At 32.4% G+C, this 61,472-nt stretch overlaps 7 protein-coding genes and 1 pseudogene across 7 annotated transcripts; 5 read left to right on the top strand and 3 right to left on the bottom strand.

Moving 5' to 3' along the window:
* Positions 1-4,048: 4,048 nt before the first annotated feature.
* Positions 4,049-7,625, top strand: LOC129896245 (uncharacterized). The gene is made up of 4 exons (XM_055972105.1): positions 4,049-4,969; positions 6,271-6,720; positions 6,830-7,133; positions 7,245-7,625. Exons 1-4 carry the CDS (start codon positions 4,556-4,558, stop codon positions 7,379-7,381), a joined length of 1,305 nt encoding a protein of 434 aa, XP_055828080.1. The 5' UTR covers positions 4,049-4,555; the 3' UTR covers positions 7,382-7,625.
* A 1,525-nt stretch (positions 7,626-9,150) lies between these two features.
* LOC129885848 (non-specific lipid-transfer protein 1-like) lies at positions 9,151-10,832 on the bottom strand. Its single transcript, XM_055960301.1, has 3 exons — positions 10,480-10,832; positions 9,539-9,683; positions 9,151-9,439 (listed from the first exon to the last, which is right to left on the bottom strand). Exons 1-2 carry the CDS (start codon positions 10,821-10,823, stop codon positions 9,545-9,547), a joined length of 483 nt encoding a protein of 160 aa, XP_055816276.1. The 5' UTR covers positions 10,824-10,832; the 3' UTR covers positions 9,151-9,439; positions 9,539-9,544.
* Positions 10,833-19,631: 8,799 nt separating this feature from the next.
* LOC129885840 (RPM1-interacting protein 4-like) lies at positions 19,632-22,966 on the top strand. The gene is made up of 4 exons (XM_055960288.1): positions 19,632-19,727; positions 20,791-21,246; positions 21,777-21,971; positions 22,766-22,966. The coding sequence occupies exons 1-4, from the start codon at positions 19,722-19,724 to the stop codon at positions 22,784-22,786; spliced, it is 678 nt and encodes a 225-aa protein (XP_055816263.1). The 5' UTR covers positions 19,632-19,721; the 3' UTR covers positions 22,787-22,966.
* Positions 22,967-24,071: 1,105 nt separating this feature from the next.
* Positions 24,072-29,218, top strand: LOC129885832 (EH domain-containing protein 1-like). Its single transcript, XM_055960276.1, has 16 exons — positions 24,072-24,218; positions 24,346-24,425; positions 25,690-25,758; positions 25,850-25,907; positions 26,373-26,428; positions 26,513-26,555; positions 26,658-26,719; positions 26,916-27,035; positions 27,142-27,244; positions 27,336-27,385; positions 27,624-27,752; positions 27,837-28,088; positions 28,200-28,279; positions 28,431-28,557; positions 28,656-28,799; positions 28,887-29,218. The coding sequence occupies exons 1-16, from the start codon at positions 24,134-24,136 to the stop codon at positions 29,070-29,072; spliced, it is 1,644 nt and encodes a 547-aa protein (XP_055816251.1). The 5' UTR covers positions 24,072-24,133; the 3' UTR covers positions 29,073-29,218.
* A 3,364-nt stretch (positions 29,219-32,582) lies between these two features.
* Positions 32,583-36,768, top strand: LOC129896236 (tropinone reductase-like 3; annotated as a pseudogene).
* Positions 36,769-36,909: 141 nt separating this feature from the next.
* On the bottom strand, positions 36,910-39,610 carry LOC129896225 (glucan endo-1,3-beta-glucosidase 8-like). Its single transcript, XM_055972085.1, has 2 exons — positions 39,204-39,610; positions 36,910-38,411 (listed from the first exon to the last, which is right to left on the bottom strand). The coding sequence occupies exons 1-2, from the start codon at positions 39,554-39,556 to the stop codon at positions 37,283-37,285; spliced, it is 1,482 nt and encodes a 493-aa protein (XP_055828060.1). The 5' UTR covers positions 39,557-39,610; the 3' UTR covers positions 36,910-37,282.
* Positions 39,611-40,686: 1,076 nt separating this feature from the next.
* Positions 40,687-46,750, bottom strand: LOC129896216 (uncharacterized membrane protein At1g16860-like). Its single transcript, XM_055972073.1, has 4 exons — positions 45,897-46,750; positions 42,473-42,628; positions 41,343-41,554; positions 40,687-41,246 (listed from the first exon to the last, which is right to left on the bottom strand). Exons 1-4 carry the CDS (start codon positions 46,641-46,643, stop codon positions 41,054-41,056), a joined length of 1,308 nt encoding a protein of 435 aa, XP_055828048.1. The 5' UTR covers positions 46,644-46,750; the 3' UTR covers positions 40,687-41,053.
* A 4,483-nt stretch (positions 46,751-51,233) lies between these two features.
* Positions 51,234-57,336, top strand: LOC129896205 (serine/threonine/tyrosine-protein kinase HT1-like). Its single transcript, XM_055972063.1, has 3 exons — positions 51,234-52,557; positions 54,497-54,952; positions 56,812-57,336. The coding sequence occupies exons 1-3, from the start codon at positions 52,138-52,140 to the stop codon at positions 57,058-57,060; spliced, it is 1,125 nt and encodes a 374-aa protein (XP_055828038.1). The 5' UTR covers positions 51,234-52,137; the 3' UTR covers positions 57,061-57,336.
* Positions 57,337-61,472: the final 4,136 nt, after the last annotated feature.

The following is a 61,472-nucleotide window of genomic DNA, read 5'->3' as shown; positions in this document are numbered from 1 at the left end:
ATATTCTTTGTTGAAATTTCATGTTAAGAATATTGCATTGTGTTGAATCCAACCTGAGGATTAATTTACTAGTTTAGAAACTAATTATTTAAATGCATTCTAGTTTATAATATTATGAATTGAATCTTATCAGATTTTGATGCGTTCAAATGCATGTATCTCGAGATATATAAGGTCAAAATTAGGTGTAATTTATCCTAGATATACTGTATTCCGGTAAGGACTCGCATGTATTTAGGATACATAGACACATCTCGCTCGCCTCCCTCCCATTTCACTAACCACTCTCCTATGTATCTGGTATCTCAGTGTATCTGATATCTCAAAAACTTGCGAATCACACCAGATACATACATATATTTGTATCTATTGTAACTAGATTCGCATGTATCTGAAATATAATACCATCTCGCTCACCTTCCTCCCTACCTCGTTCGTTTTCTCCCTATTTTTAGTGTATTTGGTAGTAAAAATAAATGTATCTATGTGTATCTTCCTCAACATGTAAAACAACTCTTAATTCATGATAAAATATGTAATTATTTGAAAGTATAGATAAAATTAATAAATATAATATGAATATACGTCTAATAAAATAGTTTCTCCTTAAATTGTATATATTATGTATTAGTTTACTATAAAATTCACGAATAAGCTTAAGTTGTATATTATTTAGTGATTATTTTTACTTTTACAAGGATATATGATGTTGAAAATTACATAACTATTGTCAACTTATATTAAATTATTACGTGAAAAGACAAATCACAAATGTGCTGAATAAGATGAAACGAAGGTATACGTGTATATATTGACAAAAAAATAAGTTTGATAAGTTATAATTAATCAAAAACCTCCTCCAAGTAGTGCTTATCTTCTTCTTTTATGGGTCAAAATTAGGTAGTGTTTATCACCACTAGTTTTTATTTGATGAGTTAAAAAGGGAGAAATTTGATCGAACTCAATAATTTTAATTTTATTTGATATAGAAATTTGATCGAACTCAATAATTTTAATTTTATTTTAATATTTATATCAAAAAAGTTATTAAATATATGTACGAAATAAAATTCTGAACCTAGCTAATTTCTATACATGATGGTCGATCCGCCCCTTTTTAGATCAATATTTTGATTTTTCTTTATTTTTAAAATTTGTGGAAAATATAGTTGTTAATTAAAATATTAGACTATCATCTAACATTTATAAAATTTCAGAACGTGCAGATCTAACATTAATTTTCTTGTAATTTTTTTAATTTATTCAACAAAAAAGGTCTAAAAATTGCAAGAGAAAAAAAAAGTCGTTTGCTAAATAGTCATACAAAAGAGACAATAGGCATAATCTTTTTATTGCTATTTCTATCTTAAAATTTATAATTAAACTTGAATTCTGATTCCGCATTTTTATATAAAAATAACACAATTTTATGTGGATATGATGGAACATTATATGTCATGACTAATTTTTGTGTCCACAACTCCAATTCAAGGCTTTAAGCCCTCCTCCACTTTGCTTGCTTTATGTGATTCCATATGGCCTATGTTGGTATCTTTAAAGTTCTATAACTATATCATATCATTAAAAGTTCTCAATAATTGAAATTTGGACATATCACATGAGTTCTTGTTGTATGTAAATAAAAGTTTCACATTAATACATAAATAGAAAAAATAAGTTAATATACAAAGTTTAGGAATATGCTTAATATAATGGTGTGAGATATATATTTTTCAAAAAATCCTACAAAATTAGTTCAAAGCGGATAATATTACATTATGTTAAGAGTATTTTTGAATTGATTTATCCTAACAATTGATATCATAGCATATGATTCGATAGAACGAATACATATTCATATATTGTTACTACGAAAATAGTTGATGTAGTAATAATATTCTGTACAATAACAATATATCCATCCAATATGATTCTACAAATAATATTTGTACTTTGTGAGAAAAAAATAAAATTATATATTCGCCTCAATTTACCTTTCACATGAAACAAACTCGAAAAGATAAATTCATCACCTCTTAATTTATGATATATTAATACATCAGCATGTAGGGCCACTTGGAAGATTTAGAGAAATAAATAAATTATAATCAATTAATTATTGCTAAACAAAGAAATAATGCAATTAAATAAATAAGACAGAAGATGATAGTATTGTTGTATCTATTCACATTCATCATCTCTTGTTTTCTACATAAAAATAAAATACACTAAGAGTACGATCAATTAAAAAAATTAAACTCAAGCTTGAAAGCTTATATTAATTAATTATTAAGAATTGAAGCTCAAGTGGAAGTGTGCAAATAATTTAAAGAGGAAATAATTTTACCATAAAAAATATATCGAATGATTGAAATCCTTCGTTCATAATTAAAAAATAATTTTAATTTTTGAACCAAACAACGTTTCAATGCATAGAGTATGTTATCTTGCTTAATGAGTTTTAAATTGCTTGATCAGTAAATTCTAAATATTGAATACCTAAAAAAGATGAAAAAATAAAAAAAAATTAGATCTGATATTCGCTAACATGAAACAAAAATGTTTGAGGTATCCAAAGGATATGATGCAGTGGATGAGATTGTTCTCTATTAATCAGAATTCTCGAATTCGAGTTCTGAATATGAAAAAATTTCTTGATAAAGAGCATTTCCCCCCAAATGGACCCTATACGACGTAAATTCAAATTAGTCAGATTTCAATATGGATATCAAATGCCGAATGAAAAATCAAAAAAAAAATATAAAAAATATTGGGAGGTCAAATTGCACATGAACAGCCACGAGACCAACCACGTAGTGTTTTAACTATTTAATATCCCTCTCCAATTAATTATTTCTCCTATTTCAATTTATTTGTTATATATATTTTTAGTCCATTTTTTTTACAATTCTTAATTCTAACTTTTCACTAACATTATAATATTAAAGAGATTTTTTGGTACATGACTCATTTTATCTATTTTTAATTTAAGATCACAAGATTCAACCGTATTTTTTATTTTTTAAAATTTTCCATCAAAAATTAAAACGATAAAAATATTAAGAGAAATTCAAATCAGATAAATAAATTAAAGCCAGTTTTTTTTTCTTCACTTTTTGGTGTGCCAAAATAGCTTCACGCAGCAGCAACTCAAATCTCACCTTTCACTTCACCATGCTACTTGTGATCTCCCACCTTCTTTTCACAATAATTTTCCATTTGGCATTCTTCATCTCCACACAATCCCTTATACCAATAATGGTACACCCCACTAAAAAGTCACCATTAATTATAGGTTTCGAGTTCGAATATTAAATTGAATCACTTTTGATGAGTGAAAAATATTTTATTTAGAGGAGGATCTAGATTATGAATTCATGCAAATTTAGTAATTTTTATTTAGATTTTGTATTTTTTCTATTTTAATTTATGTGACGCTTATTTTTTTTAGTTCGTTTCACAAAATAGTATTATAAAATTAGGTCTTACGTCTAACTCAAACTTTTCAAACTAGCTCAAAGAAATAAGGATTGTCAAGAGACCATCCATTTTATTAACTACTGACGTGAGATTTTTCATTTCTTCGTCATATACTAATATTTAATTAAGGGAAAAGACTCAAATATGTCATCGAACTTTGAGAAAAGACTCTATTTATGTCATTCGCTAAAAGTTTGGCTCATCTATGTCATTACTCTTTGAGAAAAAGCTCATCTATGTCATTATTTTTTGACTTCGATTTACTCAAAACCAGCCAAATAACTTTTGACACTTTTCTATTGGAATTTTGAATGAAATATACATTTTTTGCTTCTTCTTCTCCAAAAACACATGAATAACTTTAAATCTCATTTTATCATTAATGAGTTTCATATCTTATATTAAATCACAAGTTTCAAAAATATTAATTTCATTTTTAAGCTTTATGTCGTCAAACGAAATGAATCTTACCAGACTTGTGTCTAGTTTCGCCTAAAATTATGGGTTCATACTCTTAAAGTTATAAACTCAATAATTTTTATTTAAATCTTACATTTTTGTTAAAAAATTTATTAAATATTTGATATAAAACAAATCATTACTTTATATAACTTTAAAATCACTTAAAAGTTCATAAAAATCAAATCTTGAATTTGGACGAATCCGAACACTTGTCCTGGTGTGGGAAAAAAGGGAACAGTGATCTACTAATTGTCATGATCCAAAGATTGCTAAAATGGATCATGATTTACAAAGTAAAAACAAACTTTTGTTTTTCTTAATCTTTCTTTCTTAAGAATTGATTATTTTTTTTGTCAACATCAAACAGCACCAACTACCAAGCTTATTTTTCCATCTGTATCAACTTTTTGGTTAATTAATTGTATATATATAGTTTTTGGTTCAAGTCACATCTTGAAGGCTTGATTATATTACTAAATTCCCAATTGGGATTGTTAAAAAAATTGAATCTTGAAATTTTCTATATTCATTTGATTGATTTTGTGTTATTTGGGTTTTTCATATAATGCCCAACAAGTGTTTGTTGTAAGTTCTAGCTGAAGAAATTGTAAAAATGGAAGAAGGTGAAACAGGAATGTTGTTACAGAGTAACAAAGAATTACTTTCTTCAGGTTATTCAATACATGAAAATTCTGAAGAAATCAAGAAGATCAAATCAGCTCTTACATGGGTTTTTCTTGATCAATCAAATATATGGAGGGCTGGTCTTTCTTGGTCATTTTTTTTCATTCTTACAATTGGGATTCCATTAGTATCTCACTTTATGTTTGCTTGTTTAACCTGTGATACTATGCATCAGAGACCTTTTGATGCTCTTGTTCAAGTTTCTTTATCACTTTTTGCAACTTTATCATTTGTTAGTCTGTCTAGCTTTGCTCGAAAATACGGGATTCGGAAGTTTCTGTTTCTTGATAAATTGTATGAAGATAGTGAAAAGGTTCAACAAGGATACACTCAACAGCTACATGTAAGTTGATTTCCCCCTTCTTGTTTTACTCTTCTTTGGCAGATTGTTTTATGTGTTTGGAACAAGCGCTTATCATCATGCCAAAAACTATTGTATTATGTGTTAGGATCAAACGCTTACCGTCATGCCAAAAGCTATTGTGTTATGTGTTGGATCAAGTGGTTAGTATCATGTTAAAAAGCTATAGTTGATAGCAAAGACGCAACTGTATTTCTTAACTAAGCTTAGCAAACAAACGCCATGTTCGATGACATTATGGTTGTTAATGGTGGTGGATGCAGGATTTTTGACAAGGGGCTCAACATCTACTATGTATCAAAAAATAATGGATCTTTTATAAACAGTGTGGTTTTACAACGAAGGGGATTTGGATGAACCCCTTTTGCCCCTCTAGCTCTGCCCCTGCTTGTTAAGTTAGATTTATGGATTGCTTCAACTTCTGATTTTGGGATTGATTCAAAATGTCTTTGCTGATCTTTTCAAGTTTTCACAAGTTAACGGTTTGTATATTGAGTCCCTAGGTTATTGTTGAAGATATGATTAAGTATATAAATGTGTGCACTCTCTCTAATCACTTAAACTTTTAGATGAAATAGGTGCAACGGTGTTGGGTTGAAATCTTACTCAACCATTAAGCACACATATTTGGCCTATTAAAAGGACCATGCTTGCATGTGAGGGGGCGTGTTGAATATATGATTTAGTAAATAGAAGTGTTCCCTCTAGTCTAAGATTTTAGATAATGTGGTCATACAATTCAACAGTTCTCTCATAAGTAGAAAGAACTGATCAATGCGTACTATTTTATAGCTTTTTCTTATGATTTAAGCTAACGGTGTCCTGTCAAATAGTTCCTAGTAAAATTTTCAGCCTGTTTGATAATCGTTGGAGAATCCTCAGTTTTAAGTGGATTACGAAATGTTAGTATTGAGTTGACAAATACTGCTGATGCTAGTGGCCTTGGAAAACGCTTCAAATTCGTATCTTGACGTTTTCTATTATTAGTAAAGAACCAAATGTTTACATAGGCCCTTTTTAACCCAAATCCTGAATTTGTATAGGTACTAAGTTGGCCTTGATACACGTCTGGTTTGTCGATTGAAGTGCTTGGCTTGCTTTTAGTGGGGGAAACTAGTGATTTTTTCTTTTATCCTTGAAGAGTGGGCAAAGATGGTGGTTTATCTGATTTTAGTTGCACCTATGCATAAAAAATCAAAGAGATAGTTTGAGTATACTCAGCTGATTTCCCTAGACATGTACTTATACTCAGCAGCATAACAGTTTCTCCTTTTGTCATGCAGAGGTCGGTGAAGATCCTGTCATGTTTTGTTCTCCCTTCTTTTATTGCTGAGAGTATTTACAAGATATGGTGGTTTTCCTCGGGGGGAACCCAAATTCCTTACCTGTACAATGCTGCTTTGAGCAATATCTTCGTATGCATGCTGTTAATATGCTCCTGGCTCTACCGGATATCAATTTCCTTCCTTGTATGTGTCCTATTCCGGTTAATATGCTCCCTGCAGATCCTTAGACTGGAAGAGTTTGCTCAAGTTTTTGAGAAAGAATCTGATGTCTCGTCAATCATGATAGAGCATCTCCGAATCAGAAGAAATCTTCGGGTCATTAGCCATCGGTTCAGAGTTTTCATTTTGTCAACTCTCATACTAGTTACCATAAGTCAGTTTCTTGCCCTGCTTCTTACAACTGAGCCTAGCTCCACTGTGAACATCTTTACAGCCGGTGAACTTGCGGTAATACTCATTCCTATCTTTTTGTATGAATTCATTTCTCTTTTATTGAGTATGTAGCTGCAAACGTTATTACGTCCTGTTTTGACATTATATACATGTTATGCTGCAGTTGAGCTCACTTACTCTGGTAACTGGACTTTTCATGTGCTTACGTAGTGCAGCAAAGATCACACACAAAGCACAAGCCGTGACATCTCTTGCTGCCAAATGGCATGCTTGTGCGACAATCAGCACCTTCGATGACATGAATGAGGAAACTCCCACGGCTCAGACTGTGACACCTCAGGTGGTATACCCTATCAATCCCAATTGGGACACTGACGAGGAAGGAGACGGAGATGATGTGTTGGACAACACAAATATGGTACCAATTCATGCCAGTACCATCTCTTACCAAAAGAGACAAGCACTAGGTAACTCTAGTCTCTAGCGCGTTTTTTTTTATTTGTTTGAATTCTTTTACGTCTTTTGGTATTGACGACATTGCACCTTATTAATCTCGGTTATGGAAAAATTTGTTGCAGTGACCTACTTCGAGCATAACAAAGCTGGAATCACGGTGTATGGTTTCATGTTAGATCGGACATGGCTTCATACAATTTTCGCCATTCAGCTTTCTCTTACACTCTGGATACTCAATAAAACAATTGGTATTTCGTAAATCCCAGTCAACGACATGGTCTGCAGTATGTGTTTTTAGATGTACAAAAATCTGTGCTATCGATACGTAGAGAAACTACTATATAGTATATATTTATATCCTTCATGCCCAAATTTTGCTGATTTTCTTCCTAACTATTGTATTCACTGTTGATAATGGTGTCATAATGATGCCCTTCCTGGATTGTCGAGTGTACTATTTGTTTATATCAATTTTATAAAAGGAAGTGAAATTTTGTTAAGAGTAAAATGATTTTTTTTATTTTGTGTACGTACAAAAGTTGTTTAATCCCCTTTGACATTTTTTTTTTAATCCTTGTTTGGATTCTTCGTTCCGCCGCTACAAGCAAGGAAAATGCACTCGGAGAATTGTTTTGTCGTATTAGATCATTGACATATCCTTTTTAGTTATATCGTGGTTCGACCCGATTTTCCACGTCCGCTTTTCTCCTCTTCAAGTTGAATTGAACAAAAATAATCCGAATTTTGATATTATCTTATAATGTATGGTTAATTAACCAATCAAAGCCTATAATCATTACCAATCACAAGTCGAGTTTATATCAATTGCTTGTTAAACATTTTTCTTGATAATTAATACCTAGTAAAAACAAAACAAAAACACTTAAAACATGAAAAAATTATATTGTATCTTTCAATTTATTTTTGTTACATTTTTTTTAGTTCATTTCAAAACATTAAAGAATGTTTCTTTCTTTTTTGTCAATTTTTAAATTTAACTTTCCACATGACATGTTTAAGATCATAAGATTAATTTTTTTTTTGGTACATATATCTTTAGTTTAAGATCATAAGATTTGAAAATCTTCTGTACTTTTTTAAATTTCGTGTAAGTCAAAATATACAAAAGATTAAAACGAATGGAGTAATATTTAAAATAATTTCAAAAAAAAACTGCATCTCAAAAATAATTTTAAATATACTAATAATTCTGCATCTTAAAAAATTAGAAAAATATACTTTAAATAAAAAAATAAAAAATTTATGGCATCCAATTTATTTTTGATTTTAGGCCACTGATTAGTTTTAACTGTCACTGCTCCAAACTTGCTAACCCCGAATTAGGCATGAAGCTGCCATCAGTGTTAATCTTGATAAATTTCCCAAGAGGAAAAACCCAACTGATGAAAATAGGTTGTCTATCAATAACTCTTAATCAATTTTGAGAATAATCAACTCTAGTGATTGGTAAAAAATATGTATTTTGACAATACATTGGATGCACTATAAGGTTGCCATTTTTGGTTTTGTAGTAAGTACCTAAAATTGCACTCAATCAAGTAACCATAGTATAGTTACAAATATATAGCGTTGGAATTTACTAAGCTAGGAAATAAGCCAATGCTAAGTTGTTTAGGATTTGATATTAATTATTTATTTGTCCTAGTTTATATTGAAATAAGTTTTCTATTCTTAATTTAATTTGGTTTCGTAGTAGAATTAATGACAAAATGCCTAAAGACCCCGTGAAGTTGAAGTTTTTTATGTAGTGCACACCTAAATTACAACCCTTTTAAATACCCTTGAACTCATTTATTCACCTATTGCGTACCCCTCAAGTTTAGGGGGTCTTTAGGCACTACATAAACTATGAGAAGTCTTAATTATTCTCTCAAAAATGAATTTTTAAAACTATTTACCCCCAAACTATGAAAGTCTTAATTACCCCCTCAAACGTGGATTTTGAAACTATTTACCCCTAATATGCCACATGATACAAGAAAATTATTCCGTCCAATTTCTATGACTCACTTTCATTTTTAGTCAATTCCAAAAAGAAGGTGACCTAAGCAATCTTAGCTGAAGTAACCTTATGAGTAGATTAATAACCCGTCTATTTATTAGCTCATTCTGTTTTTATCCGTTCAAATTCAACTCAACCTATAACATGACACCTTTAAATAATCTGGATAATTTATTAGATAAAACATTTGATCATATCATGCAATAAACACAATACAATATATTCATCAAGTCTAATGAAATGATCATAGTCTTCTTAGATATTTCTGTATTCCACTTCATGAGATAGATAACACTGCATTTTCCAAAAAACAAACCAATTAGTAAAATAATAAACTGATCTTATTAAGTTAAAATTAGAATAAATGGTAATTTAGCCATGAACTTAATTTACCTTCACTTAATTGACAATTAGAGGTTTCTTATGGGAAATTGAATGGTACTTGTGACTATTATAATTTGGTCTTCTGAAAACCATCATCTCAGTATTCTTGTAATACTTCAATTTGAACTCTCTAGTTGATGATGAACCTTTTAATCTGCTCAAGCAATTAGGAATCAAATTAAATCAGGATTAGTATGATTAACCTTACCGGCATGAAGATATTGTCATGAAACTATTTCACTTGTGGAATTTGAAACTTCATGATAGTAACAGCTATATTTTCAATTTCAAGATCGAAAAGTCGTTAGTAAATGTTATTTCTGTATATAATTAAGTTCACCATCAACACATTTGTGGCTAAGGGTGACAAATATAAACAAATATAACCACGAAACTATATTCCACTCAAAATATAACCCAATTCATCCATTTGACTGACTGATTTACCCAAGTTCCTTTTTAGGTCACCATGCAGATTTTGTTCCTATTTTTAAAGGTTGTACAAAATAGCCTATGAGACTAGGACTGACAAAATATTAGAGTGTCGTTTAACGTCTACAAAATCTATAAGATTTTTAGTATAGCCAAGAGATCTTTAGATCATAATCTAAAAGGTTCATAAATTGTAAAAGAAATAAAAAGATATAACTGGCAAAAAATATTACATTTGACTGTCAATAATTTATCAACATGAGTTGTAGTCTGATGGTTTGAGATTCATTCATTCTTTACTAGAGGTTTTAGGTTTGAGCCCCTTAGCTCGGGAACAGAAAAAGTTCTCATTGGAAGCATTGCCTCCAGAAATAGGCCTTGAAACACATTAATCCAGATTTAATTTAGACAAATCTCAATACGAATATCGAACACCGAGCGGAGAAAAAAAGGTCCCATGACAAAAAGTTGTAAAATAACAAAGTGAACAACAATTAAAAGAGGGAGGAAAATATTACTTTTTGCAATCCACATTAGGATCAATAGGAATAGAAAGGTTAATGTTGCAAAGTTGAGGAATTTGCTTAGCTCTTTCTTCAATTACTCCAATAGCTAAAGCTTCTTTCTTGAGACATTCACAAATACTTTGAAGCTTCAAATCATTATCAAAAGTAACCATTTTCATTAATCCCTTAACACCATTGCAACAATGACCACCAATATCACTCTTTCCCATTAAAAAACCTTTGCATGGCAAAAGCTTAACAATGGTATTAGGGCATTGATCATTGCCATTAACACAACTAATTGCAATAATTAGAGCTAAAAACACGAACTCCAAAACAAAAATCGAACGACCCATTTTGGTAAAAATAAATTATTTGTGATGGAAATTTCAAGATTTTAGCATTTATTTATAGTAGAAATATTAGGTTGAAGTCCTTGCAAAAAAGTGTAACGTAAAAATGATTAAAGTGAAAAAACCCTTGGATTTTACATGTGAGCATCTAACTTTTAAAAAATGTGAATTATGACCATATGTGTAATAGTAGCATAAAACATGTGTAATACACTTCATTATGATTTTTGAAGAAAGAATTAAAGAAAAGAAAAAACTATCACTGTGAAGCTTTTACAAAAAGGATTTATCATATGTTGCTAATTTATTTAATGGTAAAAAATACAATTAATTTTTTTTTTTTTTTATGAGTTTCATTCTTTAACAATCTATTGTTCTGTTTACCTACCTAAAGTATCAATTTTTTGCGAGTTTTATACATCAACTATCACTTCTTTTATATTAGAACACACCTTGATGTTGAGTTGGCCTATACACTCTTATTGTCGATTGAAAATAAATATTTGGCCAACAACATCGAGGTATGTTTAGATGCAAAAAGTGCTCTCAATTTTTTTATTTTTTATATCAGTTTTTCATAAAAATCAAGGTAGTCTGTCTATTTTCAAACCAACCCACCATTTTTTTAATGTAGTTGAATCTGTCAATTTTGGATCGATTTTAACGGAGGCAATTTGTTGATTTCTTTGAACTAATCCACCATTTCTCGACGCAGTCTAATCCGTCTATTTTGGGTCAATTTTTGTCAAAAAATTGAGGATATCTATCTATCATTTTTCGATGTATTTTTAGAAGTACAACATTGTCATTATAGAGGAGTTTGACTATATTATAGTAGATGTAAAATTATCTTGAATTCTTTGTAGTTCTTGATTCTTTATTTTGAATTCTCATGAAAATCTTGATTTCACTACTACGTACTTCAAAAATGCAACAAACTTTTTTAGAAAGACATGTTTAAATAACTGCTGTTAAAAATGTGGAGATTAAAAATCATTTGTTTATAAAATTATAAATATTGTGAGATTAAAAGGATCAAATCCGAAGTTGGTTTTCAAGGACCATAATTAACAAATTTGGGATTAAATTTTAGTCATGTTAATATGTTTTAAGCAAATTAAATCTCAATTGATTTGTAACTTAAGTTAAAAATACAATTAAGCTATGTGTTATAGCGTGTTAAATTATATTAATAACATATAAATTAAATTTACTTACATCGTTGCCATTAGTGTACAAATTAAATCTAACTTGAATCAACTTATTAACCATTCAACTAAAATTTAATTGTTAGGATCAAGATGAAGGATGCTTTTGCAATAATTAAAAAGAGAGAAAGGGAGAGAGAAAAATGTTATTATTGAAATTGAAATTCACTAACTATGCAACACAACCATCATTTTCCAGATGGAAATGCATAAATTTTTATAGAACATGTATTTAATTTATTCTTGTTTTGGTGATGGTGCGGGATGCCAAGTTGGAGAAGGCCAAATTGGAGGATCATTCTCGAATTTTACAGCTCGATAATTTTTTATGGTGTCTTAAATCTTTGCCCTCCTTTATGTGGTGGACAAACCCAATATTGACCATCACTAAGACAATGACTTGCTCTTGGGGGATCATAATCTTCAATGGGGACTAAAGATCTAGAGTGGCCACTTTTGAAAGAAACAATTATCAATATCAAAGTAAGAAATGTTGTGAAAGAGATTGAGTAAAGAGCCATTTCTTCTTTAGCCTAATTTGTCTATGTTTTCAATAGTGAGTGTAAAATCATCATGTTTTTTCTACATTATATAGGTGAAGAAGTGATGAAGCTCATTATTATTTATGAAATCTATAGGAAATCTTTTCTTATTATATTTGTGTTTTTTGGATGATTCATTATTATTCTTTACTTGAAAAATTTATAGGAAAATTTCATTAATTATATAATCCAAAAACCATTTTGACTGAATTTTGGTGTAGGGAGAATTATAGTTTTGGTCCCTCAATTAATATAAAATTTTAATTTTGATTCTTATGATATTTTGCTAAAACACTTTGAACCTTCAATTAATTAAGGTGATGCACTTTTAATCTTCTGTCAAGTGACTCTTCACAAATTTATTGCAATATCATCAAGCTATTTTTACATTATATAATTGCAGTAGTGATGAATTTGATTATTATGAAATATATAGGAGAACCTTCATTATTGTTCCTTACTTGAGAAATATATAGGAAACCTTCATTAATTATTGCTTTAATGGTCAAAAATACGGATCACGTATTATGTTTTTTGTGATTTTTCTAATTTGAACTATTAAATATTAGCTTTATCTACCTGAATTATTACTAACTATTTATCAAAATACAATTCGATGATGTGTGCATTATACTCTTTTTTTTGTTTAAAAATGGTGCCAAGCAGCACTCCACATGGATAATTAAAGGAATTAATTATAATTTTTCTAAAAAAATAATTACACCTGATGTATTATTTTATTTTTTTGTAATTTTTTATTTGAATTATCGGGTGTTTATGTTTCCTACTATATCTACACTAATAATTTATCAAAATACACCTCGTAATTAATGAGTCAGTTGCCGTGTGGATAAAATTTTACGGGCAAATTAATTTGCCACGCACCTTTTGATGATTGTATTCAAATATTTGATCTAGTCAGCTTCGAGGTGTATTTTAATAAACAATGGGTGATTCTTCAAATAGAAAATGCATATACCTAATTGTTCAGATAGTAAACTCTCAAGAACATGATACTGCAGATATGTTTTTGAGCATTAATTTTTAATTATTTAGTCCAAGATCTATTTTAATTACATTTTGATATAAAGATAATTATAGTATGGTCCCTCAAGTATTATTAAATTTTAATTTTGATTCTTATGATATATAATTAAACTCTTTAGACCTTCAAAATAATTGAAGTGATGCACTTTCAAAATATGCCTGTGACACTTCACAAACAATTGCATTATCAATCATGACAAATTTGGTTTAGCCTAATTTGTATGTTTTTAGTAATAATCAAATCCATCAAGCTCTTTCTACCTACATTATATAACATGTTAAGTTGTTTTAAAACGAATTATAATGTGTTTGTAACGTCTCTAATTATATAAATACTCCTTAGTAAATATATTATGTTTTACTCATTTTTTATGAACTTGAAATTTTGCGAAATTTTAAAATTTGCTTACAATAGATTGAGATTGTAGTTTAGGGGATCGTATTGGGGTATTTATGTAAACTACTAATTATAATTTTTTTTTACATATATATATATATATATATGTATGTATGTATTTGGGTTGCCCATTTTTACTTTTTGGGGCTAACACCTTTCTAGTAGATGCTAGGTGATAAGTATCGCTTTGGAAGACTTTCTATTACACTTTCTCTCTCAATTTTGAATTCTTAAAGCCAAGGAGACACTTTGAACCCTCTCTCCAGCATAATCCCTCACAAATTTATCAAGAAAACTTGTCCTTTCAACTAGAACTCAAAGCAACCCCTCTCTTGTGGTAAGTGTTCAAATCCATTTTTGGGACTGTACAGCTAGTAGTAACTCTTGAATATCTTGTTGTGTAGACCTTTTATTTTAGTAAATAAATATGTTTTGGAAAGCCAAAACGTGTACCTACAACTCTTATGTTTATGTTGGAACCTAGATTTGTTGTTATTAAGTCGGAAAAAAAAGGATGAAACATAGGACAAGTTCTGTCCAGATTCTTGATTTTAAAATCCCTCATGTATAACTGTTAGTTTTTTCATGATATCCTTTTGTACAAAATGTGTTTTGTGGTGATTTCTTTTGGGTTGCAAAATTAAGACAAAGATCTAAAATTTTTATGAAGGGCATAAAGTCCATTTTTGCCTTTTTATTTTTAAAATTTAGATACAACCTGAGGTACTTGGCTTGCCGAATTTACTATTTTGGTAACATAATTCGATTGAAAATATTCTAGGCTTATATTTTTATGATAAATCTTATTTTCTGTCAATATTATGGATATTCTGAAAATTAAAGAGGGCATTTAATGATAATTTCAAGGTTGTTTATATCGGGTTCAAGTTGAGGAACTTGAGACATTGATTGGTCTATGGTTTGAACTCTTGAAGTCGTATTGGATTGTTGTATGCTAAAAGACTGAGGTTTGTGTATAAACTTGTACTCTACTCTTGTTACATATTGGTATATTTGGAAGCCTATCTTGTGATGTTTGTTATTTCTTGTTACTTTGTATTATCATGTTGGTATCTTGGAGACTTGCAAGACACTTGTTTAACTCGCCCACTTATACGGATTGCTCGATCACTTGAAATTCGTGTGGACTTTGTCCTTCTTGTGGCTGTGACTCTATCACTATTGTCATGCCTCTTGATTCAGACCCTTTGTCATCTTGATTATGAATTTTTAGTTCATCTTAAGTATGGAAGTTGTCCATTTTGAGTACGAATTAGGAAATCATTTTTAACATGGTTCTTGGTTCTCTTGATTATTGGGTCTTTACCCTTCTCGATACAAGGCTCCGGTCCTTCTTGATACTTGATCATGTTTAGTGTGACGGCATGATGTACATAATGGGCGAAACTTGGTGCTAAATCTTGTAAATGGTTCTATGAATTATTGGCACTAAAACTTTTAAATATAGAACTTGATACTCGTGATATATTTGTTGGCTTGATTTATTTATTATGTGTACATTTGTGCTACTCATGCCTTGAGAAAATAAATTGGAGAACCTAAAGGCTTCAAACTTGTAGCTTTGCACCACTAAGCTTTATGCTTAGCGATAATTGTTTCTATCGTAGGAAATGTCTGAGCAGATGCTTGAAGTTGGTCATTGGAGATAAAGTTTTTGGGAGTTTTAAGGAAGATCACATTTGCATATAGGCATCTATATGTTGTAGTTTTTGGGACATGTATATGATCCATGGGGTGCTTGTGTATATGTATTTATGTATTTATTTGTGAGAGTTGATCCATTCATGACACCATGGATTGTAACTTGCAGTTGGTTGCTTGTTTTGTTATTTTGCGGCATGTAAATTCCAACTTTTATGATGTACTAAACTTACCGTTGGAGTTGAAATATTTGTATGAAGCATGAATAAGTTAACTTTGTTACTTATAAGTTGGTAGTAGTTTATAGCATGAATTATAGAGATATGAAATGATACATGGATGTCTCGTAAGTTATTTTCTTAAATTATTTTGAAGAGTCGCCCCGTCCTAAATTGGAACTTTTATTTGATTTGATTGAGATCAAAGAATTTTAAAATGGCTAAAATATTACACCTTTAACTGTTTTTTTGAATGGGCTAAATTTTACTACTAGATTATATAAATATGTTTTTCGAGATTTTTTTTAAAATGTCACGAATATTATATACGGTCTCTTTTTAAGAAGTAGCATCCTCCCGAGAGGATCGCTATAGTGTCCATGTGATGTTTTAAATTGGTGAAAAAATACATTATTAATTAAATTGTTTTATAAATGCACCTTTACAAAATATTGCATAGATGAATTTAGAAATTAAATTAGACCAAATATAACCTTAAACTGTACATTTAGGTTCAAAGATGTCCTTATCCATCTTCCATTATGTTTTGTGTGAAATAAGACTATTTTTGGCCAAATTAAGTAATAGTGGGCGTATGATTGGGTCAAATTAGTAACTGGGGACAAAATTTGGTGTATTTCACATATTTTAAAGATATTTTTGATCATTTTTCATAGTATGAAATGCGGAGAGATTAAGGAACAAATCCAAAGTTGGATCTCAACGACTATAAGAAGTTTAGGATTAAGTTTTAGTTGTGTTATTATGTTTTTAAGATTCTTTATTGATTTGTATCTTTAAATTCAAAATGATAATTAAACTATGTGCTATAACGTTTCAAATTATATTAACAAAAAGCATATGTATCCTTAAATTATGCTCGAAATTTTAAGAACACACATTTTTTATGGAGTCCTATTAACCCCATAAATTATTTTTAAAATATAATAAGGTGACTCAGAGAGTGATTACTCGCATGTGAGAGACAAACAAAAAAGAAGTTAAAAATCTAATTATTATGGTCAAGTTTTTTTTTTTAATTGGACAGGATACAATGGAATAAAAAATAAAAAAAAAAGTTTTTTCTAAGGAAATATACACATGGCGACGCATGTATATCACCGCACACAATTAATTTAACTTGAAATTGGCTCCAAGTCAACAAATAAGGTGCAACAAAATTTTAATCCAAGAACCATTTCAACAACATTTTGTTGTAGGGATCATTATAGTTTAGGTCCCTCAATTATTATAAATTTTGCACCTTTAATCCTTCTATCGGTGATTCTTCACAAATTTATAATTAAGAAGTTTGGAATTAAGTTTTAGTCTTGTTAATATAGAGTAAACCTTTATTGATTTGCATCCTTAAATTCAAAATGATAATTAAATTATTTGTTATAATGTATTAAATTATATTAATAAGGTATAAATCAAATTTTTACACCGTTGCTATTCGTGTATAAATAAATTATTAAATCAAGCTCGAACCAAATTATTAATCATTCAACTAATTTGATTGTCACTATCAAGATGAATGGTTGCTTTTGTAATAATAATAATAATAATTGTTATTATTTGAAATTGTGTATCACAACCATCATTTTGCAAATATAGCTATATAATTTTTTAGGACATGTGGTTAGTTAACTCTTGGTGTGGTGGTGTACCATGGCCTATATCAGGTCTATATGTTGGATTGATACATTCCAATGTATTGGGGTTAATTAACACTTGGTGTGGTGGTGTACCATGGCCCATACTAGGGCTATGTGTTCGCTTGATACTTCCCAATGTATTGTGATTAATTAAATCTTGGTGTGGTGGTGTACCATGACCCATACCAGGGGTATGTGTTGGCTTGCTATGTCCCAATGTGTTGTGGTTGATTAACTCTTGGTGTGGTGGTGTACCATGACCCATATCAGGACTATGTGTTGGCCTGATATGTCCCATTGTATTGTGGTTAATTAACTCTTGATGTGGTGGTGTACCAAGACCCATACTAGGGCTATGTGTTAGGCCTGATCCGTCCCAATATATTGGATCTTACATGTGGATAATCGTTGATCATGGCCCCTTGTTTAGACACACTAGCTCCATGCCCTCGTCTATAGGGTGGGCTAACATAATATTGACCATTACTAAGACAAGGACTTGCTCTTGGGAGGTCATAATCTTCAATGGAGACTAAAGATCTAGAGTGACCACTTTTGAAAGGAACAATTATCAAAATCAAAATAAGAAATGTTGTGAAAGAGATTGAATAAGTGGCCATTTTTGCTTTAGTCTAATTTGCATATGTTTTCAACAGTGAGTACAAAATCATCATACTTTTTCTACTTTATATAGTTGATGTAGTGATGAATCTAATTATCATTATGAAATCTATAGGAAAACTTTAATTAATTTTCCTTGAGAAACAAATAGGAAAATTTTATTATTTATATGATCCAGGAACCAAAAACTTTCATTACTCTTCCTTACTTGAGAAATATATAGGAAAACTTCATTAATTATTCAGTCCAAGAACCACTTCAACTCCATTTTGGGTGTAGGGATAATTGTAGTTTTGGTCCTTCAAATATTGTTGAATTTTGATTTTGATTCTTATGATACTTAACTTTTGAGACCTCCAATTAATTAAAATAATGCACTTTTAATCCTTATGTATGTGATTCTTCAAAAAAGTATCACATTATCAATCATATCACTATTGATTTATTGATATCAATGTTAAATTTATATTATTACTTGATACTTGAGGGCAATATAGTTCTAAAAATAGTCCAAATATAACATATTTTCTACTTAAGGAATCGAAAAAACACTTCTATTTTGATTTAAGATTAGATATGGTAAGTCATATATCATAAGGACTAACATCCGAATTTCACAACTAAGGGACTAAAAATGCCATTGTCCATTTGCATCACATAGGTCCAGTAACACCTTGTTTGGATGGTTGTTACTCTTTGTATTATGTTGTATCGTTAGTTTAGATACAATATTTGTTTTGATTGTTACTTAAATTTCATTGTATCATATTGTTTAAATCCATCATTAGGTAACAACGAAAAGTCTCATTTTGTGTAACGACCGATTTGGTGCGTGCACGTCGTTATCTAAATATTCTCTTCTTATTTTATCTTTATTTATTATTTTATAATCTTAATTTATCCTTTACCATGCATTTTCATAGTGACTCTATCTCTCGTACCCTACTTTTCTTATACGTTTATCATTCAAATTGTCGATGTGTGACATTATGTAGCGACAGAGAACAATACAATCTATTCAAGCGTTGTATTCATTAAAATAATACAGTACAATACAATACAATAGAATACAATATGATATAATATATTAAGAAACAATACCTAACAACCATCTAAACAAAGTGTAAAAGAGAATCGTTCTGTACCATCAATTTTTGTTAGAAAAAGTAAACAATAAATCTGACCGAGATTCCTAAAATATATAAACAAACAGGTCTAACCACCAACTAACGCTCCAATCGATGAGTCAACAAAAACCAATTGAATCATATTTATTTTTTTAGTTTAGGATCATTTGTTTTTTCTCCATGCCAAGAAATTAAAGACAATTTTGAAGTCCAGGGTTATTTTGTTTAATTTAAGTTTTTAGTGAAAACAAATATATGTAACCAAAGAAACCTTTTTCTTAAATTGCCTAGCAGGTCCAAAAGCTCATAGGGATCTCAGATAAATTTTAAAAAAATAATTGATCCCAATTTAAATGTTGTGTTTTCTTAATACATAGTCAGTTATATTTCCATTGAAGAATAATTAATTCAAATATCATTAATGGCTGTAAGTAATGTTCCTTCTTCAAATATTGTTTTTTTTTGCACCTTAATTATCTTATTTTCTCTTGAATATTGCTTTGAATTTACCGATGTTTTCATTTCTTAGAGAGTTTATTAATCAGGGAAAAGAACACCAAAATTTAGTTAATTTAGTTATATGGTCCTAATTACCTATTTGGGATAACCATGAAATTAGGCTCCAGTTCATAGTTGCATTTACAACAGCTTTGAAGGAAGGGCGGAGCTCGGGCGCAAGGGTTTTGGATAGCTGAATAATTATATTGTATATATACAAGGTCAAAATTATTTTTGACGTATATGTAATAGATGTTAAATCTCTTTAACTTCTACTATACTTTTTTATATTTTAAATCCCTTTAGTGAAAATTCTGACTTTGTCATACTTCAAAGGCACAATAAACTTTTTCTAGAACGACATGGTCGGTAGAAAGTATAAAGAACTTGTACTACTTTTTATTATGTTTTCATTTCCTTTTTTTTTTTTGGATCGGATGAGTTTAATATGGTCGGTGAGGATTCATGTAACCAGCTCCGGCCTGATTGAGATTTATGCGTTGCGGTTGGTAGTTGTTGTATACTCCTGAAATACCTTTGTTGTAGCAGGGATAACATGTTTCTCAAGACTAGAAATAGTCTAGGATTAAGTTTTAGTCATGTCAGTACTCCTTCTGTTTCAATTCGTTTGTCCTACTTTCCTTTTTAGTTCGTCTAAGAAATAATGTCTTCTCCCTTGTTTGATAACTTTAATTTTAACTTTTCACATGACGATATGTTTATATCCGCAAGATTAAATAATTTTTTGGTACATTCTACATATCTTTAGTTTAAAATCACATGATTCAAAATTCTTCTTATCAAACTTCGTACCAAGTCAGAACCAGACAGACAAATTGAAACGGAGGGAGTATGTTTTATATAAGTATTATTTTCTATGAGTTTACTTAGTCATGTTTTTGAGATTCCTATGGTCGACCTCAACTTGTTTAAGATTGAGGCAGTGTTGTTGTTTTGCACTTCTGAGTTCTGAAGTATTTTTGTTGCATCAGGGAGCACATGTTCCTAAATTTGGGAACTGGGATGGCGAAAATGTGCCATACACAGCCTATTTTGAGAATGCGCGCAAAAGTAATAAAGGAGGTAAGATGATAAATCCAAATGATCCAGAGGAGAATCCAGAGGCCTTTGCATGTAGCGGATATGACAATGCTAGCATTAACATTTCTCCTACGAAAACTACTTTAGTCGAAAAACACCAGTACCATCATGTTCACCGCAGAATTCCTTCTGCAGAGTCGGGCCAATACAAGAGTATTGGCCCGACTAATTCAAATTCAGAGTCCTTTGGGGATAGTCATAGTATTTCTGGTTTTTCAGTTAACCAGCCAAGACGACGAAGAAAAACATCTGATGTTAAGAAGAACAAGAACGATCGTGGCAATGTATTTGTTCCTCCTAGTCCCAATATACTGATAAAAAATAGCAGAAATCCATCTGATGATCTTGTAAGTTTCTTATTCTCTTTTTCAATGTTTCCTGTTAAAGAAAGTACTTAATGAGATACTCTGCTTTGATGAAGTGATTAATATGTCATAGTGATAGATTTGTCTATGAACTTGATGATTAAAATGAGTTGTGGTATCTGGGCTACCTTGTGGACACCTTGACTAATTCCACAGGCATCTTCTACCTCCACCAACACAAATATCGGGCAGCTCTGTCCACCAAGTCCTGGATAAATGAGAAGAAAACACTTCCCTCCGGAATTAGACCTCATGGTTCTCATCCAACTTCATTGATCACTAGTAGATCACACTTTCAGTGTGTTAAAACGAGCCTATCTGATGGTGTGCAAACATATTTTTGGGAGCCTGAGTTTATCGAATTTCATGTATGGCTACCAAAACGAATTTGTTTTGACAGTAAAAATTTACTCGCATTGTGTGTTTACACCAAATAGCAATGGAACAGGTCATGATTTAGTCCTACAATAATATGTCTCTAATTTTCACTTCTTCATGTGTATGTATGTTAGTCTTGTTCATCAGCAGCATCAGTACCAAAATTTGGGGCATGGGATGAGAAAGATCCAAAATCTGGAGAAGGATTTACAGTAATTTTCAACAAAGTTAAAGAGGAAAAGCATATAGCAGCTGCTAAGTTCCCTATTGTGCAGCCACAATCAAGCATGCCTTCATCACATAATCACAAAAAAAATGCTAAATCAAAGGTATGTATCCTTTCTTTAGCTAAGGTAACTGTCTTCGACTCGAGCTATATATAGTGGCGGATGCAATGTTACCAGTTGCGGAGCTAGAATTTTCACTAAGAGGTCAAAATATGAAAAAGTAAATACATGAAGAAGGCCAAGGGGGTTCAATATCTATTATATATACATAAAAAATAATTTCAACCACATATAAACTGTGTAATTTTCCACGGAAAGGAGTTTGGATGAACCCCTTGGTCCTATCTAGTTCCGCTACTGAGTGTTACTCTGCATCCACTAGCTTTAAACTTGTAAGACGATGTATATGAAAAGTAGATGGTAATTATCTTCAGCTCGAGCTATATATATCTATATATAGAGTGCAATCAATGATTGTCTTTAGCTCGAACTATGTACTGTGGACTGTCTTTAGCTCGAGCTATATATTGTGGTGGATGCAGTGTTAATACTTTGCATCCACTACCTTAAAACTCATGAAACGGATGAATATGAAAAACAAACGGTAATTATCTCCAGCTCAAGCTATATATAGTGGTCGTAGCTCGAGCTGAAAATAGTTACCCCGTCTACTTTCCATATACATCCGTTTAGCATGGTTGAAGACATGGGATGGTCACAGACTTCAACATGAATAACGTCATCTACGACAAAAAATATAGTGATCCACATGTCCCATTTATGTAAAGGGAATAAGGAATTAAATAAATTTAGTAACTTTCCTTGTAGTCAAAATGGTTTCACATTCATATGATCCTTTATTTGTCTGATTTTACTATTTTTCTATGGTTTTCCAGGTGTTTTGCTGCCTTTTTTGAAGATCAACATGCTCATGTTAAAAAAGAAAAGAACCATATATTAATGTTTTACACTGAAGGTGAATTGACTAAATATTTGTATTAATGTTTCTTGTAGTTGTGGAAGAACAATTGGTTACATTTAATCCAAATTTTGGTCATTGTATGTTTGTTGATCAAAATAATTTGAGATATAACAAGATTGGTCGTAGTAGGATAGATAGGATCCCCCTGTCTTTAATCGAAGGTTTTCAGTTCAAACTCTGAGAATGAAAAAATCTTAGTAAGAAGGATTTTCTTCTTTAACGAGTCTTACACAACGCGATTTCAAGTTAGTCTGGCAAATTGCACACAACCAATTTAATATAACTTAATTATAATAATTTGAATCTCCAGTGTTACGCTCTTGGCTGTCTCTTCTTTGGCTAGTTTCAATTTTGAATTTGAATTATGAATTTTGAGATTATTGGACAAGCAAGACATTTTTCAAAGATTCTTTTCAAGTCAATTCTAATCCAAAAATTAACTATTTTTATTTCTATTTTCAAATATGAATACACCTAAATGTCGTCAACAACAACATATCGTGAAATTCCACTAATGAAATTTGGAAAAGATAGAGTGTACGTAGATTTTATCACTACCTCGTAAAGATAGAACGACTGTTTTCAAAAGACAATTGATATAAATGTCCATTTAATAAGTTTTTCTAACTCCTATTTGAAATAATTTAATTTTAAATTTCTGATTTTACACATAACAAAGAGTTTTATAGCAACATAAATAATTTTAAAACGACAAATTAGGCAAATGTTATGACATATTCACAAGTTTTAAAAAAACTTTAATTTTTTCTTAAACCCCATAGAGACTCAAACAGGTAAAAAGGAAATCGAACAAATAAAGTATACAGTCAAACATTTTTATAACAACGTTACTTTTCCAAATATTTTTTTAGTTAATATAGCAAAATATTGGAATATCGAATTAAAAAATTTATAATAACACATATTAGTACATGTTCAAGATGTCAGATACTCAAGTTACAAAGGTCTATGATTACACAAATATTATAACATGTTTACAAGTTTCAAGACTTTGAATTTTTTTGTTAAACTTCATGTAGAATTAAAATCGCAAGAATGAGCTTGTGAAATTTAATAAATCCTATAAATGAAAAAAAAAAAAAAAAACTAATCCCATCCCCCATCCATACTAAACGACGTCGCAACGTACCTTGAAAATCGTGCCCCTATCTGTTATAAAAAAGTGCCGCAATTTTCAGGGCTTTTCAAATTTCAAATTACTGAAAAAAAAACTTACACTATTTTTCTCTTCTTCTTCTTCTCCATAGAAGAAAAAACAAAAATGGAGATTGTATCAGTTCCAGTTTCTTCGTGTTCAAAAGAGGATCAAAAGATCTACCAAAACTGGTTCAATTTCGTCGATTCAGGTACGATTTTCGGATCTCTTCTGAAACATTTTTCATCTGTTCTGTTACGAGCAACTCTTCGTTTTTTACATTTTCGGTGAAATCTGATCGGTTTATCGATATGATTTTTTTTGGATTTGGTATGCAGATGGAGATGGTCGTATTACAGGAAATGATGCTATAAAGTTGTTTTCGTTGTCGAATCTATCGAGGCCTGAACTCAAGCAGGTAGTGTTCTTCTGTTCAATTGTTCTGATTTTTGTCAAGTTTTTGGTGAAAATGAAATTTATAAGTGTAAATTTTGAACGCGCTATCTCTTATGTGTCTTAGCTTTGTGTTTTGTGTATAAAAGTTTGTTATTTACGCATTGATTAGCGATATGTGTGCAATTGTTTATGCTTTGATTAGCAATATGTGTGCCATTATTTATGCGTTGATTAGCAATATGTGTTGGTTTATGCGTTGATTGGAAACATGTGTGCAACTGCTTATCTAAATATTCGAATTTATTAATGAGTCATCTATTTAAGGCCTGAACTCAAGCAGTATTGTTCTTCTGTGCAATTGTTCTGATTTTGTTTTGCTTTTTTGGTAAAAATGAAACCTGTTGTTGTTTATTTTGAATACGCTATCTCTGTGTCTGTAAGTTGAGATTGGCTTATACATCTGATTTACAGATATACATACATATATGTATGCACTCGTGCACATAGTGATGTATTTGTATATATGTTCGTTTATGAGCTCCAGCTTTGTGTTTCGTTTGTATATTTGTTAATCATGTGTTGATTAGTAATCTGTGTGCAATTGTTTATCCGTTGATTATTTGAATATTTCAAATTTATTTAAGGCCTGAACTCAAGCAGGTAGTGTTATTCTGTGCAATTGTTCTGATTTTTGTCCCTTTTTTGGTTTTATTGCTGATTTTTTATTTTGAATATACGATCTATTTACGCTCCAAGCCTTTTTGATTTATATATCTGATTTATATATATACCTAGAGACATACGTGTATAGGTGCATCTTTGAATGTTATTTATGCATTCATTAGCAATAAGTAGGAATCCTGTCATAGTTGTTTTGATATTTAGTTGCTTTTTGGTGGTGCGTATCTCGAATGATTTTCTTATCTTAGAACTAAGTCTTCTATTGATTGTTTAAAATCACTGTTAGATGTTATAGGCTTTTGCAGCTGTTAATGAAGTTTAATGTGGAGAGTAGCGATTGCGTGATTCAAATTTTGTGTAAGTGTCATTTAATGTGCCAATACAGCTATCTTTATCGTCGAAGCAAATGCCAACCATTTCTGTTTTCCACATAAAAGCCATTCAGTGTGCAATTAGCTTAAGGGAATGTTGAGGTTCTTCTTTTGTTATAAAGCAACATTTGGACTGTGTAAGCAGCTTTTGCTTGTTGCTTGTTTGTTGACTTGCCAGATATATACCTTGTGTGATAGTGCTAAATGACTAATTTTCAATTTGTGTGTATGAAGGTTTGGGCAATCGCCGATTCTAAACGACAAGGTTTTTTGGGTTTCAATGAGTTCGTCACTGCAATGCAGGTCATATTTGGCACTAAATTTTTTTTTCTATAAGTTCTATCTAAATTGATCAAATAGAAACCTAAATCCATTTTTTTTCCTTTTATTGTAGTTGATCTCCTTGGCACAAGAAGGATCTGAACTCAGCTCTGATCTTCTTAGGAGCAAAGGTAATGCTTCTTGATCATTATTTATAATCCACTTGTTATTTAGGGTCAGAGAGCCACAAGGTTAATTTAAGCTCAAATATTTGAGCCGTATTTTACTGTCAATGTGTTAAGCAGAGGATGGATTACCATCTTAATATTTCTTAAATGACGATCTTATTTTGAAAGTTCACATTCATTGTATACATTTGAAAGGATTTACTGTTTATCTACTTATTGGGCTACTCAATTTTCAAAAAGTAAAATTTATAGTGAACACTTACTATTGCATCAGTTCATCCAATAAAGATTACGCACATCTCATAATCATTAGTGTGGAAGTGACAGATTAAGGCATTTCAATTATTGTTATAAGTTTTAGATGTACTTTGTTTAATGCAGTAATTTATTGGCTGTCCTGGTGATGAAAAGATCTGAGTGTGTCTTGATTGACTTAATTCTTGTTTCATTTTCTCTTGATTTTTGTAGCTAATATGGAGTTTTTGAGTCCTCCATCAATGGAAGGTTTGGATGCTTTATTGTCCGTAAGTGCTTCAACAATTCCATCTTATTTTCTTACTGGGAACTATAAGCCCTTGGTTATGAATGGTTTCTTTTTTGCCTCACAGAAAACTAATGGGAAGTTGATGAAAAACATGATTGAAACAAATGGTCAGTATAAAGTGTCATTTCATATCAATGATGCTTTTACACAAATTAAAAAAAAAACATAGGCTGTCTTGGTTAACTTTCCTAACTTGAAAAAGCATACAGGAACTATACAAGTGCAGCCACCACCACCAATCAACTTGTTTTCCAGAAAATCTAGAAAGAAGGTGAGCTCTGATTTCCTTGGGAAGGCAATTTGAAATCCATCTTAGTTTACATACTCCAGATTGAGCTTTGTGTTATTTTTTCCTAGAGTTCCGCAAAGCCTTGTCCCTCAATTATTAGTGTCTTTACTACAAATTGGCCATTTGGGTATTTTCTCATTTTTATTTTTGACCTTGTTTCATTTTGATTTTTCTTCAGATCCAGCCTTCTCTCACTGCTGTTACATCAGTAACTGATGGTTTGAAGAGACTGTACAATGAAAAGTTAAAGCCACTAGAACTTACATACCGCTTTAATGATTTTGCATCTCCTACTCTGGTGAGTGGAAGAAGCATACTGATAATGTCTAAATAGTTGTATTTTCAACGACCTTATATAAGTTAAACTTGTATTTATGAATGCTTATTTTTATTTGTTATCATAGACGGAGAGCGATTTTGATGCCAAGCCTATGGTCATGCTTTTGGGGCAATACTCGACCGGAAAAACCACTTTTATCAAACACTTGCTAAAGTGCAATTATCCAGGTTAGTACTGTCCAATCTCTGTACTTTTGTTTTATACTTGCCAGTTTTTACCTAATGTTTGTTCTTTTCTTTTCTTTTTTGGTTGAAATAGGGGCACACATCGGACCAGAGCCAACAACCGACAGATTTATTGTGGTTACGGTAAATAGGGAATAGATATTGTTCCATATGTTCTATGCCCTTGGTTAAAGATACTATATCGATCCTAATGCTAATTGTTGTAGTAGAAGTAGTAGTAATACCACTATTAGTCCTTTACAGCCTTTCCTTTCTAATAAGGTTTTCATGGCAATACATCAGCAACGCAGTTTGATTGTTGTATACTTTGTTTAAGGTACTAGTTTCTCATTTTAGTTCCTTACAGTGATTTTTTGGTCAGTCTGGTCCAGATGAAAGGAGCATTCCTGGCAACACTATCGCTGTTCACGCCGACTTGCCATTCACTGATTTGACAAAGTTTGGTGGAGCATTTTTGTCAAAATTTGAGTGTTCCCAGTTGCCACATTCTGTGAGTCAATATCTAGCAACTTCTTTTACTTTGTCCTAAAGCGAAGCATAATTTAATAATTTAATTATATTCATTTCTTGATAGCTCCTTGACCATATTTCGTTTGTGGACACTCCTGGAGTTTTATCGGGAGAGAAGCAAAGGACAGAGAGGAGTTATGATTTTACTGGTGTCATATCATGGTTTGCTTCAAAATGTGACATGATACTCCTCTTGTTTGACCCACATAAACTTGATATTAGTGATGAATTGAAAAGAGTTATATCATCTTTGAAAGGCCATGAAGACAAAATCCGTGTTGTATTAAACAAGGCAGATCAAATTGATACGCAACAAGTAAGATATGAGGATTCTCAATATACAACTGTTTTCTCGTTTTTTTCTGACTCCACAATATAATTTGGCTTGATGCTAAAAGTTTCTTCGCCTTTTGTTTTTTTATGGAAGCTAATGAGAGTTTATGGTGCATTGATGTGGTCTCTCGGGAAAGTTCTGAACACACCTGAAGTTGTGCGAGTTTATATAGGGTAAGAGGAAGGTCTTTCTTTCTATAGCTCTGTATGTTTTGATCAAAGTGACTATATAGCATGTCGATTGTAAAAGAAATAAAGGTTAGTTATAGCTAATACCTTTATGTGCATTGTGTGTAACAAGTTCTCATAACTTTTGGCTTTGCAGCTCTTTCAACGACAAACCTGTTAATGAAGAAGCTGTTGGTCCTATAGGAAAGGATCTTTTCGAAAAAGAACAAGATGACCTTCTTGATGACTTAATAGATATCCCAAAGAAGGCTTGTGACCGTCGAGTAAGATCACCTCTTTTTGCCCATTCACATTTTCTATTTGTTTAACATTGTGTACCAGATGGTTTACTTGTCTTAATCCAATTTTTGTACTATTTCAGATCAATGAATTTGTTAAACGTGCAAGAGCCGCTAAGATCCATTCCTACATAATTAGCCATCTTAAGAAGGAGATGCCTGCATTGATGGGCAAGTCTAAAACTCAACAAAAGCTCATTCAGAATCTTGACAATGTATTCGAAAAGGTCTATTTCTCAACACACTTATGCTTAACAAAACTTTTTCACATTTCAGAAATATGTTTTAACATTGAATGTACATTTGTAACACAGGTCCAGAAAGAGTTCCATTTACCAGCAGGCGATTTTCCAAGTGTAGATCATTTTAGGGAAGTTTTAAGTCATTACAGCATCAATGATTTCGAAAAATTGAAGCCTAAAATGATTCAAGCTGTGGATGGCATGCTCAGTCATGATATCCCTGAACTTCTGAAGAACTTCAGAAATCCTTATGAATAAAAGCTCTTAATTTTTTTTTATCTTAGATGAATGATGATTCAGAATGTTAGTTTTTCTCTTGATGTATATTTACTGAAATTTTGTGCATTCTTTGCACTGTGAATCCTTATTTCATTCAATTCAAAGTTTTGATAAATTAGCCGTTACATATTTTGTAATCTGTTATCTTTAGTACTTAATTTTATGCGTAACTATCCTCCTTAAATTTTTAGGATAATTACAGAGACCTCTATTCAGGTTTTGCTTTATAACATTCATCTCTCTTGTGGTTTATGATATTATGTCTACCTCACTTATTTTGATTTTTCTATAACCATTCGTTAAACCTATTAAAAATAAATATAAATTAATTATAATTTGATAAGCTTGCCTGTCTTTATATTAATTTCTTGAGTAGGACAAATACAGAGTACTTAGAGTGCAAGTTCAGTGAGACACCTCAGGAGGTTGGCGCTGTAGTTATGCTTGGTGCTCAGGCCATCCAAAAGAGAAGTAGTTGCAAGTATCTTGGGTCTATCATGCAAGGCAGCGGGGAGATTGACGATGATGTCACACATCGTATTGGGTAGGGTGGATGAAATGGAGGCTCGCTTTTGGAGTGCTATGTGACAAGAATGTGCCACCAAAACTTAAGGGCAAGTTCTACAAAGTGGTGGTTAGACCGGCTATGCTGTATGGGGCGGAGTGTTGGCCAGTTAAGACTTCTCACATTCAAAAGATGAAAGTTGTTGAGATGAGAATGTTGAGATGGATGTGTGGGCACACCAGGAGCGACAGGATTAGAAATGAGGCTATTCGGGACAAGGTAGGAGTGGCCTCGGTGGAAGACAAGATGCGGGAAATGCGACTGAGATGGTATGGACATGTGAAGAGGAGAGACACAGATGCCCCAGTGCGGAGGTGTGAGAGGCTGGCCATGGATGGTTACAGAAGAGGTAGGGGTAGGCCGAAGAAGTATTGGGGAGAGGTGATTAGACAGGACATGGCGCAGTTACAGCTTACGGAGGACATGACATTAGATAGGAGGGTGTGGAGGACCCACATTAGGGTAGAAGGCTAGTTCATAGTCTCGTTATTCTTCTCTATTCATAGGCGTAGTAGTGCATTACGATCTCTTGCGCTTTGACTTCTGATTTCTGTTATTTCTGTTATTATTTATTACTTTCTATGTTTTGATTACTCTATTTTATCTGTGACGCTTTCATTATTTATTTAATCGTTATTTGTTATTGGTATTTATTTATTTGTATTTATTTGTTATCTATTCGTTATTTGTTTGTTATTTTTCTCATAAAACTTTTAATTTCCTATTCTTATCTAACATTTTTTTTGTATGCATTTATGCTTTTACTGAGCCGAGGGTCTCCAGGAAACAGCCGTCCTACCTTGGTAGGAGTAAGGTCTGCGTACATTCTACCCTCCCCAGACCTCATGTTGTGGGATTTCACTAGGTTGTTGTTGTTGTTGTTGTTGTTCATATTAATGCATATTACAAAAAATAACTTATTAAATAAATATTTTAAAAATAAATCAACATAAATAAATATTATTCTCATCCTTAATAATCGAAAGTCCTTTTCTATTTAAACTTTAGTTCTGATTTATTTTTAAAGTATATATTAAATAAGTTGTTTTTTAGTACTATGTATTAGTATGAAGAAATTAATATAAATAAGGACAAGCTTGTCAAATCGTAATTAATTTATATTTATTTTAAATAAATTTAAAGAATGGTAATAAAACAATCAAAATAAGGAAGGCAAGCGTAATATATAAATCATATGGGAGGTGATTATTATAGTACAAAACCTGAATCGAGGCCTTTGAAATTATCCCTAAATTTTTTGGTCAAATCATTCTTCATTTTGGGTGTTTTTGGTGCAATTTTTTATGTTCGATTGGTTAAAAAAATATTAAAAACATTTTTTTTAGGAAAATAAGTTTCTTAAAAAAGAAGAAAAATAGAAAATCAAAATCCATAATACTTTTGACATATTATGAAACGAGATTATTTTTTTCCATGTTTAACACTTAGCATTATTTACTTAGGGCATGTTTGGTCATGTGAGATAGAATCATGATATGAAATCATATAAGATGAAGTTGAAATTTTATTTGGACATGTAATTTGGATTTTTAAGTTGTTTTTGTTTTGCTCATAAATATAAAAACTCCATAAGTTAGAAAACTATCAAAATTACCCCAACCTTTTTTATACGATCTTACTAAATAAACAAAAAGTTTATAAAAAAAATATATAATACACTATCACAAAGTTATTCTAAAAATAAGAATACAACATTTATTGATTGAACTTCAGTTCAATAAAAAAAGTAAAGTTGAAATTGTAATGTACTATTCTTTAATAAAATTAAACATGGTCAATATCATTAGTAACAATATCATCATATTCATATTCCGTGAATATTTTATCACTCATTTGGATTTCTTGCAAAAAATTATGTAGATATAAAATGGTGGATTTTTTTTAAAAAAAATATATAAAGTTATGGGTCAATTTTTGTATTTGAAAAAATATGAAATTATTATATGAAATTCTCAAATTAAGCTTTTTGGAGAATTTGAAATTTCATGTCATGATTTCAAATCATGATATGAAATCGAATATTCATTGCATGATTTCAAATTACGAAATGTAATCACATGTCTTGATACCTACTTAATCTCTAAATTATTTTTCAGATCAATAATAAACATTAATTAATATAAATATTATGATAAAAAATTTCATATTAATTATTTTTTTTTTAAGAGGCTCTAAAACGAACCAATAAAAGTGATTGGAGGAAGTAAATTTAAATCCCAACTGTATGAAATTTTTGCAAGATTTTCTTCACTCATTGAACTAATCAGCCAAATTAATACACAGACAAAACAAGTGTGGCCGTGTGGGTGCTGGTTTTTTCCTTACAATAATAATATAGTTTGTCTCAATTAGGGAAAAGATTTGAAGAAAAAGTAGCAATTATAACTGCTTCTACACTGGTTCAGAAGGTGCTTCTCTTGTTATCTCCTTTAGAAAACAGGTTTGTATTTTTTTTTTAAAAAATAATAATAATTAAATTTATTTTTTGTTATAGTTCTTTGTTGAGATTTCATGATTTCTTGCAAGTTTTTGTGAATTCTTCATATGGGTCTCTCTACTTTTGGCCAAAGTTTGATCTTTTTTCTGTGTTTTGGTTTTTCATCATTTTACTGTAAAGTTTTTGTGAATTTTTCGTATGGGTGTTTCTAGTTTGATCAAAGTTTGAACCTTTTATGTGTGTTTATTGCATCATTTGAAATGGGTATTTTGTTAATTCAGATTTTTGTTGATTTTCATCATTTATTGTCTTGTTTTGCTGAATTCTTCATCTGGGTGTTTATAATTTGATCAAAGTTTGATTCTCTTTTTTGTGTTTGATTGTCTATTCTAAAATGGTTGAAGAAATTTTTGCCTATTGTAAGTGATCCTCTTTTTATCTCTTTTGCAATTTATGGACCTTTTAGACCACAGTTTAAAGATCTTTTTTGAGGCATCCAAGGGTGTGGCCTAGTTGTCAATGAATTGGTTGAGAGCCATCAGGTCTCAGGTTTAAATCGGAGATAAAAACACTAGGTGATTCTTCTCATCTGTCCTAGCCTTGGTGGACACAGTTACCTGGTACATGTTGCTGGTGGACAGTGACAGGTATCCCATGGAATTAGTTGAGTTGCGTGAAAGTTGGCTCAGACACCACGATCATCATAAAAAATAAAAGATCTTTTTTGAACAAATTGAAAATCTCATGTGAAAACATTAGACTACTGTGAAAAGTTTGTTACTTAGATGACAGTCTAATGTTTTGTCAGTTCTAAGGGCTGTAGTTGAAGAACTTTTAAAATAGAAACAAAATCTAAATGTTGACCTAAAAAAGCGACATTTGCGCAAACCAACCATATGGTTGTGTATAAAAATTGAATCTTTGAGGAATTCCATATGTAGGTATTAGTGTAAACATACTAACATGGTTATTTGAGCCTTCAATTTTGCTTAGAATTGATTATATTTGCTTCTTGTAAGTTTATGCATTTGGTGTTTTGACTTGAGGTGTTCTTTTGATCTATTCGTTTTACAGAAAAAATGTGGAAGAAGCAGTACAAGAACTCCGTGATCGAGGAATTGAAGTTTTTGGAGTAGTATGTCATGTATCAAATGCACAACAGAGGAAGAATTTGGTCGACAAGACCATTCAGGTATCCACTTGTTCAATTGATCAAATTCAGAAGCTTGAGTTCATATGTATGGTATATTATCTACAAGATACTAATGAGCTAGTTCTGTGGTCGATTTGGTATAATTCGGAAGTTATTAGAACTGTGATATGTATAGGTATTAATTTGATTAGTGCTTGAGTTCTTCACGGGCTAAAATTTCTGGTGAAAGAAACTAGTTAAACCGAGATATGCACATGTATTAATTTGATCGGCACTTGAATTCTTGACTGGCCAAATTGGCTGGTGAATGAAACTAGTTAGCTTGTATTCTTTTTCTAGTGTAAGATATTTTTTTGTAAAAAGGTAGTATCGGGGCCACCTTATGTGCACCTCAACTATTCCACTGGTTCCTGAGGCACCAGCTAACTCTGTCCACCAAGGCTTAGGCAGATGGGGTAGTGTTTTTTTTTCTCTTTCAAAAGATGAAAGTTGCTGAGATGAGAATGCTGAGATGGATGTGTGGGCACACCAGGAGCGACCGGATTAGAAATGAGGCTATTCGGGACAAGGTAGGAGTGGCCTCGGTGGAAGACAAGATGCGGGAAATGCGACTGAGATGGTATGGACATGTGAAGAGGAGAGACACAGATGCCCCAGTGCGGAGGTGTGAGAGGCTGGCCATGGATGGTTACAGAAGAGGTAGGGGTAGGCCGAAGAAGTATTGGGGAGAGGTGATTAGACAGGACATGGCGCAGTTACAGCTTACGGAGGACATGACATTAGATAGGAGGGTGTGGAGGACCCACATTAGGGTAGAAGGCTAGTTCATAGTCTCGTTATTCTTCTCTATTCATAGGCGTAGTAGTGTATTACGATCTCTTGCGCTTTGACTTCTGATTTCTTCTATTTCTGTTATTATTTATTACTTTCTATGTTTTGATTACTCTATTTTACCTGTGACGCTTTCATTATTTATTTAATCGTTATTTGTTATTGATATTTATTTATTTGTATTTATTTGTTATCTATTCGTTATTTGTTTGTTGTTTTTCTCATAAAACTTTTAATTTCCTATTCTTATCTAACATTCTTTTTTATGCATTTATGCTTTTACTGAGCCGAGGGTCTCCAGGAAACAGCCGTCCTACCTTGGTAGGAGTAAGGTCTGCGTACATTCTACCCTCCCCAGACCCCATGTTGTGGGATTTCACTGGGTTATTGTTGTTGTTGATTTGAGCTCTGGTATCCAAGGTTCTTACCCGCTTCATTGACCATTGGGTACACCCTGGGATTTAGTTAGACCAGCAAACTTTCTGTGTAAAGTGAATACCCGAAGATGTTTTTCCTTAATTGCTCTTCGTTCATGAGTTTCTCTCGGGAGTCCTAACCATATCATCATTTTTAAGAAGTCCCACATCGGTAGAGGGATGGGAAATTGGTCTCCTTATATGGACTTGGACAAACCTCCCCTCATGAGCTAGTTTTTGGGGTTGAGTTAGGCCCAGGTGTCATATCTTTACATGGTATCAAAACTAGGCCCATCCCAATTTTTTGTTCACCGATGTTGGGCCCCCATTTATAAGTGTTCACGCTCCAGTTGAGGTCTGGATGTGCGGGGGAGTGTTAAAAAATCCCACATCGGTAGGAGGATGGGAAATTGGTCTCTTTATATGATATTGGGCAAACCTCCCTTCATGAGGTAGCTTTTGGGGGCTGAGTTAGGCCCAGGTGTCATATCTTTACAATCATATTAGAGTGGTTTTGTTCACTCTTTTTAAAATGGCTTCTCTCATCGTTGGCTAGAAATGGAACCATTTGAGGAATCATTTCGATAAGAATTTTTTGAAGTATCTTGGACATCATGTTTGGACTTGTGAAGATGTTAAATTTGAGTCCAGCATCAGTGTCTTAATAGGTATTGTCAGACCTTATAAATTCTGAAAACACGAACCAAGACTAGTAAATTTCCAGAAAGCATGATGAATTTGTTTTCCCTCATTTTCATCTTCTTAACTAGTGGTGATGCACCTGCTAAATTTTCAATTAAAAGAGTGTACGATGATGCTGTAGTACTTAAAAGGCACGGTGAACCCTCAGAGACATTTGTGGATCGATTGATATAAATCACATTTGATCTGACTTGTATGATAATACAATTGCTCCGCGAAGTGTTTAAAGGACTAATTGGAATTGTCATTTTCCAGAAATAAGGGAAATTAGATGTGATTGTGTCAAATGCTGCTGTAAATCCTATCGTGGCTGCAATATTAGAAACTAAAGAACAAGCCCTTGACAAGCTATGGGACATCAACGTGAAAGCCGCTATATTATTACTTCAAGTAAGTCATTTGATATGAATAAATTCTTAAGAGAAAAATGTTCGATATTGATTATGCCTGTAAAAATATTAAGGAAATTAGAGGATGCTAAGATTTTCTTTCTATCACATGTTTCGATTTATTTTACATTCCGTTGTCCCAATATTACTTTTAATTGTTCATGGCGCTGCGCATAATATTTTGCTCTTTTAACCACTTATAGGATGCAGCTCCTTACCTTCGGAAGGGTTCCTCTGTTGTTCTAATTTCCTCTTACGCTGCTTATAAACCACCCCATGTCATGGGAATGTATGGCGTAACAAAAACAGCTCTTCTTGGACTGACCAAGGTACTTCTTGTGGCATTATTGGCATATCAAGTTATGACACAAATGGCTTTTTTCCGGGGAACTATTTGAAAATTTTGTCCATGTTAGCCTAAAAGCAAAAATTACTCCAACTTACTTTTAAAGGCGAAATTTAGTCCACTAGGCTAATGAGGACAAAATTTAAAGAGTGGCCTCAGAAAAAGCTCTATGGTAAAGATTCCCGAATTCTTTTTAGTTTCCTTCTAACTTCTTGTGGCATTTCAGGCTCTCGCGGCTGAAATGGCTCCCAATACTCGTGTGAACTGTGTTGCACCAGGGTTTGTACCCACACATTTCACTAAGTTCATCATGGGGAATCCTAATTTGGTAAGTTCGTGTTACTTTTAGATCTCTTATCTCTTGTTGGTTAAAATATCTGATAGCGAGTTCTCAGTTTATTAACTGGATGCTTATTGTTTTTTAGAGAAATTGAGGCTAAGACATTAATCAATAGGCTCGGAACAACACAAGACATGGCCGCAGCTACTGCCTATCTCGCTTCAGATGCTGCTGCTTATGTAACAGGAGAAACTCTTGTAGTTGCCGGTGGAATGCAGTCAAGACTGTGGCATCTTCATTGTAGTTCCTCCCCTCTCTTTTTTAAGCTCTTATCGCTTCTCCATTAGACAACGTTACTATGATGATAAGAATCTTTTTTCTGATGGTGGTGTTTAAAAGTACACACCTAAAATACAAAGGATACTATGTAACCGGTGCGCTGTCTCACTTATTTGTCTATAGTATTCGCCGTACTATTAGTCATGGTATTACTCTTGTAATTTCTTTTCCTTTGAGTTTGGTTGTTATCTATGGGTATTTTACACTTCTATTATTGTTTTATCTTATTATGACTATTGTTTAGGATGATTTGTTAGGTTATCTATAGTATTTTGCCAGGACTTTCTCCATTTCTCTATTTCTTTCTCTATACTGTTTTGGTTTGTATTTTTCTTGAGCTGAGGGTCTATTGGAAACAGCCTCTCTACCTCCAAGGTAGTAGTAAGGTCTGTGTACACTTTATCCTCCCCAAATACCACTTTTGTGGGATTACACTGGGTATGTTGTTGTTGCTGCTGTTGCTGTCTCCTTGCAGTTATGAAGTATTACATTTTTATTGTTGTTGGCGTCTTTCCACAGATATATCGACAAGTGTGTGTCCGGTCCTCCAAAGTAGTGCATTTCTGGAGGATGTGACATGGATGTGTCAATATTTTTGGAGAGTTTGAGCAACAGATATCAATATCTAGAATGAGACTTAACATACTGAACTACTGATGTATTTCTCAAAGTGACTCATCTCTAGGGAAAAAAAACAAGCAGCAAGGATACTAATCCATCAAGACAAGAATAGCAACAAGTATGATATACAGCAACTTCTTGGGCAACGACATCTCTAGGGAGTGACCAACAGCAATCATCAGAGGGAATCGGCACTTGTCGTCCGATGGATCCTCATCAGTCACCACAGCCAGGCCATCAAAATCACAGTCCCAACTGTTCTGATTCTTGAGCTGATAGTACATGTTAAAAGCATAGGAGGCATTCCCTTCCACGCTAAGATGGTTACAGGATGAGCCATAGCCCAAAGCCGTGCAATCTGAAAGACTGCACGCATAATCAATGTTTTTTGGCAAGTCTTCTGCATTATCTACATCTGCTACGGCGTTTTCTGGTTTTAGTATACACCACCTTTTGTGCATATAGGTTACACCTTCTACTGCAACCAACCCTTTATCCTTCTGCATCCTCCCGGATAAATCTAGCTCGTATTTTGGCTTTCCATCGAATTCAAACATTCCCCAATGCCTCTCAAAGTTACCTGGAGCAATGCTTTTAGCATTCTCATCAATCAGGCTGAATAAATAAACCTGTATCTTCTTGCCCTTCCTAGCAGGTGTTCCTTGTCCACTCAAACAATGTTTGATCAATCCTTGGTTAAATCTCATAGCGTTTTCGATATTAGCATTCTTGTCTCCATCTGTTGGCCACCCTACTTCTCCAACTACGATTTTCATGTCAGAGAAACCAGCTTTCTTCAACGACCATACAAGAGTATCGAAATTAGCATCAAACACATTTGTGTAAACATAATCTCCATCTCTGACAGGCTTGTTTGAGCCATCAAAAAAGGCAAAGTCTATTGGAAAATAGATGTTTCCATAGAGACTGAGGAAAGGATAGATGTTAACGACAAAAGGGGCATCATTCGAATACAGATATTGAACAATCTGGAGGGTTAAATCGCGCACTTCTGGCCTGAAATCACCTGCTGAGGGTACCTGATTCGACTCGGGGGAGTAGTAAATGTCAGCATTGAAAGGGATAGTTGCTTTCACCTTTGCCCCTAATCCAGCTTTGTTGATGGCTTCTTGAACATTTTTTAGTGCTGGTAATATGTACTGCAGGTAAGTCCCGTTGTACGTTCGGAGAAATGGCTCATTTCCCACTGCTACATACCTACATCAATTTGAGAAATGCTATTTAGAAATTCAAACAAAACTTAACTGAAAAATTTCTGCAAGATTGTTAAAATGTTGAAATTATTGGGAATAAATTGCAGAAACTTAACTAGTGCCTATATTATTTTGATAAAGCAAATGAAATTACTTGAATAACCAATAAGCCAATGGAAGTTCCAATCACAACAGATGTGGATTCAATTCCTATTGTCCCTCTTCTCCTTCCCTTTCCTGATCTTTCCCATGTCCTACAATTACGCCTCAGTCTCAAATAAGTTGGTGATCGGCTATATGTTTTTTCCATTTTGGGTGTTTTTCGTAAAAAAGCTGGAAAATTTTCTCCAGGAAAACAAGTTCAGTGGAAATAAAGAACTTGGATTCCATAAGAAGCATTTTACACTGATTGTCTCCTCCGCACCCTCCTAACACCTCACCCTCATATCTCCCATCCCCATGGTGTTTCCGCTCATTATATACAAATGCTTTTCGAACAATACTTTTATATACTTACCAAACACAAAATAATAAGTAAGAAAACTACTTATTTTTCGAGAAACATTTTCGTTCATAGCAAACACACCCTTATGCTCAATTCAACAACAACAAAAAATTGAATAAACTAGGACTACTAACGACGACAACAACATATCCAGTGTAATCCACAAGTAGGGTGTGGAGAGGGTTGTGTGTAAACAACCATACCCCTATCTTGTGAAGGTAGAAAGATTGTTTCTGATAGACTCTCAACTCAAGTAAATCAGGGACTACTAAGAAATTATTAAAAATGAACCTGATTTTGACTCCATGAGTGTAAGCATAAGCAGAGACATTAACTTCAACCCAAGAATCAGCAATTAAAGGATAAGAACTCAAATCCTTCAACATATAATTAGGAATTGCAAGCATTACTTCAATTTCAGTACCAATTAAAGCATTCAAAATCACTTCATCTGCTTCAAATAGTTTTACTTTATCAAATCCATTCTCTTTCAACATCTTCACAACACTATTTGGGGGTAATTGGTGAGTTGCCATTGTACCCCAGTTCACTCCAACACTCCCAAAACACCTTAACAACATACCCATAAATGTAATTCCAAAAATATATAGAATCAAGAAATCATCAATATTTCGACTACCCATTTCAATTTTTTCACTTATCTACAACCCCTTCAATGAATCTTGAAAAATTGTATGAAAAAAACCTGAAATTATTTTCCTTTTTAGTTTGACGAAATATGAAAATAAGCTGAAAAGTTCACAGGGGAGTGAAGGGAATCTTGATTCAGTTATTCCGTACCACAGCTATTTCGCGCGGTTTCTAAAAATTGTCAGAATTATATCAGTTTGTTAGTGTTATTTTATTCTTATACAACTACGGTTCATTTTATAATATATCGTATTGTATTATGTGATAAATAGAATACTTAGAACTTTGGATGATTATATTGTTTTCCGTCATTTTTTTGTGTTATTACACCAAGATTCTGAAGAATAAACTTAAAGTATTATAAAGAAAACGTAAGGCATACGGTAGAGTTACTATAAAAAAAAATAGCGTATAGGGCAAAATAAAATTAGTAAATAATAATACGATTGTACGGGCAATATGGGAGGTCTCAAGTTCGAAATCGTATGTATGTTTTTTCGGTTGAGCTCGTCATAGGGGGTTTGTTTGGTAGGTATACCTGATTTGTGTGATTTGCAAATCATTACACTAAAGTAAGATTTATCCTATGCACAACCGAAGGATATCCATTGTGGGTGCCCTTGTCATCAACAAGTACTGGCAATGGAAAAACGATAAGATAATGGTATGATTACACCAAATCTGCAGTTATCCAAAGTTGCACTTTTCATCATTACATGATAACAAATTTGGCAATATAGTACGATAAAATTTAAAATAACAATCAAAATAAATATTATATTTAAAATAGCAATATTATACAATACTATAGGTAACCATCCAAATAAAGTATAAAACTTACTAATTTCCTTGTTAATCAGTGTAAAATGTCACTTGAAGAAATTTATCACAGTGAATAAAGCTCAATTATATTAATCTGATAAAAATGGTTTAAACTAGTGTTACAAACTAACCAGCTTGTCAACTTTCTTTTCTTTTTCTTTTTCTCATTTTTTAATCAAATAAACTGTTAAGTCTAATAAAGAGCGCTTCCTCCTTTAACGAGCCTTAGACGCGCAAATTTCAGATAAATCGAACTAGTGAATTCCAAATACCAAATGGTTATACCCGTGAAGAAAAAAACTAAAGCAAGCTATAAACATAAACATATATAAACATAACATTTAAGTACAGATATTGCAGCTAAAAATAAACCAGATATGAAATCTACATGATAGAACCAGCTTAGCTGCTCAAGGGAGGAAGAATCTTTTTTCTCCTCTTCCCTTTAGGAACTCTGCTAAAAACACCATTAAAATACATAGGAATAACCAACTTCAGACATCAAGAAAACAGTTTTGCCTGTTTCTGTTCTGCTATGCAATCTTACATACACTTGAATATTTGCATAGGAACGAAAAAAAAGGCACACCTTCGCTAGCCTATTGTTGCCATCGGTTGTGTACTCCTATGGCATAACTCGTGGGAGTAATAAAAATTGGTAGTATATGCTATACAGGAATTACATCACCGTCCTGAATATCGTCACAGGTCAAGATGAGACCTTCTACATAAGTCGGAAGAAGACAACAGAGCCATTGACAGCCTGTTGAAATAGGCTCAGGTGGAGGAACAATCATTAGCACGTTCTCTTGGCGCCTAACAACGCCCATGACACTTACGGTGCTCCCTTCTTTGATGTAACTGTAATTTTTTAAGCAATCAGCAAGAGCCTTAGTCTCGGGAAGCTTTCACGAGTTGGAATAAATACATGATTTTCGCTGAATAAACTCAACTTACCCTTCTTTCAGCCGCATTACACGATCATCACTTGAGAGGCTTCGATCAGCAAGCCATCGTATGAAGTTGGGAGACAACTCACTGTTACCCCTTGTTATATCAACAACTGTTGTTGATTTTACAAATGGCGCCACCTTTGCTCCATAGCCTGCCTTAACCAGCGCTCTTAATCCAGTCTGGAAGTCTGATATATAGAAATCACCAACATAGTTCTGTTACCAAGAGACATATCAGTTTCTCATTAGACATAACATTTGGAGTCATGACCAGTACATAATCATGGGATGAGGGGAAGAGGCAAAGTATCAATTGCCACCACTCGTTAGACCTCGTAGGAGTTGATAGTACAAACTTTTGTATATCAGAAAGTTACGTATCAGAAAGAGCAACAGAACTATTGGCTTTAGCACAATCTGACCGGTAGAAGTCTAGAAATTTCTGAAAACTTAAGCCTTGAAGTTGGTAAATGATGGTGGCTACAAGTCTTTTTGACTCTATGAACTCGCACAGAAGTTTGTTTGCTCAGGCTTGAAGATAGATACTCCATCGCCTTATATGACCTGAATTCCAAAATTTCAGCTTGAAGCTTCATACTCCTTCCGTTTTAATTTGTTTGTGTACTTTCCCTTTTAGTCTGTTTTAAAAAAATGCCTATTTCCTTTTTTGGCAACTCTTTATTTCCAACTAACAACATGGCATGTTTAAGATCACAAAATTAACGAACATTTTGGTACATTCTACATGTCTTTAGTTTAAGACCACAAGATTCAAAAAAAAAATTTACTTTCTTAAACTTCATGCCAAGCCAAAATCAAACAAACAAATTGAAACAGAGGGAGTATAACTTAATTCAAGTTCCCATGTAATTTTTTAATGACACCACATCTTATGGAACCTCAACTATTACACCAGGTACCTACTACCTCCCACCAGTATAGGTACCGGATAACTTCCTGAAGCATTTGTATTCAACTTCTAACGACGATGAATCAACGTAACTATATCTATGCCACTGTTATGTAATAATAACTACTGTACTTGAAATAGCATTCAGAGACATCTCATACCAATTGACACTGAGTACTGGGATCAAATCAAGAAATACTCAAATAGTTGATATGCAAACCAACCTCCGAATGCCTGCGTCCCCATGAAAAGCTACTGTGTCTAGGATTTGCAGATTTTCCAACGCAACCTTTGTATTCGTGCAATTCTGTAGAAGCATATACACATCTTGGTATCCGCTGAAAAGAAGTTTCAAGAGGGATACTGCCGCAGGTGACAACCTGCAAAAAGAAAAGAACAATTAGTATTATTCCCTAAATAAAATCATTGAAAGTGTGCAGAATTTGGAATGCAAGATCTTTATGTGTTACAAGTAATCCATTGGTAGTATGATGGTAAACTTTTGATAAGGTAGCATAATGGCAAACTTTATGGGTGCATTCATATTTTTTTCATGAGAAGCTTGAGTTTTATATACTTTAGAATAGCACCAGCGGATGTACTATTAAGGCTGTATGAAGTGACAAAAGAACAAACAACAAAAGTGTTCCCCGTCTAATCTTTTATGAATTCTAATGTTTTTAGAACTGTTTCATTCATTTACGTGTTCCATCCTACACCATAAGCAAAACAAAAAATATACAGTTTCTATGTGCATTCATGCAAAAACTGACACCTTATAAGGAACATTAAAAAGTAAAACAAACTACAGGCCGGTCTTTTCCACCTTTACAAGCCACTAAGGCTTGACACGGTCTAAAAGTTCTCACCACTAAAAGTTCAGATGAATTAATAAATTTCCATCTAAATTCCAAAGAAAGAATAGAATTCTAGCAGGTGGCATCAACTCTATCACACTCCAAACATTAAAACATGATTATTTTAAACTTAATGACTAAGAAGATTAAACATGATCTCAACATAAGATTCGTTTACATCTTCTGGAGTAGAAACGTGGATATTAGAAGATCACAATCGTAAATTTCACTTTCCCTAGGTTCAACATCTGCCGTGTCTATTTGAAAAGTGAATTATGCAAGACGATCCAAAACAAAATTTTGAGCAAATTAGCAAGGACAGAGAGCTATTTTTGGAGGCTCGGAGCAACAAGAAGCACAGGGAGAGTACTTAGTGTGTCCAGCTGAATGCAGCAAGTCCTTAAATTGCTTAATTTCATATGACCAAGACGTTTTAAAAGAACAACCAAATTAATAATTTCAAGTGGATTTAGCTCTTGGAAAATATAACTGGGGTGTCCAATCCTAACCAGGTTAGCAACCACTACAATTATGAGAATTTCATAGTGAGTCCCAGCTATACCATAGGCTTTAAAGGTGTTAGACGACTTCTTTATCACGGTGTGCGGGCCAACTTACGCACACACCTTGACTACTACACTTGATAAAGGTGCTACATGAATTAAATAACACTTATCATGAACCTTCCCTTTCAACATTATTTGCAAGTCATGACGGGTATGGTTTCCATAGCAACTCAAAGATGAAGTCCAAGAAAAGTGATTCACTTAATGTAGCAATAATTTATTTAATACCGTAGAAATGGGAAAAGTTTAGGGACACATTTATCTAGATTTTACTCAAACACCATAATGTATGCACATGTTATACAATAATTGGATTACCACATTGAAAGCTAACTTGGACACCCTTTTTTACTCCATTTGTATAAAGAAAAGTAGTTCTCCAATTTTTGGGCTGTTTTGGAGGGTTATTTTTTTTTCTTTTCCTTTTTGTGGAAAAGGATGGATCATATTTGGCAAATGTGCATTTCGGAAAACCACTACATGAGGGGGTTATAGAAATAATATTTTTGAGACTGGTTATAGAAAAGATGTATTCTATACTAGACAACTCCATAAGTTCCTTATTAGGCAATACTAGACAATACACAAACGCCTTAAGCTAATTACTTGAAAAATTAAAATTACAAGTACAGTTGTCATTTGAGACCTCAATTGGTCAAAATTGAAACCTTCCCGTCGATGTGAGTTCTTGGAGAAAATCAGCCTGTTATCCCTAGAGTAACTTCTATCCGTTGAGCGACAGCCCTTCCACTACAAAGGGGCTCTTTTTAGATTGGCTCCTACCTTCAGCAAATTTTGAGGCTTGCAAGATGATGATTTTTAGCAATAATAATGAGAATTTTTCTATCAATGATATTACAACAGTGAGGATTATTTTTAGTATTGTTCCTTTCGAATGTGATACACATAAGTAGAAAAGATATATCAGGTAATCATGACATTATCTAGAACTATGATTAGTAAACTAACGTATTTAGATTAGAACAACCACTTCGAAATGTAATAAGATATGCAGAAAAATGAGCAAAATTTAGTTCTTATACCATCCCATGATATCATTTAAAGAGTCCATCTGACTAGAGGGATTAGTAAGGGGGGGAAAGCAAGCAAGAAAAAAGCATAAGTTCTCCCTGTTTTAGGTACGATAGGAATTCCAATGGAGGACTAAAGAAAAACAACAAATACTTTTTGGATAAAGGAAACAAAGAGATAATTAGACCTGAACGCTACATACAATTAAAGGAAGGCCATGAAAAGCAGTAGTTATTTTCTAGTATCAAAAGAAAAGAAAGGGGAGCACAAATAAACTTATAAGAAGATAAGAGGTATTTCACTGTTGAATAAGTAATAAAAGAATACAAGATATCGCAAAGGTAGTTCTAACCCTCTTACTCTTGTTTGTCATAGATAACCAACAGTCTATTAAAACTGCATAGAAAGTATATGTATATACACATCAGCAGTCAGTACATATCCACTTATCATATCACTTTTTCCTTCCCTCTTCTCACCTTCTAACTCGCGGATAAGTACGTTTAGCAATTTACTCCCCTTTTCTACCACATTACAAAATCCCATCTTCCCACTTTCTAAAACAACTCTTCCACGCTAAGAATTGAATAAGTTCAGATCAGTACTCTGCAGCCAATGCTTTGCAAGACTAAGGCATCAGATAAAGATCTGTGCTTTAACCCTTCCTTAAGCATAATTTAGGTGACTTCATGCAAAATCAATATGAAAAATTCCCCCTCCAACTCAAATCAAAGCTTAACGGAGATCCCACAAGAACAATCAAAGTCATTCCACAACACATGGTTATCGTCACCTCCAAGGACAATATGGTAATTGACAATCTTAAGACACTAAATAAAGCTATGTGCTTTAACCCTTCCTTAAGCATAATTTAGGTGACTTCAAGCAAAATCAATACGGAAAATTCTTCTCCAACTCAAATCAAAGCTTAGCAAGGACAACACATGGTCATCGTCACCTCCAAGGACAATATGGTAAATGAGAATCTTAAATACTATCATCCATAACATCTATCCTACTAACCAACCATAACTACCACCTAATGACAAAATCATTACTATATTTAATAAAACATTTTAAACATTTCAACATCACCAAACCAAATTTAACAAATATCAAATACAAATCAGACTACAATTGAATTTTGTATAATTCAAACTAATATAGAAATTGACATATGAGTTTGAAATTACCCCAGTAACCTTCACAAACTGTCCATTAACAGCACCTCTAAGCTCAGCATCAGGATATCTTCTTAGAAACCCCACTAATCCTCGCTCTTTATAGGCGTAATTCCACAGTAAGATCATCACAATTGGAGCAACAACACCACCAACACTAATCAAAATCACCGACTTTTTCACCGTTGCCATCACGAAAGCACCCGCCATTAAAGCCATCAACAGCACCACGAATAACACCCACATTGCCACTCTTGAAACCTTGAAACCCATCTTTATATCACCACTCAAGCTAGTCACAGAGGATCCATAGACTACTTTTTTGAACGAAATTGCCGGCTCAAGCTGACCGGACCGCCGACCGGCATTTGAACTCAACGGACCGGAGATAATGAGACCCGTTGGCTGGATTGGACCGGAACCGGAGGAAGAAGATTTCTTAGGAATCGGACCGGAATTGGAGGATTTGTGACCACCCATTTGACCCGAATTCGGCCCGGATCTGACGGATCCACTGTTATGCTGCGAAGATGATGAAGCCCTTGAAGATGGTTTTTTCAGAATTGGTGGGGTAGGGTAGTGGTCCCCACTTGAGATATCGATACCGTACATTTTGCCAAGCTCGCCGGACTTCTTGACGTCGCCGCCGGTGTACGGAACGGAACGAGATGCAGCTGTAGGCCGTTCTTTGTACTGTTCGGGTCTTCCCGAGACGACTAACCCATTGCTCAGCTGGTGTGACCCGGTTCGAGAACCCATTTTGTTTTCCTCTCCGTAGAGAATGAGAATCAAAAAGTGAAAGTTGCAGAAAGTGAGTGTTTAAGCTTTTGGAGAGTGAAGAAAAAGGAGAGTGGCGAGTTGGGGGGGTAGGCTAGCGGGTGGAGTGGGTTGTGAAAAGACAAAAAAGGACATTACGGTCTTAACGGTGGATTGTTTCACTCTTAATCAGATATATCGGTGTTCGATCCCTAGGTATTGAAAAAATCATGTTTTGAGCATTACCTTCAAATGAATCTGCGATGCACGATTCGAATTTAATCGGGACTTCACCGACTTCGAACATTGGGTGGAAAAAAAAAAAGCATAGTAGTACATATGATTAGAAATGATTAAGGCCTAATTAAATTAAATACGGTATATTCACTTCATTCATGCATGCTTTTACATTGTATATTAGTACTAATAATTTTAATTAATTGCTAAGCAATTAAATAAGGGATTTAAAAGACAATGATGGACATGTGCCTTCTTTTTCCAATCTAGGAGGTTGCTAGACACCTTTTTTAAAAATTTATTTTATATTATTTTATAAATATTTTTAGATGGAAGTTTGTCAGTATAGGCCATACAATTTTTGTTTTTATGTTTGGCATTAATAATTGATTAACTGTTTATAAAATAAATTATTTATTAGTTTTCATGTCCTTATAATTGTTTTCTCTATTTTATTTTTTTGTGTCGGTGTCAAATTAACCATTGCCACCTGCTTGTTATTAAATGAATAGACTGTTTGAAAAAAACACAATTTTTTTTACTAATAATAGTAAAAAAGGGCAGCCCGGTACACTAAAGCTCCCGCTATGCGCGGGGTCCGGGGAAGGGCCTGACCACAAGGGTCTATTGTACGCAGCCTTGCCTTGCATTACAGCCTTGCCGTACTAATAATAGTACGTGAAAGAATATTAATTTTGTCCTAATAGGGTATTAAATAAATGTGATCATTTATTATTAGATTATAATAAAAGCAATTGAACTAATGATATCTTAGTTTGAAATTAAAGTCTCCCAATATGTCAAACTTTGAATTGATTAATGAAGTAATGTAGTAATTAAAGGTTAGTTTTTTTTTAATTTAAATTGAAGATCTATCGAAAATAGTATCTTTATTTCTATAAGGTATAGTTTAGATTTACGTACACTCTACAAATAATAAAATAATTTTTTTGATATTCTTCCAAAACTATTTTGACACGTGAAACTCTTATTATTCTATGTTGAGCTATATTAATATAATCACAACTGAATACGAAATTATTTGCTTATGTTAAACATATGAATGATGCTATAATTTGACACGTGAATTCTTACTAGCTTTTGGGGACGTATATGTAATTTTTGTCAAAAATATGTAACTTGTTGTTTGGAGATTTTAGTTAGTACCTAAAGAAGCATAATTATTCTACTTTATCTTAAAACTTTTAATTTGTTAAGTTATTTCGATTACTTTCAAATCTTATGTAAAGATAATCTTTTGCTTTCTTAAGTTAACTAATATATATATATATATATATATATATATAAACACCTTTTGACTCACAAGTGTATTAAGTTTCAACAATAGGTTCAGCTAAATTTATTTTTCTACGTGGATCGTAATATATATAGTCGTTAAAATATTAAATAATTTATATTCAAACTCATAATTTTAAAATAGAATGAATTTAGTTATAAAATCAAAATGTTGACCCCATCAAATCAAGAATTCATCAATCTCAATTTAACATGTCATTTAGTTAAATCAATATGATAATAAAATGGTTAATAGTTTATTTAATTTCTATTTAAAAAGTAAAACGATACCAATAAAAATTGATTACATTCTTAGAACTACAACCCGAGATCAATAATATTGTCATTATAAATAAAAATAATTTAAAATGGCAAGATTACATTATTATAAATAAATAATTAATGTCGAATTCTTGATCGAATAAACTTGTGAATTAGAGTTCCATCTTTTAAGAATTAAATTCGTATTATCACTCAATTAATTATATTAAATAACATTGAGCTAATCATATGTTTCAAATAATGATGACAAGGAAATGACCAACTTGTGGGGAAACCATAATTAAAATTAGGAATAAGAAATATATTATGTGTACCTTATGTTTGCTATTCGAAAAAGAATACGTAATTTATATCAATGATTAGTAGGACTAGAATTGCTAGTGTTTATTTTTCAATTTTATTGTGCTTTCATCAAAATTCAATTAAATAAAAACACAGTAAAGAGTTAAAATATAACATGCGTTGAATTATGATATTATTTTTCTTAGTTGCGCTTATTTGCACAGTAAAAATAAAAAAATTGCTATCAAAGAGAAATCTCGTGATTCATATAATCATACGCAACTTCTGTTACAAGTGCCTGAAATTCAGTCGTATATATATTTTTTAAGTATATTTACCTTAAGGTAAATCATATATGTCAAATTCGATCAACAACAACTTTATATACAAATGTGAAGTTTAATTAGGCCAAACTTCAATCGTCTGTGTTTGCAAGTTTTTTTTAAACTTCAATGGCGTATATCTGAAATTGATTCTAAAGTGATTAAACTTATAACGATTCATAAAATCGGGCTATGCCTTAAATAAGGGTCCCAAAATCGACTATTCGTACACTTTACCATACTTCTTTAACTAACCGAACCGGCATGTTGAGATTTAATTGGGCCTCCTTCTAGCCCAGATTACATTAGGAGCTTTTAGTATATGGGCCTGGATTCACTTCGAAGCCCAATCAAATTCTTCATGGACTATCTACACATGAAAAGGACCTCACATAACCACTTTTGGTGAAAGATATGGGCTTGATAGTCTAATTTGTATAGCAACATGCTACACTTTGCCATAGAAAGCAACTCTATTGAAGAAAACATAATTCAAGATATTCCACATTAAAGTTTTTGCAATGTTGTACCTCTTCATAATCTATTTACAATATCTATTAATGTAATTAACTTAGTGATAGATTATGTTATTGAAAGTCTAAAATATGAAACAAAATATAGAACTAAAAAATCTGAGGGGTTGACCCTTTGTAAATGTCATAACTCATAACAGATGACCTATAACCTTTATTATAGAAACTATATGGTAATTAAAAACTACAATCATAGGTTCTTTTATCCATCAAAACAGTAGATTTGTTACACTCGTATATCTTTTTGTTCCAAGAATTAAGTTGTTCACCCCTTTAAGCGGTATGTGAGTTGTGTTCAAAATGTCATGAGACAGTTTGGTGTGGAAATTAAAAAGAGAATGGATACATGGTGGTAATTTTTTTTAAAAAAAAAATAAAATACCATAAGGGGTTGTGGTAGGATGCATGTATAGGATTCATCTACACCAAACAAAGCTCATGAGTCCAAGCCTCAAGTATGTAAAAATTTTTAGTATGAAGCACTTTTCCTTTATTGGCCCTTATACAACTCGAATATGGATTAATCGAGCCTTTAATATGTTATTATACACCGAATACGAAACCAATTAAAATAAAATATGAAACAATCTATATATGAGACAACATGAAATGAACCATGTAATGTTGTAAAACTAAAAAAGGTAGTGTATACAACTATCCAAATTGGTCCCAACAATTTTATTTCATGGCAGTGCCCATAAAGAAATCAATTTTCTAATGAGTTAAGGTACCTTATCCCCCACATTGAATAGGAAGTATCTGCAAAAATCTTTCTTTGAAGGAATTTAGTTTGCCTTACATGCAGAGGAAAAATGAGATGTTTTTTTATTAATCAAATAATAATAATATGTGTATCATCTTATATATACTTCTATTATATTGTCACATATTTATTATCTCTGATCAATATAAGATATTAATTAACTTTATCTACCAAACTTCGAAAAATGAAAAGATATCATTTAATTTTTTTCTCATAAATAAGCTCGATTTTAATATGAAAAAATGGAAGAGAAGTATCGGATGCAAGCTAAACACATATTCAAGATGATAGAGAAACTCTTCGTAGAAAACATTTTCTTTTTTAAGAGGACATTGGACAATCAATGTTTAAATTAATCGACTCAGTAAATTTCAAATATTAAATGCCAATACTAAAATCATTTTAAGTAAAAAATATTCAAAATATTGGGAAGGAAACATTAGAAGAAACTAAAGAGATTCTAATATCTATAACATGTACCTACAAAATTATTATCACTTATACATGCTTATGGGGAACAAAAAGATTGCAAATTTACTAGCTAAGGAAAGAACAAAAAAAAATAGCAATTCCTTCAGTATTTGTCTATGATGCTTACTGAACGTATGTACATATGTGCATGTATGTCCAGTAAGCATCATAAGCAAGTACTCGTAATCGTTTTATAGTGAGCAATCTATTTATTTGTATTCAATCAATAGTGTTTCATTTATCCTTAACGATGAAAGTGTTCAACCACGAAAAACAAGTTTTTTTGTCTATTCCTAAATAGAAGTTGTAGTGGTGCTTTTCTAAACTATTTTTCCTAAAATTTTGTGGTTCTTAACAATGTGGTCACTTTTAAAAGGAAACAGGGAGGAGTTGGATTCCTTTTTAAAAAGCTTTTTTTTTTTTTTTTTTTTCGTTTTTCTTTCTCTCTGTCAAAGTCTTAAAAAGCTTTAATTTGATCTTTGAACCAAGAATTCACGAGACTTCCCTGAAATCACTGCTTTGACATTCATCTTTCTCTGCCAAAAAATAACCAAACTACTCACTTTTCCCAAAATGACTAGTGCAAAAGAGTCTTGCCACTCTCACAGACTACAACTTAAAAAGAGACTCCATTTTTATGGCTATTCTTCTTTCAGTTTTTGTCGCCTTGAAACCCCTTTTGTCTTGTCTTCATCATTCATTCCTTTTCCATAGCTGTTTCTTGTAACTTCTAGTAAAAAAAAACTCCATTTTTATGACTATTGATCTTAGTTTTTGTCACCTTGAAACCCCTTTTGCCTTAATTTGTAATTTTTAGTAAAAAAAAAAGATTCCATTTTGATGACTATTGTCTCAATTTTTGTCACCTTGAAACCACTTTTACCTTAATTTGTGAACTTTAGTAAGAAAGACTCTATTTTTATGGCTATTCATCCTTCAGTTTTGGTTACAATGAAACCCCTTTTGCCTTTTCTTCATCATTCATTCCTTTTCCATAGCTGTTTCTTGTAATATTTTTTGGTTTTCATGGGCTTGGAATTTCACTTAACTTAATCATGCAAAATTTTCTGTAAGGGGTTCATTTTCTTGGTTTATGGCTTAATGGTTGTCTTTGTTTTTGGTTCTTGTTTGATAGATTCATGAATTTAAGCTTACCCTTTAGAACTCATGTTTCTGAATCAGTTCATGCATTTCTTGAAATCAAATCACACATTCAGAAGAAAAATTACCTTCTGAAAGTGTGTTTTGAGTTTTGACACTTTTTTGTCTTTTAAAAAGAAGGGGTTGTGTTTTTTTTAGGTCTTTTTTCCATGGCTACTTGTTTTAATCCTTTTAGGCTTAGAAGGTCTAAGAGTAAACCATTTGAAATGCCTTCTACTTCTTCAAGAACTCAGTGGAGTTCATGTGATATGGAGACAATGGATAAGAAAAGATTTGATAGTTTAGAGTCATGGTCAATGATATTAGAATCTGATAATGTTGAAAGTTGGGAGGTTTCTAAGGAGGATCAAGAAGAATGGACAGCTGATTTGTCTCAGTTGTTTATAGGTAATAAATTTGCTTCTGGTGCACATAGCAGGATTTATAGAGGAATTTACAAGCAAAGAGCAGTTGCTGTGAAAATGGTGAGGATTCCAACTCATAAGGAGGAAACTAGAGCTAAGCTTGAACAGCAGTTCAAGTCTGAAGTTCGTCTGCTTTCGCGTTTATATCATCCCAATATAGTGCAGGTTGCAGTTCCTTTTACATTTCAGAATGATGTCTTTTATGCTCTTTTTATGTTATTTATCATGTTTTACTTGTAATGATAGTTATGCTCCTTTTGTTGTTTATCATATTTATTTGGATGTGTCTTTACTGCGCAAGGGTGGTGTCCAGGCCACCTTGACAATCTTATAGTGAAGTTGGTTCGACCGAATCCCCTTTGTTGGGAAATCGTACTCCCTTCCTCTCAATTTTATGTAACACTTTTCGCTTCTCGAGATTCAAACTATGTTAACTTTGACCAGACATATTTTAAAATGTACTTTTTCATCATATTGACATGAGAATATAAATTTTTAAAAATTGAAGATATAAATAAAGAAATGAATTTCTATTTTTTACCGAAACATATCAATTGTTCGAACTCTTGATAAAGGAAAGAGATGTTGTGTATTGCAACTTATAGTACTTCTCGTGTAGTTTTTGAATCTAAAGTTAAAGTTTAATATATTGAGTTGATCTAATCCAAGCTTCGAAGATTAGTCAAATTGACTCTCAATAAGTAAAAAATGTCACATAAATTGGGACGGGGAGTAAAGCGCAAATAGAGAAAAGTTTTTTTTTTTTGGTCTATACACAAACTTTTGAATCCTCTTTACTTACTTTTGGTTGGAAGATTGAAACTTTTGAATCCTCTATAGGGAACTTGTTTTCTCTTGTTAGCATAGATGCCTATGTAATTCTTCTCACTAAGACTTAGGCAGATGGACGGTTTTTGTCTCATGTTTACTTGTATTCTTGTAGTGGGAATAGTAGAAATTTTCTCAGAGAACTTAAAATTATGCTCCTGCATTTAGTACTACGCAAGACGATTCTGTGCTCCAAAATTTAACCTTATCAAACACTTCCAGTCCTGACCCCTTGTGGAAGCTAAGTGTTTAGTTTGCTACTGTATTTCAAAAAGAATTGACTAACTAAATATGCTACACAGATGACTAGAGAATTGTGACATTACCTGTTAGTAATAACACATGGTTCTTCTTAGCACAAAACCATCGATGTCTAGTATTTGTCTCGTTTTTAAGGAACATACTTCTTCGTGTATAGTTTCTCCCTTGTTCTAAATACTTAACTTTCTGTGACCTTTAGCTTATTTTCAGCTTTGATTATTAAGAGTAAATGCTTGAAAAGGCAGAAATAGAATAGGTCTTGGTCCTTGTTCTGATCCGGTGAAGTTACCTGCATTCTGTCTCTAGGAAGGTTCTGATTTTCAAATGCATCTTCTCTCTTTTATCTTCAGTTGTCAAAATTAATATGCTGTCCATAACCATCAGCAACATCGAAAAGACAAATATGAAATAGATGGGCAAGTAGGCACGAAGCTGGTTATTACCACACACTTGCTCCAACTCTGCCTAGCAGATGATGAAGTACTCTGTAGTAGGGGAAGTAGGAGACGAAAGTGAGAACATCGGAAAATTTTGCTGGCATTTGTTAGGGAAGAAGCAAGAGACTAATTCAGGAAGTGATTAGCTCTTTGCATTTCTTGATAAAAATAGATAAGTTCTGTGCAATTTGCACACCTTGACCCCTAGTAAGCTTCCTAAATGGGCACTATAACGAAAATATTGTTCATTGAGTTGTTTTGTTGTGTGGGATCTTTCAAGTTTTTACCTTTTTTTTTGTCCAACATTGGAGAGAATCCATGCCTTGAAAACCTAAGGGTTCCTCCACAAAGTTCATCCCCGGAGGGTGAGTCAGGGCCTAAGATCATTCCGTAAGGCGTAGTCGATGGACAATACTACCCCTTGTTGGTCCCAAGGGACGGAGGAGGCTAGGTCCAAATTTTTATTTTCTGTGAATGAGACTATCAATTTGGATTCTGTAAATTTGTGCAGCTTCTGTTGATGCATAATCTACTGTGAAATGATAATTTTTTCTTCCAATATATCTGTTTATCTACAGTTCATTGCTGCTTGTAAAAAGCCTCCTGTATACTGTATCATTATGGAGTACATGTCACAAGGAACTTTGAGGATGTATCTCAACAAGAAAGAGCCTTATTCACTTTCCATAGAAACAATTCTGAGGTTAGCTCTCGATATATCACGAGGGATGATGTATCTTCATTCACAAGGGGTGATCCATAGAGACCTCAAATCAAGTAATTTACTTCTGAATGACGAAATGCGTGTCAAGGTTGCAGATTTTGGGACATCATGTCTTGAAACACAGTGCCGAGAAGCCAAAGGAAATATGGGAACTTACCGTTGGATGGCACCAGAGATGATTAAGGAAAAATCTTATACTCGGAAAGTTGACGTCTACAGTTTCGGAATTGTGCTCTGGGAGCTCACAACAGCTCTGTTACCATTTCAAGGAATGACACCCGTGCAAGCCGCTTTTGCTGTTGCCGAGAAGGTTAGCTTCTAAAGCCGATTCTCTTATAACAGAATTTCTAGTTGACTTTGATTTTAAACATACTGCACCTATTTTTGTTTTCCATTTCCCCATTCATTGGTAATTTGACGAACTTATTAGCCAGAACAATTCTTCCTCGTCCTGAGCTTGTTTAACTTGCCAAGAACTAAACCGACCTCCATTTTAACATTACTTTTGTTAGCTGATGATGAGGTCGCTGAATTTTGCTGTTGTAAGTTACATGTAGAGGAACCATACAAAGCACCTATAATTGGTGCTTCTTTTATTAGTTTCTCGGGGTACATGACTCGCTAAAACTTTCTGCATTTGGCAGATTTGTGTCTTTAATCAATCCAAATATATTTCCTTAAAAGAATCTCACCATTGTGCATCATTGCTTGGAACAAGACTTTAGCATCCTTGTCAAATAGATGGCATTATACTACTTTTAGCCAAAAAAATTGTATTGTTTAGAAGAGTGTTTCTGCACCCTTCTTAGACAGGTCACTCTGGAGCCTTGAAATAACTTTCCTTCGATGAGTAACCAGCGAAACTCGTTTACTTCTCAGCCATGAGCTGAATTCTAGTTTGTTGTACAATTGGCTCTTGAGAGATGAAGTTGTTTCAACCATAACAACTTCACGCATTAAGAGTGGTTCATATGCTGAAGATTTCTCAAGAAAATAGTGGCGATGAATATATCTGAAAAGTTTGAAAACCTTGTTGGTCGGACTCTTCAAAAATGTCACTGGCTGCATGTCAGATCCTCCAAAACTAGTGCATTTTGGAGGGTCAGACATGGGTGCATCAACATTTTGGAGAGTCCGAGCAACATAGGACTTTGAAATGCTCTTTTTCTCATCATTCCTCCTTGTTCTTGATGTATGTGATGTGGGAAAAAGCATGCTTGAACACAACATTATTACAAATGCGTATCAAATGTTCTCTGCTCCATGACACAATAGGTCACTCATTTGGAATAAAACTCCAAGTTCCCAATACCTAGCAATAGTCTCCTTTCTCTATTTAATTTGATGGTTTATGTCCCTAGAGGCGCATAAGCATTGATGAAATGGTTCATGGAGGTTTTAGTGTTTCCAAATATAGGACGGTGCACGAAACTCAAGGTAGCCAAATTCAGAACCGGATTATTTCCAAATTTTCCATTATAAGAAGAGAATTCATCTTCAAAATGTTATGGGGAAAGCAAAAAGGAGGAGGTCATAGTACTAATTTCTTGTACCTTTACCTAATACCTTATTTTCATCAAACATGAAAGCAAAGATCCCCCCCGCTCATGAAATGACTCCGTTGCAATGGATGACAGATGGCTTTTAGTTCCCGAATTACCGGAGTCATCCATTAGCTGGAAAGGGGCCTAGAAGTGCCTACTACTACCAGAGACGGATCCAGAATTTTGAATTTATGAGTTCTAGTTTTTAGAAAAGACAGTTTATTAGATTCCTGGAGAAACTATTTATCTATATATTAAGTGAATTTCTTAACACAAATACAGGATTTTGGCCGAAACTAATGAGTTCTACCGATTCCTTTAACTAACACTCTACCTCCGCCCCTACTACAAGTCTACAACACACTACTCTTGGTGTTCAAGATTTAATATGTATGTATATAAAGTAATTTTTTGACCTATATATGCAATATAATATTCTCTATACGAAGTATAATCTTCGATGAAAGGTGTTCAACTGACCACCCTTCGGTCTATATAGCCTCTACACATTTATAGAGCTAACTTGTCCGGTGCCTGACAGAGCTAATAGATCTATTGAACCCTTTTTTTTCATTTTTATTGGTACATTTCATCCGTTTTATATCGTTTTTTCACTATTTTGCAGAACGAACGACCGCCTTTGCCAGCCAGTTGTCAACCAGCACTTGCACACCTCATCAAACGTTGCTGGGCAGTGAACCCCTCGAAGAGGCCAGACTTCACGGACATCGTTTCTGCTCTAGAGAAATACGACGAATGCATCAAGGAAGGCCTTCCGCTGACTCTCCATTCAGGATTAGTCAGCCGGAACGCCATTCTTGAACGATTGAAAGGCTGTGTATCCATGAGTTCATCTGTAATTATACATGTCTGACTCTTTTTTACCAAACAAATAATTGTGTATTTGATCATCAAAGCCTTTTGGTTCTCCAAAAGGTTTAGTAAATTACAACTTGTATATATGTTAATGTGTAGTTATCAAATGTGTTATAGGATGCTTAACATTATTGTGAATGGTCTGCTGGTGGCATTTCATGTATGTACCTAATTTTCTTTCCTTTTTTTTTGGACTAATCAGTGATAATGGTGGTTGTTGAGTTGTTGAATACCGAGGTGAATTCAGAATTTAAGATTTATGATTTTTTATGAAGATCTTAAGTTCGTATTGTGTGTTCACAGTCAAATATTTAATGATACAACGACATACCCAGTATTATCCGAATCTGAAGAGAGTAGGATGTGTTCAGATCTTACCCCTATTTTTGTGGGATAACAAGGTTATTTTCAATAGACATTCAACACAACGATATATTACCAAAATTGACTTTGAAAAAGAAAATAGTGAAGCAATAGTTATATATATAATTTGAACAAAAATTGTTGAATTCACGTGAATTCGTAATTATTTCATTGTATTTTTGAGTTTATTGTTTTATTTTAGGTGTGCCAACTATATCTTGAATTGTGCTACAACAACTATGCCTCAGTTCGAAGCAACTAGAAATTGATTCATGAATTCTCATCGATTATATTACTTTAGGTAAATACAATCTTGAATCAATATTATACAACAAAAAGGAACAATAATAGTGATTTAGTTTCAAACAAATTGGAATCAGTTATATGAATTCTAATAAATCATGTTATTCCATTTTAAATTCAACTCAAATCAACATCATACAAAAAAGAAAGTAAAAGCATTACAAGTTATTGATGATAGTAGATTATTTTAATTTAAACCAAGTTTCAATAAATGCTCCTTATGATAATGTTACAAGTCACTTCAACTTGTTTGTTTTAATTTTACTTAAATTTTGATGGTATCATGACATTAAAATCTATCGTTACATTATATTTTACAAAAAAAAATAATAATTAACAATTTAATTCCAAATAAGTCGGGATTAATTATATTTTCTATAGTGACTATTTTTGTGTTCACTAATAACCAAACACTACTAAAAAAGAAAAATACAGTACAAATTAGAGACGGACAACTTTTATTGTTAAGCAACAACAAGTTATCACTAATACTATTTAGTGATAGATATTAAAAAAATCATGTTATCTAAGGAGTTATTTAGTCATAGATTAACAACAAATTTCTTTAATTTTTTTTTAAAAAGAGTGAGTAGACTCTTTCAGTTGCTATAGGAGTTGTTGAGTGGTTGGATAGATTCTTTTCAGACTATTAATGTTATCTTATACTATTAAAATATCATAAAATTTCTTTATTGTATAACTGAAGTTTGGCTTATTTTAAATCAATAATAGTTGGCTATTGATTAATCAATAATTAATGCTTCATATTCTTTTCAGTCATGTATTTTATAAGTGAGGTGTGAGGAGGATATTGTATATGTGATCTTTATCTTCTTTTTTTTGCAGGTAGAAAATTTGTTTTCGATATATTTTTGAATCAAATAAAATATATCGAAATCAAGTATGTAAAAGAAATACAAGAGTGAAGAAGTCATGTTGAAATAACGTAGAAGAAAGTAGTATAATATGATAGTCGAAGCAAAGAAAACAATGGATAATAAGTAAAAATGAAGAGTAAAATACTAAAAAAGTAATAATATCAATGATGATAAAGAAAACTAGACAACGCTTGAATACTCACTAATCCTCTACCTTCAATTTATTTATTTTTAGTTATTTAGGGTAATATCTTCAAAGTTATTCAAGTATATGTAAGTTAAAAAAATTTAAAAATCATGGTGCTATAGCTGTACACATTTTCAATATTATTGTTGACTTATTTTCAATTGTAAGAATTGTTGAACAAAAGTTGACTCTAATTTCTGGAAAATTCTCATACTCAGATCCAGTCTTTAGGTTTATTTTGGACTTGTTCAGGATTCTTTTTATTGACCAATTGTATCCATAGACATCCATTAATGACTTTTACTATCTTATTTTATTCTGTTTTTGTAATTTTAAAACGCGTTTAATAATTTCTTCATGTTTATTAATTAGTAAAGGTTTGTTACTTTATCATAATTGGTAGGATAAGGCCTAATTATCCAAGATATTCTGCCTAAAAATCCGATGGATATTCTGCCTAATGATATAAATTTGCCAAAAAAAATAATCCATTTTTGGTTGTCTCCATCCTTAATTATACTTCATTAGTCTTTTAATGATGGTATTATCATAGGTAGATTCTGATATCAAATTTTATGAGTTTAATTTTTAAGATTAATAATAAATTTATTATATTTTTGAAATTGTGATATTATATTTTATGTTTTTTTTGTGGAATTCAAAAAAAAATTTAGTCAAATTCGTCAGGCAGATTTTGAGTAAAAGCTAACAATAGTAATCATCATGAATTCAAAGGTGGCAAACAAAATCCCAAAAATGTTAGTTGATCAACTAGAGGTTTGTCACTATTTGAAGAACTTGCACTTGACCAAGTCAAGTTCTTTTTTTGGTATATAGGAGATTTTTTTTTCGCTCGATGTTCGTTATTCGCTTTGAAGCTTGATTGATCAATTAGACTTTATGTCAGAAAATTACATAATCAAACAATTGATATTAGAGTTAATGATTCAATTAGATGTGTATGAAGACAGTGAAGTGATGACATAAGGCTCGGCTTAGTGCCTCTATTGTTTGCGAGCCGATTTACTATCTTTATCCGTAGTTTGAAATATGTACGCATAAAACAAAATATGTAAGCTTTAGGAGCCATAAATATTCAGATAATGTGAGTGACACACAATTAATATTAAATAAGCTCATAAAATCTTGCTGAAGGATTATGTGAAACTTAGTTTGAAGAGTTGATTTTTTTATTACACTAACAAAATCTCACATTTATAATTGAAAAAAGAGAAAAGAAATTACATATAAATAAAGTGTAGGATAAATACTCTTCAAGATGTAAAAAATTATACCAACTTTATTTAAAGCGAATCATATCACACACTATGAAGAATATCTTGAAACTAACTTCGAGATGTTTGATGGACTTATTTTAAGCAACCTGTAAGTTAAAAATTGTTTATAAGTTTTTAAAAAATAGGTGTAGTCCAACGTATTTTTTTTGACTTATAAGCTATTTTTAATTTATAAGCTGCTTAAAATAAGTCAATTCAAAGAAACTCAATTATTTATTGAGGCTTATTTTAAGCATAAAATGATTTTAAATTTGCCAGTCAAAACACTCAAAAAAATTGAAAACAGCTTACAAGTAACTTATAAGTCAATCCAAATGGGCTCTTAAAAAACGTAAATGAGTTGAGTATATGGTTTTTTACTTTCTAATAGGCCTAATACATAATTTCATTTAATTTGGTTTCAACTGACATCTACACCTTCTAACTTTGAGTGTGCACAAGTAGACAATTAAATTTGTTTAAAATTGAACAAGTAGACACATATGTCTTATGTGGCATAATACATGTAGGATGTCACATATGACACAAAATTTGTCATATATGACGTCATGTAGGACGAATGCGTCTATTTGTTCAAATTTTGGATAGTTAAAATGCCTACTTATGCATTAATAAAGCTAGAAGTCATAGTTACCAGTTGATGCCAAGTTAATGGTCATATTAATTTATGTATCATATCTTTCTAATATGAAAGCAAACATGATCAATTCAGAAATGATGCTAAGTAATTACTAAGTATAATTCTAATTAAACTTTTATTAAACAATGTTAATTCTTGTGTAGTTCATTGTTGACTTTATTTCAAATATTGAGAGTTTTAAACTGTCAATATTATAGTAATCTGATGTTCACCTGGTGTGCGGTTTTCACTTTGGGGATTCACGTCAGAAAATTTTACTTTAAGGTGTAAACCTTATGTATCAAAGACTATTTCATACTCGTGGCTCAAACTCAAAATCTCTAACTAAATATGAAGGAGTACTTACCTTATCTCCACCACTACATTAAGAATTAGTATATCACTGCTTATGTATTGCAATAATTAATTCAGAATAGGTCGTGAGAAATGAGACTAAATATAATACTTGTTTTAAGTGTTCAATTATTAATAACTCTAACGTGATTATACGTTAGTAATATAAAATACATCCTTATACAATATAATTGCAATATAAAAAGATATATTAACACAAAAAATTTTTTTAAAAAAATGGCAGATATTGCAATAAAATTAGTTTCCAAGATTTCTTATAAAATTAGCAAGTGATGATTTAAAATTTGATTAATTATTTGGTATTTTCAGAACGTTGGGATTTAAACGTGTGATGTGCGTATATTTTAAATATAACGTGTTGTGCTTTTATCACTAAATCAAAGAATA

Source organism: Solanum dulcamara, chromosome 1, assembly GCF_947179165.1.
Source record: "Solanum dulcamara chromosome 1, daSolDulc1.2, whole genome shotgun sequence".
NCBI classification, from domain to species: domain Eukaryota; kingdom Viridiplantae; phylum Streptophyta; class Magnoliopsida; order Solanales; family Solanaceae; genus Solanum; species Solanum dulcamara.
Note: the sequence above shows the minus strand (reverse complement) of the source record. Positions and strands in the feature narration are given on the sequence as shown.

Coding starts and splice junctions, on each gene's coding strand:
- LOC129885840 (XM_055960288.1), top strand. Junction 21,247..21,776: donor GAAATCCATCTGATGATCTT/GTAAGTTTCTTA, acceptor TATGTATGTTAG/TCTTGTTCATCAGCAGCATC. Junction 21,972..22,765: donor AAAAAAATGCTAAATCAAAG/GTATGTATCCTT, acceptor ATGGTTTTCCAG/GTGTTTTGCTGCCTTTTTTG.
- LOC129885848 (XM_055960301.1), bottom strand. CDS start 10,823: ATGGGTCGTTCGATTTTTGTTTTGGAGTTCGTGTTTTTAGCTCTAATT. Junction 9,684..10,479: donor CCTAATGTGGATTGCAAAAA/GTAATATTTTCC, acceptor TTGCTTGAGCAG/ATTAAAAGGTTCATCATCAA.
- LOC129896205 (XM_055972063.1), top strand. CDS start 52,138: ATGGCTACTTGTTTTAATCCTTTTAGGCTTAGAAGGTCTAAGAGTAAA. Junction 52,558..54,496: donor ATCATCCCAATATAGTGCAG/GTTGCAGTTCCT, acceptor GTTTATCTACAG/TTCATTGCTGCTTGTAAAAA. Junction 54,953..56,811: donor CTTTTGCTGTTGCCGAGAAG/GTTAGCTTCTAA, acceptor ACTATTTTGCAG/AACGAACGACCGCCTTTGCC.
- LOC129896245 (XM_055972105.1), top strand. CDS start 4,556: ATGGAAGAAGGTGAAACAGGAATGTTGTTACAGAGTAACAAAGAATTA. Junction 6,721..6,829: donor TTACAGCCGGTGAACTTGCG/GTAATACTCATT, acceptor GTTATGCTGCAG/TTGAGCTCACTTACTCTGGT. Junction 7,134..7,244: donor CCAAAAGAGACAAGCACTAG/GTAACTCTAGTC, acceptor AATTTGTTGCAG/TGACCTACTTCGAGCATAAC.
- LOC129885832 (XM_055960276.1), top strand. CDS start 24,134: ATGGAGATTGTATCAGTTCCAGTTTCTTCGTGTTCAAAAGAGGATCAA. Junction 24,219..24,345: donor GTTCAATTTCGTCGATTCAG/GTACGATTTTCG, acceptor TTTGGTATGCAG/ATGGAGATGGTCGTATTACA. Junction 26,429..26,512: donor GTTTGGATGCTTTATTGTCC/GTAAGTGCTTCA, acceptor TTTGCCTCACAG/AAAACTAATGGGAAGTTGAT.
- LOC129896225 (XM_055972085.1), bottom strand. CDS start 39,556: ATGGGTAGTCGAAATATTGATGATTTCTTGATTCTATATATTTTTGGA. Junction 38,412..39,203: donor ACTCATGGAGTCAAAATCAG/GTTCATTTTTAA, acceptor AAATTGATGTAG/GTATGTAGCAGTGGGAAATG.
- LOC129896216 (XM_055972073.1), bottom strand. CDS start 46,643: ATGGGTTCTCGAACCGGGTCACACCAGCTGAGCAATGGGTTAGTCGTC. Junction 41,555..42,472: donor GGGGACGCAGGCATTCGGAG/GTTGGTTTGCAT, acceptor TCTTGGTAACAG/AACTATGTTGGTGATTTCTA. Junction 41,247..41,342: donor GTAATGCGGCTGAAAGAAGG/GTAAGTTGAGTT, acceptor AAAAAATTACAG/TTACATCAAAGAAGGGAGCA.